Raw genomic sequence first — 72,089 nt, 5'->3', positions numbered from 1 at the left:
TTGTGTTGAACTTATGTGTTCAACAGACCGAAAAGCTCTAAGTTACATTTAAATGAGGCGACAATGGAAGGTATTATTTCCTCCTTAAGAAAAATTCAATGTAAGGATTTAACAGACAGACTTAGTCAAAGCAGAAGATAGCAAATGCTATTAATACTTGTTTGTTAGATATTACCGGTACTAAATAATCACAGAAAGGACTTTGCCATTATTTCAGTATAATGTAATCCAATGAAAAAGCCAAATCAGTCACCATTGATCTGTATTGAGCTCTGTCGCACACGTGGAAAATTCGCTAGCGATTGCTTATCTAGTCTTTTCTAAAATTATATCTAAGAAGTTGAAAATTGATCAAATATCTCCATTGGCAAATACTTCCAATCTCTAATTTCCCTTTCTATCATTGCGTATGTTCCAAAAATTGTAATATTGAATTCAAAATTTATCTTCAGATTAAGAACTCCTCTTGAGTTTATTCTTATACTTATGTCATTCTAAGCCATCTTTCTACTGCCATCTCGGAAATATCGCTTAGTCGACCAGTTCGTCACTTTACTCCCAAGTCTTCCCAGCCCAAAATTTGCAACATTATCTTAACACTACTTGTTTGTAGGAAATAACCCAAAACAAATCCTGCTGCTCTCCTCTCGACCATTTCCAGTTCTCGAATCAAGTTTTCCTGGTGAGGGTTCCACATACTAGAACCATCCTCTACTTGGGGTTCCACTAGCGATTTTTACGCCCTTTCCTTTACATCCTTACTAAAACCGCTGATTACTCTCATATTACCCCAAAGAAGTACTTTCCGTGATTCCCATGAGTTACTCTCACATCATCAGCACAATAATTAAAGCTGAGAGGACATATCCTCTTGGTGAAGCTTAAAACCTGACTTTTCTTCAATTTTGCCATCTTCCTGTAGTCTACATAGTCTACAGTGAATCTCAGACGTTATCAAGGTTTCTTTGCAGTCGCTCACAATCCTTTAATTTACATACTACTTTGTATATTACAACATCATCCGCAGAAAGCATTATCTGTGATTCATATTCTGTACTCAGATGATTTATATAGTGTATACACGAAAAAACAGAGGTCCAATAACACTGCCTTGCGGAACCCACTCATAATAGTTACTGCATCTGATAATGCTTCACCTACTCTAAATCTACGAATCCTATTATCTAGAAATGTTGCCACCCCTTCAGTCACTCTTTTGTCTAGTCCAAAACCCATGTCTGTTACGTTAACAGCCCAAAGGTAGGTTGTATCCTCAAATAGCACCACCAAAGGTTTTGTGGTTTAAGGCTACTACACAAACCTATAGCGCTGCAAAAATGGGGCCTGTAAAATGTGATGAAGAGTGTAGCAGTTTTCGATTGCCGTACTCATACTCAGTGCTATTTCAATACCATCTTTCACTCGGATCCACTGGTTGCACGTTGGATATCATTACTGAGCACCACCCATAGGCTACCTCAGCTGCTTCCATACTGATAGACTCAGACTTCAGTGGAAGCTACATTTTGCTCTGGCAACAAGCAAGATTAAAATTGAAATAATTGATAAGGAGATTCCACCTATTCAATACCAAGGAATAAGAAATATAGTGAATTACATTCTCATTTAACAGTAATTAGAAATGGTACCGGTTTCGACCCTAGTCCAGGTCATCATCAGCCGAATAAGAAATGGAAAACAATGCATAGGATCAGTAGAAGAGGCAATATGAAAAGGAAATGACCGGGGGTAGACACTGTAAAACTTAGAAGAAGTCATTCAAAAGAAAAACTGCGCAACTCTCTTAACGGCACCAAGGCACACGCAGCGCTAGGCAAAGTCCCACAATGATTACGAATAGCGGAGAACTGTTCTAAGCCAGTTGTTTAAACACTGTCAGGCATAAAGTCACATCACAATCGAACACATACGAAGGTCCATATTCGTGTAGGAGTTGAAGACGAGCAGATTCATTGAAGCAACTTGCCAGCTCCCGGTGATCAGCGCGACACATTCAATATCAGGCACGTTGGTTTCAAAAGCCAAAGTAAAATGGAGAATAGCTTGACGATCCAGTTATTTATTTATTTTATTTTTCACAATTGTTTTTTCACGTCAACTGTTCTAAGAATTCTATAGGAGCACAATTACTTACTCAATTATATTGAATTGTATTATATTTATCTATATACTTACTTTCCCGCAACCAAGGAAAATAACTGGATCGTCAAGCTATCCAATAAAAGTTAAAATCCCCGACCCGGCGGGGAATCGAACCCGGGATCCCTGGGCCAAACGCCAGCACATTAACCATTTAGCATTGGATCCGGACACTTATAATCGTATAGGCCTATGAACAGATAGGAGAGGCAAATATTCTCTCTTTCGTGCTGTTCGCTTTACTTAATTCCTTATTTAGTCTTCCTTTTCTTCCCATGGGTACTTTATATCCTTTGAAGATTATTTGATATTGGGATTGTAGGAGCTCAGGGAGCCCTCCTGGTGGCGATGATCATTAAGGCATGAAGTCCATAAGATCTGACACTGTGGTTATCCGGTTCGAGTTATGTTGGTCGAAAAGAGTTTCACCATCAGAATGTTGTCTAGCAGGGTAGGAAGGGTGGCGATATACAATTTCCAAATACTAGATTACGTGCAAAAAGCCTCAACAGGAGTAGGCTATGTGCCCGCACCGGGTTTCGCCCTCTCCCTTCTCTCTGAGGAGGTTGATGTGAGGAACTGCGTACGATGATCTATGTCATACTAGGCACGACGCCGTAGAGAAACGGGGAAAGTGCTTTCAGGGGTCTGCAAGACCAGGATCAACTGGTATGCACTGTGGGTGTGATGTATGTACAATCCATTAGTGAGAAGGCTACGACCATAGGTTGAAGTGGACAGCAGGGTCAACAGTCTTCCTTCCACACTCTCCCTTTCCTCATCTACTACCAAATTTGAAAGTATCGCCTGTCCGCTTCACACCATTGGCAGACTGTTGCATGTGGTGTTAAACATTTTGTTTTCAGTGTCATAGTTTTCCATGTCCTTGAGAGGAAATACTGTAAAGATTGATCAAAATCCCAGTAGTATATGTCGTTGTAGTAGTAGCTCTATCATGCAAAAACACTTTTCTGAGAAGGTAGCCTCAATAGTTGTTAATTCTTGGCCCTTAGTTGGCATCATTCTTTTCATTAATATATATTTCAGCAAAGAACAGTTCTCTCTTGTTTGCAGTATTGTTAGCTGGTCTGAAATTACAGAGATTGTGCTATTCTTCAGCAGCTGAAGTTAACAATTCATAGACCGGGCGAGTTGGCCGTGCGCGTAGAGGCTCGCGGCTGTGAGCTTGCATCCGGGAGATAGTAGGTTCGAATCCCACTATCGGCAGCCCTGAAAATGGTTTTCCGTGGTTTCCCATTTTCACACCAGGCAAATGCTGGGGCTGTACCTTAATGAAGGCCACGGCCGCTTCCTTCCAACTCCTAAGCCTTTCCTATCCCATCGTCGCCATAAGACCTATCTGTGTCGGTGCGACGTAAAGCCCCTAGCAAAAAAAGAAAAAAACAATTCATAGAGAATTTTAAAAGGACATTTTTTTTTGCTATTTGTTTTACGTCGCACCGACACAGACAGATCTTTTGGCGACGATGGGAGAGGAAAGGCCTAGGAATTGGAAAGAAGCGGCCGTGGCCTTAATTAAGGTACAGCCACAGCATTTGCCTGGTGTGAAAATGGGAAACCACGGAAAACCATCTTCAGGGCTGCCGACAGTGGGGTTCAAACCCACTATCTCCCGACTACTGGATACTGGCCGCACTTAAGCGACTGCAGCTATCGAGCTCAGTAAGAGGAATTTTTACCTGGTTTGTTATCCATAGTAAGATAGACAGGTATAGATAGATATAGATCGACGGATATTGTAGATTGACATCTCTCACTTTAGAAGTGAAGTTTACTTATTGTTCTCCGCCAAAAAACTAAAATAATTGCATTATTTTCGCATTACTATAGCTATTCCATTATCTTTGGTCACAAGTGGAGCGTGGAATTCTATATAGACTGGAACTGGGTTAGATTGTAATCTATCTTCGTCTAATCTACTCAATGACTATGTAGCAGGACTTGCATAAATTTGAACGTGTTTTAACAGACAATGGAAATTTCATCGCAGAACCACCGTACAGGTTCGAATATACTTGTTTCTTGCTCGAATTAGTTTTTAAGCTAATCTACTTCAACAGGAAAGGTATGGCTCAAAACATAAAATGCATGTCTGTTGTCTTTAATAAATAATCCAAATTAACCGACGTACATCACCTCCAGTCACAAGTTATGATACCTTACAAAGTTATAATCTATTACTTCACGTCCATGGAAGGTAGTAGTAATGGAATGAAGAACCTGTTAAATATGATCGTTCGTACTAGAGTATACAATGTATTTTTATTAAATGAATGTTCTGGGGTTTATTTCAGGCAATTATTTAATAATGCATGTCAGTGAGTTCTGACTTAAATGGATTATTTACCCGTGTCAAAATTTATCTTTGAAATGGGTAATGATTATAAGTTACGATTCTCCTAATGAATACAGGTTTTTTTTGAAGCTGGAATGATGTATTACATTGCAGTTATACCTGGATCTTCTGATTCATTTTGGTTCATTGATTCGACATACTGAAGCGTAGCATTAATGCAATTATTCACTTATTGACAGTTATGAAGAAATGAATAGTTAATATGCGTTTATAAGTAACCGAAGAACAATTTTATACCTTTAACTCAAAGCTTTAGTTACTAAATTAATGAATTAGTTTGTCTTTGGAAAATATTTAAGTTAACTACGGATGTTTTACTCGAAACACAGTAATGTGTGATGATAATCATGAGGAATTTTTACAATAACAAGGAAGAAGAATTGTAGCATGAAATAATGTATAAGAATTTGTCTTACTGATTGACTTCCACACTCGAGAACATCCTAGTTATTAGAATCAATATTCTAAATTACATTTTATATATTTCTGGCAGTTACTTACGTGTGAATATTCATTAGATTTCGCTGAAAATTAATTTATTCTTTATCGTAGTTTCATTTTACACATACATACATACGTACATAAATACATTCTTGAAAATCGAGCGTTCACTGACAATGTACATCATACCCTCTCATACAAATATCCCCCCATCCAATGTGATATTTTGTTATCTCCTTTAGTATGCATCTACTTCTAATGTAGTTCATACAGATTCTTCTCCTGTTTCGCTCTTCATTTTGTTCTAAGCCCTCCTAGAAGACACTTCTCAAAAAAACCGTCCATTACTGACCTTGCTCGTAATGTTTCTGTCATTCTTGTGACATGAGTGATCCACTGAATCCGGCTGTTCCTAATTAATTTGAATTACATTCCGCATTCATATTCTTTTTAAGATATCAATATCTTAATTTTTCCGACCATGTAGAGAAACTGCTGCATTATCGCTACTTTAAAACATAAACCAAGAAAATATTGCAATCATTTACTTTATTTCCCTTTAAATAAAATCACATTACGTTAAAATGCAATCTGAGCAATGAAGTAAATAACCCATTGATATTACATAAGCTATAACATTAAATTAAACGCTGTCTATGAACTGCTTCTAAATATTAAGCTTTAAGCCACACAAAAGTTCAATGCCATTTTCTGCAACAATGTTAAGTAATATCAGTGTATAATAGTTTTTAATTTGATTATTAATCGACCGTAACGAAATTTCGTCCTATATAACAATTAATAGACAGATACAAAGTGGCTGGTATTTTAATTCTAGCCTTCGCAACCGCTCTTACTTTCTTCACTTCAAAAGCCAAATTAGTTCACGAAATTCTCGCTTGCTGTGTTAATTAATTGTAGTGTAATACCTAATATCAGAAGTCACCCTTTTACTTCTGCATAAATTTGAATATATGAAGCTACTAATCAAAATTTGATGTGCTACTAATCTATAAACTGGTATTGGTATAGATGAATTATTTTAAAGCTTAAGACAATTGAATCGTTTTACGTTGTCTTTCGTGGACAATTTCAAAGATTAACACTACTTGAAGTTAATCGAGGTTTACGGTCATGTACTGGCAGTTCGAGCTACTATATCAAAGCTTTTTGAAGATTTTAGGAAGACATTCGGCTTACCCCCCCCCCCATCTTAGAGAGGAGACTATAATGGCGGTGTTGAGGAAATCCCGCCAAATATTAAACGACATCTCAGCACAAACAAATTTTTGTTAGTGAGTATTCTGGGTCCTGTGTAGCTACATTTGTTAGAAGGCAGTTTTGTAAAACGGAAATACGCCAGGAGAACTGAAAGGAGAGATATAAAGGCTGATATAAGCAGTAGCCATTAAGAACTACAAATGAAGATCTAAGATACACGTTTAAACATTTTACCGTGTTTCTGATTAAGTGATGGGCTGTCTATCTGCTACTTAATTAATGAGACGGTTGCGTGAATTATGAAACGTTCTTTATTAACTGATATTTCCTACAGGGTTCAGCAAGAATACATGTCATCATACATAGGTTTCTATACTACGAGGATGAAAATAATTGTTAACTTTATGGTATAGTACACAAACGCATTATGCACTTTTTAACGGTACCTTTTATCCAAGAAAATGTACATACAATTGAACCAAACAATTTGATTATCTCTAGGAAATTTTAGAGGCATTTTTAGTTTTATTTATTTCTTCTCTATACCATTGCAGGTAGCCACAAGACAAATAATACCAGAGATAAGGAATAATAACTACTGTATATGTTACAAAGGTAACTTAATGAACATAAGTAGTGATAAACGTAAAAGGAAGACCAGTTAATATTGGGATATGGTTCTCTAGATAAATATCCAGTTTACATACATTTCCTTCAATCATAGATCAAACAGATCATTTCGCAAGATCTGTATGGGTCCCCTTCGAAACGAGAAGAGTCATATCATCGCCTAACTGCTTGCGGATGGAAATATCTATAAAAAAAAAAAATAGAAATGCTCTTCGGATTGCTCCAAGGTTACCAATCATTAGTCCTGCACCAGTAACTTTCTTGAAGTATTCCACCTTAGGTTTGTAGATATTCGTAGGTATGTCTCTTATATGGAGAAATATGTACTTTAAATATCTGTACATACACAGAAAAACAATTAATTCTGTTCTTATAGGTTTGTGTATTAATTTACGGACCCAAAAATATGTACATATTTCTCCAGCATTTTCAAGAAAGAAGATCCTTTACATACGGATTTATCTCAAGCTTGAATATTGACCTGTTGAGTGTTTTGGATCAACATTGAAGAACATTTTATCTCATCATTATTATCATCATCATCATCATCATCATCATCATCATCATCGTAAGTATTTTTATTTCCTTTGTACCGATTTTTACCCCTTTTTTAGCTGAAGATGTTCGGCATTAGGAAGGAAAAATGTACTTGTTTAAATAATGTGACTAGATTTTAAGTTGGAATATGTTTTATAATTACATAGAATAGCAGTAAAAAAGAAATGAAGGTGGGATTCTTCCTTCAACCTAACCTTAGTGGAGTTGATACCAATATGGGACAAATGTGAGTTTTATAAGTTGTATTTCCAGAGCTGCAAATAACATTGGAAAGTTCCTGAGTCACATCCGCGTGAACAACTCACCCAGAAGTATGACGTCAGTATGTTAGCTACGGACCAAAAAATTCTATTGTAAGGTGTGGATTGACGGAACGATTACGTTTGAGATTAAGCACAGTAAAGCACAGTCATCTTTCTCTCCGTACTGGAGGAGTCGCAGCCCAAGTTTGATAAGTCACGACGAGTTGAAGGAGTAAGATGAACGCATATATAATTGTCCATTGTTCGCTAGAAATTTTAGTTCATTTCCTGCTATATTTCGCAAATATTTTCCTTACAGGGCCATTTTTTTGTATATTGGGATAATCTTCTACAATATGTAAATGTTTATTGATTGTGTTTCTATTTTATATTTATTGTTTGTCGGTTAATTGCTCAAACAAGGTTTATGGTTATGTCAGAACATAGATAGTTCGTTTTTAAATTAGTGTCGAGAAGTTAGTGAATAACCTAGGTGCAGTTTCCATCCGCTTTATCGTTTCCAGAGGGTTAAGTAAGACCGGCGCGGCGGGGGATGTACTAGTGCACAGCCTCCTGTACAGACACAGGGAGATGAGAGAAAATTATCATGGTCTATTTATATTTAAGGAGTCCATTTTGGTGAACTCTGGTACTCATTACGGCATTAGAGTTATATGATTTTATCTCTTCTTCTTATTCTTTGTTTCGAATAGGCCTACTTTGGGCCACGCTTGCTCAACTGTAGGGCTTTGATCTTTGCCCAGTATTGTCGCATTTTCTGCCGGTGTTATTCCTTTCTTTCATCTGTCCAGGGGGTATCTTTCTTCCGGGGATTTTCCTGAAATCAGTGGACTTTATTCTGGGTAAGTCGTACAAACCATCTACTTTGAAGATCTGATATTCCTAGTTCTTTAATGTCCTTCTCAGTTTCTGTCATCCAAGTGGTACGAATCTTCTTTTCCTGCCAGAATTTAAACAGGTGATTCGTCAGTCCTTTTTTAGGTAGTCTTACATTATGGCCATATAAATCTGCTCTCCTTTTCCTAGCACAATCCGAGAGCCTCTCTATATGTTCGTAGAGCTCGGAATTGTGCCGTCTACGGAATTCTCCATCTTCCTTTACCGGACCTAACATCTTTCTAAGAATTCTCTCTCTGACTTCCAGTTTCTCCATCAGACCTCTTCGGTTCAACCAGAGACACTCCATGGCATTCAAAGCTTCCGGTCGTATGACTGACGTGTATAGCTTCAGTTTCAGGTTGCGTGACAGGCATTTCTTGTTGTAAGTGTTCTTTCTCAGTAATTCATTTCAAATCCAAGGAAAAATAAAATCAGTAAACTTACAATTCATGCCCAACACTGAGGCAAGAATTATCATTATGTTATTCTGCAGCCTATACTATTGCTTTACAGGATCTACGATTCAAGCTGTTGATCGCGGGAGTCGTTTATCACATGAAACGTCATCAAGCTTTGCAGCCATCAGAAATAAAATTTTGCATGATTTTAATAGGTATGTCCATACCGGAGAGGCAACATCAGGTTCCTAAAGTGGTTTTGTATCGAAGTACTTACCTTCTGAGATAACTGATGAAGGTGAAGTGAATAGATGGTGTCCTTACTTCTTGTAGAAGACACCCTAGTGAGAAGGTGAATAATGTTCATTGCCATACAATTAATTGCACACTACGCACAGCATTTGATTCCACAGCAGATGCTCAATGTATACTTTTAGTACCAACGCTTCATGAAGAAAGAGCCTCTGTCCAATTTGTTATAAAAATTATATTTTAACTCGCTTGTTTTGTACTTTAAAATGCATACATTCGTAGTGAAAAGACTTGTCTGACTTCAATTTTTTGACACTAACAGGAAACTGTCAAAGTTATTCGAAGAGAAACGTCCTCGGACGAGGATTCAGACCTATTCTCCTGAAAACAATCGCCGTGGAAGATATAGGTAAGATAAACTCACCCAAGGAGTTCATGATGCATAGTCGAAGGATTTAAAAGTGCTACGATGTTAAGCAAGTCAACGTAGAAAATAAAAGCAAACAAAATGTTCATTCATTTCTCTTTCATTTTAAGTCTTCCCAAAATTTCATTCCAGGATACACTTTCTTGGAATCAGCTTGTACTCATGATACCGACAGTGTAAAACCAGTAATATTTCTATGCTTCGAAGGTCGATTGAAGAAGGAATAAAAGTTTGTTTTTTCCGTATCCACACCTCATAAATAGGTTTACGAGATAATATTCCAGTAAAATTACCGAGAATTATTGACACCAAAGAAAGCTTTGATGTATGTTGATCTCCAACAGCCGGGCTGAGTGGCTCAGACGGTTAAGGCGCTAGCTTTCTGACTCCAACTTAGCAGATTCAATCCTGGCTCTGTCCGGTGGCCTTTGAAGGTGCTCAAATACGCCAGCCTCGTGTCGGTAGATTTACTGGCACGTAATAGAACTCCTGCGGGACAAAATTCCGGCATCTTGACGTCTCCGAAAACTGTAAAAGTAATTAGTGGGACGTAAAACAAATAACATTATTTGTTATTGATCTCGAACACAAGCACTTTTACAGAGCAATTATTTTGTGACCTGTTGCAATTCGCTCCAATTATTTTTTTTTCTTTTGCTGTTTGCTTTAGGTTACACCGACACAGAGAGGTCTTATGGTGACGATGGAATAGCGAAGGCCTAGAAGTGGGAAGGAACTGGCCGTGGCCTTAATTCATGTACACCCCCAGTCCAATGAAAGTGAAGACAGTAGTTGTGGAAAGTAGCAAAAATACGATGCTGATATTTTCTTTTGTTCTCAAAATTGTTCAGAACTTACAATGATTATGCTACGGCGGTTTGATGCATGTATTTTGCTAACAGAGGTAATTTTGTACATTTCATGTAATAAATAGTTTCATGTTGTAGGCTGTACGTTCTGTTCCTGTGATTAATATACTATGTAGAGATGTAGAAAATTAGTTGTAACATGGAAATAAAGCGTTTCCGGACCCATGTTCATATATTTTTTTCTTCTACGTGTGACGAATATGTCAGAAAACTTTGACATGCCTTATTTTTACACCCATTATATCTCTCAAGAGCTTTCTTTCTTCCTTCTCCAGTCCTATACAAACTGTCTTTCCCGATGTCGGCGTTTCCGATGCGTGCAATGGAGTATTCCCGATGATCGATCCATAGTGCACGTTTTGGCGCTTCTCGGCAAATTCTTCTTCCCAAAGTTATCTTGAGCACGTGTCGTGGTTTTCTGCACTGACGTTTCTGCGATTTTATCATCATTACTTACTAATTTTTTAGCGTTTTATGAGGGCGTCCAGAGATGGCGCCACAAAATACGCAATTATTGAATTGTTTGTATGGGACAAAACGAGCTGCTATGGTCACGGCTGATAATTCCCTGATCACTTTCCAAGAGCGTGGAGGGGAAGTAAGTAAGTAAGTAATATGTTTTATTTATCCTGGCAAAGTTAGGGTTTTCTTCTGAAATATATATCGTATATTCTCGCTGTATGAAATGTATGGCTTTTAGTGCCGGGATATCCCAGGACGGGTTCGGCTCGCCAGGTGAAGGTCTTTCTATTTGACACCCGTAGGCGACCTGCGCGTCGTGATGACGATGAAATGTTGATGAAGACAACACATACACCCAGCCCCGTGCCGTTGGAATTAACCAATTAAGGTTAAAATCCCCGACCCGGCCGAGTATCGAACCCGGGACCCTCTGAACCGAAGGCCAGTACGTCGACCGCAAAGTTGTAGTGGTACGCTAATTCGTCACCAGGTGGCTCGCTGTATGCTGGCACAGCGCTCCAAGCGGGAGTTGACTACAACATTAAACTCCAATCACGGCCGACTTGATGCCTCTCTCTAGCTAGCGGAGCGCAGAGAGGGATCCATTCGGTCGTGCTCCAATTAAGATGTTATATCACACCGTGTGTGCGTGAGAAGTAACCTAGAGGACATAGATGAATCAGGGACGAATGGGGTAGAAGAAAATATATTTTATTTTATTTTATTAGTTTCTATTTAATCTATTCTATTTATTTCATTACAGTTCCAACTGTAAAGCATTCTTAAATTCAAACCCTCATCATTGTAGAACTCTTCCTCGTGAACAGTCGAGATTTTCTTCTGAAGACACGTAGCAAAGTTCTCTGCAAAACATAGAGAGTTTCACCATGTTTTCTTCACACGGCATATGCCCAAAAGCCCATAATTTTCATATCTACAAGTACGCGCCCTGAAAGCATTCATGTTAACATTAAACTTACTTTCATTTTATCGATATAGCTTTTTTGAAATATCATCTATTCCGGCTTCTAAAGTAAATACTTTAGAACTTAATCGTCACAATCACCTGAGATCTAGCTGTGCGCCTTGTTCTTTAACTCCTCAGTAGACGGGGATGAGGTCAGAGTAGTGATTTGTGGTTCCTTCCCCTGCACACCCATGCAATGGTACGTTTCCTTCAACCAGTAAAGTGTTGAATACGGACATAAATTTGCAGCACTTTTAGCTGTACAAGCTCCCAGCACACGAGTGAAGGGAAACCTTGTCGGGCGCTCCCATGTTCACTAATGGCGGATGTTTGCCAAAGGGACGAATCAGAGTCATAATTCATTAGTTAACGTACGTGGCCTTCACTCTTTCAAACACGGACGTATCTGGCAATGACATAAATATTTTCCTTTTCCTTACCATTATCTTATTTTCTACGTTTACGCTCTATCCTGCAAATTATTTTTCCACACACAACTACAATAATTTGTTATTTTATATCAAATGTACAATACTCAAGAACAAATACGAGAATTACAGAAACAAGCGGCCAAAATAGGACTGCAAATATCATTTGAGAAAACAAAGTTCGTGACAAACATCATTAATGCCCCTCAAAATATCACAATTAACAACAACATAATATCAACATAATAATAATGCTTTAAATACCTGGGAGAATGGATAACAAACAACACAAAATTAAGGTGGCTATTGGTATAAGGCCAACGGCCGTAGCGGTGTTGAAACACCGGATCCCGTGAGATCTCCGAAGTTAAGCAACATTGAGCGTGGTCAGGACTTGGATGGGTTGCCACGCGCTGTTGGTGGGAGGTAAGGGAATGGAGGAGCGAAAAGGAACTGGCCACCCTACCGCAGGTAAACTCCGGCTCAGGATCACCTCTGCGGAGGTTCGGACCTGCCTTCGGGGAGAATAACCCTTACCTTGCCTATTGATATAAGAGTAAACAAAAGGGAAAGGTTGGTTCATGTGACAAAACATATATACAGTAAGATATCTCTATCCTGGAACTTGAAATTAATACATTTTCAAATAGTGGCCCGGCCAGAAATTTTATATGCAGAGAATTGGGGGTCTTGAAAAATTAGAGAAAGTTGAAAGAAGAATTTTGAGAAAATTACTGGGATCTATAAGGAACAAAAATGCCGAATTTAGACTACAATCAAACAGAGAACTACATTTAAAAGTTGAAAAACTGACAATTGAAAAGACGAAAAGAAGACTCCTGTTCCTTGGACACATTTGTAGAATGAATAACAACAGACTAACTAAACAAACTTTCAAATTATTGAAAAGTTACAAATCCAAGCCAACGTGGTTCATTGAGATTGAAAAGGATATAAAAAACGCTGGAATTAAAATAGATACGATACAAAACAGAACATGTTTCAGTGAAGTAACACGAAAAGCAGGATTTGAGGAGAGGAAGAAATTACCAACTGGAGGAAAATGGACTCGACAGGAAAAAGAACAACATTCTCAGAAAATAAAGGAAGTTTGGAAACGAAGAAAGTTAAATGCATAAAATGTAACCAAATTTGATTTTTTGTACCCTCAAAAGGTTTATTCGAATGATAAGGATAATAATAATAGTTTTCGGTTGTTCCAGTGCAGTAGTACCCACTACCCTGCGACTCAGAGACCACAGAGTATGCCTATACGACCCCATGAAATAGTGTGGGAAATACACAGTCCGTGACCACTCGTACCCACGGATCTAGATTGAGATTTCCCAGGAGAAAGATACTGGGACCTAAAAGAGGAGGTGAAAGACGTTCTGGTTGGAGAATGAGAAAACCCAAACCATGGCAAACCTACCAGTGGTCCTACAGACTCCCTAACGGAAAAAACAAGGAGAAGAATGTGTTTCGCACATCCTCAGTTCTTGCCGTGATCTCCTTGCCAATGCCTGATTTTACTGGACGACAAATTTCATAGGGAGAAGTCATCGATACTTTCAAGTCAATAATAAACATAAGTCATAGCTGTGTGGATTTATGTGCCATGATATAGGTATGATGTACACGATTACTCTAGTCATTGGGACTGTCATTAATCAGCCTAGCGACCCTGATAACTGTGAAGTGATCACTAATCTCGAACATTTTTTACCTTTGCCTTCTCACCCTTTCTCACCTCCCACGCCGTTGGAGGAAGGTGGACTTAACACGCGAGAGGTCGCGCGAAGGCAAATTGTTCACGCTAAATATTTTAATGAGCTGCTATTTTCCTTTTGCGGTGAATGCCTTGATAAAAATATAAATATGTTCCCCGTTTAACTTCCTTTCAACTAGTACTAGGATAATTACGCAGTAAAAATATTTTCTCAATTTAAAAAAGTTAGTGAAATTTTTGCAAAATCTGGTAAAATTACATTATGTTTTTAAAGCGCGTGGGAGGTCGCGCGTGAGCAAATTGCCTCAACGTTTGCATTTTTCCATTTCAATTTTTGATTTGGTCCCAATTTAAAATAAAACTACGGTACCACACTTCACTGAAAGCCATCATAAAGATCATGAACTTTACTTAAGAAACTTTCTTGGAGATGCAGTCATGTAAGAATGCACTACGCGAGGGGTCGCACGAAGGCAATTTGCCGCGGCAGGTGCGAGAGTGAAAGTAAACTTAAACTACTCCGGAACATGGCAGGCAATACACTGATGATAATCAACGTCTGGCGGGAGAGAGGGAGTGGAGGGATGAAACGAGCGCCCTAAGCCCTACAGTGGCAGGCAACGAAATTATTAATAAATATGTAGAAAGTGCGGCAAATTGCAGCGTGCGCGACCTCTCGCGTGTTAAAGAGCATCTAGAGTGTCACAATACATCTCAGCGACAAGAAAAGCTATGGATTCGGTAGTAATATTAATCGTTTTCTATTATTTTTACATCCCATCCTACGGGTGCTGTGCATGTCTTAACAGCACAGTATTTTTTCCATGTGGTAAATCATATGTGCTTCAAGTGTTGTTGAGAGGTATGCTGGAACATTCACACATACATCCACAATCTAGGTCATTTTCGGAATTTTCTTTTTCAGCCCTTCGCACCCAACTTGGCGATGGAGGCTGAACTTGAACTTAAAGGGCATCCGAAGTGTTTTCGGTTAGTTTTACATGTCAACCCCTCCACTGGGCGAGTCTTACCTCCTACAGTATATTTTTTTACATAGTGAGTCACATGTGTATCAAGTCGGTTGAAATGTTTCCATGCGTTCTAGAGCAATGTTGTAAAACACACACATACGTATATATAATTATTATTATTATTATTATTATTATTATTATTATTATTATTTATTTTTCTTTTCTCAATCCCTTTTCCCTCCAGGGTTGGTTTTTCCTCGGACTCAGCAAGGGATCGCAGCTTTACCGTGTCAAGGGCAGTGTCCTGGAGCGTGGGACTTTGGGTCGGTGGGTACAACTGGGAAGGAGGACCAGTACCTCGTCCAGCCTGCCTCGGCTGCTATGGTGAACAGTGGCTTTGTGGAGGATGAGAAGATCGGAACGGATGGACCACGAAGAGGAAAGGAAGCAGCCGTGGCCTTAAGTTAGAAACCATTCCGGTATTTGCCTGGAGGAGAAGTGGGAGATCACGTAAAACTACTTTCAGGATGGCTGAGGAGCGAATCTAAACCCGCTGTTCTCAGTTGACGCCCCGAGGCTGACTGGACCCATTTCCAGTCCTCGTGCCAATTTTCAATCGTTTCAGAGCCGGTAATCGAACCTTATTTTCTCTCCTTGGTCCACACGCTTTTGATCCTTTTATATGGTTCGCTATCTTGGTAAAACTATCATTTGTGGAATTTTAATCTAAAACATTTGTTATGGTTCAAATATCTTCTTTTATGAATCATTGATATGGTTCCGAGCGTAGGCTAAACATTCTTTCGAGGACTCGCCCAACCTTCGCTCTTTTAAAATTTGAGCACTATTCGTAAAGATTTCACATAATTAGTTCACCTTAACATTTAACAAGAACTTCAGGGGAGATGCAGGGCTATTATTATGCACTTATTATCTTTGTATTTACGAGTCAAAGTTCATAAACGTGAGTTGAATGTTGATCTATTTCTCTTTCCTATCTAGACTTGGTAGTGCACCAATTATGAATAGCCTTAATGGAGTTCAGTCCACACCTCGTTATGAAGCAGAGGTATCAATGTAAAAAAATGTTTTATAGTTTCAAACATTCAAGGACAAGCTTGCTAGTTAACCTTATTATAATTTTACGGGTCATCAGATATTTATTGACCCAAATACTGAATGTACTCGAGATGACATCTGTTGAGTAAGTATCCAATCATTCATACATAGCGGTAGCATATCTTTCTGTTTGTACTCTTTGGTTAAGTTCACACTGACTCAGGCAGACCTTATGGTGACTATGGGACGAGTACAGGACTGGAATGGAAATGACGTTGGTCTTTATTTCGTAAGTTACAATTTTGACGTTTCCCTGGTGTAAAAAAGAAAAAAATCTTCACAGCTGCTGTCAGTTGGCTTCAAACCCACTACCTCTCGAATTTAAGATTAAAGCCATTTGACACAAAGCCAAATCGCTCCGTGTACTGATAATTTTATGGACATGTTGCATAAATAGAAATTTCACATAATATTTTTAATGACATAGCATTACCGGCATGGCCAATTTATTCCATTCAGTGTGTAAGATGTATGGTGCAGGAAACATGTCATTCCGTTATGAAAATAACATTGTTACACCTGTTTCAAAGAAAGAACATGTAAAGAAATGTGAAAACTACCACACCATTAGTTTAATATCTCAAACTTAGGAACAAAAGTCTTAACACGTATTATTATTACACATGAATGGAGAGAAATGTTGAAGTTGAATTGGGAGAATATCAGTTTGGCTTCAGAATAAATGTGGGAATGCGCGAAGAATACTTGACTTTACATCTTATCTTAGAGGATCGAGTTAAGAATAATAAGCCCACGAACATGGCATTCGTATAAAAAGCATTCCATTAGACTGACTGGACCAAAGTATTTGAGATTCGGAAAGTGGTCCTAATCATACACTGACTGACAGAGCAAATGCAACACCAAGAAGGAGTGGTTCGAAAGGGATGAAAGTTGGGGGAAAAACAGAGACGGCACGGACGAATAATTGATGTTTATTTCAAACCGATATGCAGGTTACACAATGCGCACGGCATCGACTCAGTAGGATGTAGGACCACCGCGAGCGGCGATGCACGCAGAAACACGTCGAGGTACAGAGTCAATAAGAGTGCGGATGGTGTCCTGAGGGATGGTTCTCCATTCTCTGTCAACCATTTGCCACAGTTGGTCGTCCGTACGAGGCTGGGGCAGAGTTTGCAAACGGTGTCCAATGAGATCCCACACGTGTTCGATTGGTGAGAGTTCCGGAGAGTACGCTGGCCACGGAAGCATCTGTACACCTCGTAGAGCCTGTTGGGAGATGCGAGCAGTGTGTGGGCGGGCATTATCCTGCTGAAACAGAGCATTGGGCAGCCCCTGAAGGTACGGGAGTGCCACCGGCCGCAGCACATGCTGCACGTAGCGGTGGGCATTTAACGTACCTTGAATACGCACTAGAGGTGACGTGGAATCATACGCAATAGCGCCCCAAACCATGATGCCGCGTTGTCTAGCGGTAGGGCGCTCCGCAGTTACTGCCGGATTTGACCTTTCTCCACGCCAACGCCACACTCGTCTGCGGTGACTATCACTGACAGAACAGAAGCGTGACTCATCGGAGAACACGACGTTCCGCCATTCCCTCATCCAAGTCGCTCTAGCCCGGCACCATGCCAGGCGTGCACGTCTATGCTGTGGAGTCAATGGTAGTCTTCTGAGCGGACGCCGGGAGTGCAGGCCTCCTTCGACCAATCGACGGGAAATTGTTCTGGTCGATATTGGAACAGCCAGGGTGTCTTGCACATGCTGAAGAATGGCGGTTGACGTGGCGTGCGGGGCTGCCACCGCTTGGCGGCGGATGCGCCGATCCTCGCGTGCTGACGTCACTCGGGCTGCGCCTGGACCCCTCGCACGTGCCACATGTTCCTGCGCCAACCATCTTCTCCACAGGCGCTGCACCGTGGACACATCCCTCGGCTGCGATTTGACGAAGCGACCAACCTGTCCTTATCAGCCCGATCACCATACCCCTCGTAAAGTCGTCTGTCTGCTGGAAATGCCTCCGTTGACGGCGGCCTGGCATTCTTAGCTATACACGTGTCCTGTGGCACACGACAACACGTTCTACAATGACTGTCGGCTGAGAAATCACGGTACGAAGTGGGCCATTCGCCAACGCCGTGTCGCATTTATCGTTCGCTACGTGCGCAGCACAGCGGCGCATTTCACATCATGAGCATACCTCAGTGACGTCAGTCTACCCTGCAATTGGCATAAAGTTCTGACCACTCCTTCTTGGTGTTGCATTTGCTCTGTCAGTCAGTGTATATCAAGGAAGAAGGAATAGTTGGAATCTGTAGGAATATCAGTCTGCCGTGATAAGAATCAAGGTCTATGCAATGAAGCAGCAATCCATATAGGGGCCAGTCAGGGCTGCAGATTGTCCCTTCTTCTTTTCAAAGTTTACATAGAACGAGCTGTAAAGGATATTCATGAGGAATTTCGAAAACGAACCACAATCAACGAGAGGAAATCAAAATTCTCAGATTTTCGAAGTTGTCTTTGTCGAACATTCGAAGAAATTGCTGAATCGTTTGAGTATAGTCTTGAAGAATTGCATAAGATGAAATGAAATAAATCCGTAACAACAGTAATGGAATGAGGTAGAACGAAGTCAGACGATACGGGAAATATTACATTAGGAAATGAAGTCTTAAAGGGGATGGAACGAAAATATCGCACTAAACATTACTGGACTAGGATTATACGGGAAGCTGTGGAAATACGTAAAAATTCTAACATTTTCAACATGGCACTGGCTATAAATTAAGTAATACGTAATACGTGGTTGCCAGCCATTAGGGATTTACGTATCGGCTGCGATTTGACGAAGCGACCAACCTGCCCTGCCCAAATTCGTACGTTCGTCACCACCAGTTGGTTCATTCCAAGCTATGTGTTATGTTTTAATGTCATACTTTCATGACCTGTGTACACTGGTTATGTCCCCCACATCCCACGCTCTCACACCGTCTCATATCATCATCATCTTTAGGTTTTCTCCACATAGCTTTCCATTCTTCAGCTCTGTTTAATTCTATCTTGGTGTCCTTCATAGCTCTTATTTTATTTTATTAGTTTCTATTTTCTTCTAGCACATTCGACCCTGATTCGTCTGATGTCCTCTGTGATACTTCTCACGCACACATAGTCATTATGTGTTTACAATTATTAACGAGCCTTCTGCCAACTTGCTGATATTTAAGAGGTATTTACAAGATAATAGTCGAACAAGAAGTTGCAAAAAGGACCGTGACCTAAATAATAAAAGGAAAAGAAACTCATGAGTTTTAATACTTTCAAATAAACCGTCTGTCTTCTCTTGGGCATTAAAAATACAGGGTGGTCGGTAACAACGTCAACCGAGTATATGAACGTTAGAGAGTGGTCATACTGATATGTGGTTAAGTGTACGAGAGGGCCGTGAACTCTAACTTTGTCACATACAAAGGCAGAAAGTAAATAAATAAATAAATAAATAAATAAATAAATAAATAAATAAATAAATAAATAAATAAATAAATAAATAAATAAATAAATAAATAAATAAATAAGAAATGTAAACAAATTAAGTTGATACCTCGCGCTGTTGTCTCTTTAACAGCTGCTGAAGTTAGCCAATCAGATCGCTTCGCGGGCAAATCAAAATGGGGTTGACGAGGCGGTGTTGCTAAATCTGTACATGGCTTGGTCGCACTTTTGAGAGCCATTCCGAGAAAGGATCATCAAATACTAACACACCGTGGGTTGCAGCCAATGCCACCATAGCGTGGTTGCTAAGGGATATGCTTGTTCATGTGTTCCATTTCAGGCTTGTGTCAATGTCATACACCTGTCAAAGTCATATGTTACGTACACATGTTATGTGACCCTCTTAGACTGATTCTGATGGTTCAATCAGCTTCCGCTTCGAACGCTAGCGCTGTGCCACGTCCGGGGAGCCATCTGGTGACGAATGAACGTACCATTTCCACTTCTATTATAACGCCTACATTTCAAAATCTCATTGTTTAAGAAGCCTTTGTCGAGGACAGTCGAGATTTTCTTCTGATGAAGCAGAGCACAGTTCTCTGCGAAACGTAAAGAATTTCACCTTATTCTATTGATACGGCATACAGTAACCCCAAAAGTCTATACAGTACCATATCTATAAGTACGGGCCGTGAAAGCATCAATGGCAACAACAACAATAATAATTGTACCGGGAGGTACACCTCTACGCCGCACATTTAAACCTTGCGCCAATTAGAACTCCTGTACAGGAGAAACACTGAACCTGGAACTAGACCTCCTTAAAATTTTACTCAGAAGATGTCACTACCTTAATTTTGTGATTGTGAAGTTTCCAGGACTGGGTGAATTTCAACTTGTTTTGTTTTCCATTGATCAAGAAGTGTGAACATTCTCTCATAGATGTCACTGCTAAAAAACTATGATCATGCACCCTGGTGCGAAGTGAAGGAACGTTTTTTGAAGAAATTTTGTATTCATAAGTTTTTTCTTTACTTTCTTTCATTCATTTGTGGGTTGGAAATATTTATCTTTTCTTTCCGCCAGTTTTGAATCCAGCCAATCGCTAATGTTTGTAATTAATTTCCGACCAATCCTGGATTTCTTCTTCTATTTCGAGTGTAAATTTTGTATGGTCCAATAAAATTGAGAGGGTGTGGCTTGATTATTCGTGAAAGGTCTCGAACTTTCCCCGAGGGTTTATAAACTGCGGATTTTCACATCTCTTGGCCATTTGATCAACAACTAACTATGTGTGTGTGTCACGGGTTGCGTGAGGCGCCTCTTCCTTCACGCAGCTGTTCTTCAGCAAGGTAATGGCCGTTTAACATCTTTATTTCTTGCTAGCTCTGCAGTTTAACCCGAGGGAAAGGTTCGAAACCTTAAGTATGTAACAAACCTTCTAAAATGTAAATCTCATTTCGGCTCATGTGCAATTTTATAAATCGTTAACTGTAATCGGGGATAGAGAGTGATTTACCCTCTTAATCTCCCCTTCATATTGGTTTGAGGTACCGCATTTGTTTCTGCTATGTATTAAAGTTATCTCCATGAGCGCTACCTCAGTAGATTGGGATTATCCCCTGTTTCGTTGGCCTAGTGCCCTATATGTCTGTTTTTTTTTTTTTTTTTTTTTTTTGGTGGAGGTCAATTCCTGTTGTACTCGGGTCGTTTATTGAACCTGTTCTGTTTTACTAAGGCTCCGTAGGTTGGGTACTAGATACCCCTGTGTAATAAGATCGCTATTTATAAATAGTGCCTTGTAAGGGCAGTGATTATTTGACTTTCACATTGTGTTGCCTTGAGTAGGCTGGGATCACTGAGAGCACGTCAGCTCTTTTCGAGTATTGTATGAATGCCTCTGGAAGGCTTGATATTGAAAATTTGGAGCAAGCGCTCCATGTATTAGGGGATTCCTGCCCTTTGTGCAAAATTGTTATCTTTTATAAAGTTTAGCTAGGAGCTCAAAATTGTAAACTATGGGCTTATAGCCCAAGTGTGTTAACATTCTGAAGTCTTGGATCTTTCTAAGTCTTGTTTCTAAATTGCTATGTCATTGTTATTTCACTAAGTTGTTTAAATTTTGTTGTTTCAAGAAAATATAACCTTTGTTAAAATTTTAAATTAACTTTGACCTTGTAGTTAGACCCATTCATCCCGGCACCTTCTTTCACCTCTGCTGATCCACGGGTAACCCCGTAACAACAACAATAATAATAATAATAATAATAATAATAATAATAATAATAATAATAATAATAATAATAATAATAATAATGTGAAGTTAATACCCATGCCTTCTTTTAATATTTATTCCGCTGTGTACCAGTTTGAATCGCTATAATTGCATTCTATCACCTTAATCCATGTGCAGCAAATTTCAGTCCTCCACACCAATAAACACGTGTTATTTTTATAAAGCACCTTTTGTGATAAAGACATGCCTCACATACTCGGCCTTCAGAGCGCCGCGCAGATATTTTTGCTTCGGTCTTTGTATTAAATTAAGCCTCGTTACCCTGGGTAAACCCGCAGATAAGGGTATATCCTTTGAACGCAGGTAACAGAGCAAAGTGTTTGATGTCATCAATAATCAATACTCGGAGGTACGGTGGTGGAAGATCTCTCAAGTCAGGCGTGCCACACAGTCAGTTACATCAATATTAGTATTGTCGTTATTTTTTTATCCATTGTTGGCTACCCGGTACGGGTCGTGTATCTGTAAATTTGCCTTGTGGATACAATAGACTTGAACCCACATCGACAACAGTTACCCTGGTTTGTTGGTCAGAACGTGTTGGTCTGTATGACGGTGGTGGTGATTATTGGTTTAAAAGGCAGCGAACTTCGCAGCTTATCCATCAGGAGAATGTTGGGGTTGTACCTTAAATGGAGCCATGGCAACTACCATCCAAGTTCTCATATCCTGAAATGCAAAATGAAGACATAATAACACTGTAATCGAAGCTGAAGCACTATATGAATCTGAAATACTGAGCACTGGGGAAGATCATTGATTAAAAATTAAGGAAATCTAGAAAGAAAAGAAATTATTTGGACCAGTCTGTATACAGGAAATTTGGATGATAAGGAAATCTCATGACTTATACCTACACTCAGAGGTAATCTCAGAAACATTTACGAAAAGGCGTTTAGAAATTTTCTCAGAATGTCTAATCAGAGATTGGCCAAAATAATTCTGAACCTTGCCTTTTCAATGAAAGTAAAAATAAACAAATAATATTGACTGCTAAGGGTTGGAGAAGATGTTGAGGAAGTAGCCATTACATTCGGCTTTGAATTGTACAGATCTAAGTTCAAAAAATTAGTTGTCAATCGCCGCTTTACAGACCAACCAAACACCGCCGCCAACAAATCCTGGCCAGAAGATCTCAATTAAGGCACAGAGAGAAGACGAAGAGATTTGGGGAGAAGAAAAAGGCAACGACATCATCTAAAGAAGTTCAATCACACTCCTTAATTTGGCATAAACGAATAATAACAATAATAATAATAATAATAATAATAATAATAATAATAATAATAATAATAATAATAATAGATGGAATATGGAGGAAAAATTCATCCCAGGAGATATATTATCATTCTGAAAAAAATTCTCAAACTTTTCGGAAAAGACGATTGAAATTTTATGGACACATTATCAGAATGAACACTAACAGGCTAACTAAAAGAATTCTCAACCTGGCCCTTTCATTAAAAACCAAGAACAGCTGGCTTCATGAAATTGAAACAGATCTCCAGGAAATCAACATCTCAGAAGACATTGTACAGGACAGATGTAAATTCAGAACCTAAATCGACAATCACCACTTTGAAGACAAACCCAACACCAGAGCTACTATAACCTGGACAGAAGAACGAAGGAAGAAGCTCAGCGAGAGGATGAAGAGATTTTGAGAAGAAAATAAGGCCAACACATCAGCTAAGCAAGTTCAACCGTGCTTCTGAGTAGGGCATAACGATTAAAATAATAATAATAATAATAATAATAATAATAATAATAATAATAATAATAATAATAATATCATCCTCCCAACTGCGTCAAAGACTTAAGATATAGAAAAATTTGTCACCGCTTTCAGCCATTTTAATTATCCCACAGTTGGTACTTCCTGTCCTGCAAATTCCCCTTTCAAATCCGTAAGTACATAGCTCCATTATTATTTCTAGGGCATCCTTCTCGGAAAATAAAGCCTTTACTAATCACTGTTGAGAGAGAGAGAAAACGTTTAGTTACAATAATAGCGATAATAATACAGTAGGTAAAATTGAGGTCATGCTCTGAGAAAGTCCTACAAATCTATTTCAACCGGTCTTGCAATTTCAGATGCTTGCCGGATGGTACGTTTCTCTTCCATTGACCTGAGCTAGCCCATTAAAAGTGAGTTAGTTTTAACATTACGAAACAACAAAATTCTTCACTTTACCGAACAGTCTATTATACTTTATTTCAAGTTGATTATAAAGCATTGTGCTTCTTTGGAATATTAGAAGATTAAAGTCTATGGGTACGTGATCTATGGACAGTGGAGCTCCCTTACCTCGATGTCTCGGGATCGATTCCCATATGACGTCATGGAAATTTACCTCAATCTGAGGAATGGTTCGAGATCCAGTCTGCCAATGTGTGGAAAATTTTAGAGCTATTTGACGGCGAAATTATGTAAAGAGATTTGGAATTATGGATAAGGTCCCGGTAGAAGAGATTAGAGTAAGGGAGTATTGAAGTTTACCCAGGATAAAAGAGGTATTTACAAAGAGATAAAAAAAGCTGAAAGCTTTAAAATGGAACTGGAATGAATAAGATTTCTCGGCATATATTAAATGCTATGGATTCGGTAATAACTGAATTTCAAGAGATATACTATGGGTTGGGATAGAGTACCATACCTAAAACACTTATTATTACCGTTTGAATGAAGGAGCTATCCAAAATGAATGGAGAGGTGTTACGGTGTTCTTCTTTGCTATTCATTTCTTTAATGCGTCCATTAAAAGGCAGTATCCTTTTCAATATGGGTAATTTTGGGCCGAACTGGGCAGGTCAGGGGATAGAGCGCTGGCCTTTCGAACTCAAGGTGACGGGTTCGATCCTGGAGCAGTAATGTTGTATTTTGAGATGCTAAAATACCGCAGGCTTGTGTCGATAGATATACTGGCACGTTGAAGAATAGCTGTGGGAAAAATTTCCGGCACCTCGGTGTCTCCAAATACCCCAATTATTATTATTATTATTATTATTATTATTATTATTATTATTATTATTATTATTATTATTATTATTATTATTATTATACGTTTTTGGGCTGGAATCTACAGTATCTGAAATTAACGTCATCAATTTTTCGACACCATCGTAACCATAGCAACCAATGTACACCAGGTCACTCCTCAGTCGAGAATTAACATTTTTGAACTGGCCAGAAAACGAACCCAAAGCCTCTATACCACAGGGCTGCCTAAATTTTTCTTTGGATTTATCGGGACACTATGAAATTCTATCCATGCCATCTGCTTTGTCTGAATTTAAGAATAATACTTTTTCAAGGGAAACTCTTAATCCTGCTGTGGCCGCAATAGTTCCTAGTTCTTCCACTTGTACCTTGGCTGTGTGGGGATTCTTATTCTTCTTTTATATGGGCCTACTTTGAACCACGCTTGTTTAACTGTTGGGCTTTCATCTTTGCGCAGTATTGTCACATCTTCTGCTGGTGTAACTCTTTTCTCACTGCTGTCCATGGAGTACCTCTCCTTCGGGGATTCTCCTGAAATCCACGGGCTTCCTTCAGGGTGCGTCTCACAGACTGTCTGTTTTAGACATCTGTTATTCCCAGTTGTTTAATATCCTTCTCAGTTCCTGTCAACCAAGTGGTACGAACCTTCTTGTTTTGCCAGAAGGTGAACAAACGGTTGGTCTGTCGGTTTGGAGGCAATCTTGTAACATGGCCATAGAAAGCTACCCTTCTTTCACTTACACAGTCAGAGAGCCTCTCAATATGATCGTAGAGCTCAGAGTTATGTCGCCTTCGGAATTCCCCATCTTCCTTTACCGGACCTAGGATCTTCCGCAGGATTCTCCTCTCTCTGACTTCCAGTTTCTCTACCAGAACTCTTCAGTTCAAGAAGAGACACTCCATGGGATAAGGGGCTTCTGGACGTATGACACTTCTGGATTTGTTCTGTTTGTCAAATATCTTGCGTGATTTTTTGATTCCTTTTATGGTGTTTGGATCTGCTGATTTGAGGACTTCCACTATGATTCCATCTTCACCTGATGCTTTATTGTTCTAAAGTCTTTTGGTCTGTCTTGTGAATTCTTCTCTCGTCTGGTGGTAATGAACTTGGTTTATTAGTTCCAGGTTCTTGTGGAGAAAATATTTGTGTTGGTTCTGGACAGTTCAATAATTCTTTAAAATATCCGGCGAGTCTCCATACAGTTTTTTTGGTTGTTTAGCGCCAACTATCCATTTTCTTTCTTGAACCAGATAATTTTTTGATGATATCCTGTAAGCTTAGTTATGAATTTCTTATAGAAACTTCGTATGTGGTTTCCTTCGAGGTATTTCTACATTTCATGTAGTTGATCATTTTCAAATTTCCTTTTGGTCTGTCTGATCAACTGCCAGGGATATTTTGTAGTTATTCTCCGTCTTTTTGCTGTTCCAGTTGTTGTAAGCCTTCTGTCCAGATTGGATTGCTTGTTCACATTCCTCATTCCAACAAGGGTGTCTCTTCCTTTAGTTGGGGCCGATGGCCTTAGATGTTAGGCCCCTTTAAACAACAAGCATCATCATCATCATTATCCTTTTCTACAGAGGAATTCGTGTTTGTGCTGCTGTAATCAGTTTGCTTTCGAGTTGATGCCAATTTTATGCCTCCTTTCTCTCTAATTCTTCTGTGAGTGCTGGTTGTATCCCAGTTGGATCAATTTTTGGGATTAGTGGCTTCTTTTATTTTTGAATCTGTGACGTTTCAACTGTAGTTTTTCTTGGAAGATTTTATGTTTGCACCCTTTCTTAGCTAAAAATTCATAATTTCTCTGTGGTTTGGATAAGAGATTGCTACATGGTCAATTTGGAATTCGTCGATGAGTGTGTTATGTGATCTCCATGTCATTTCTTTTCATGGTTTCTTTATGAAGTACCGGCCTTAATTAAGGCCACGGCCGCTTTCTTCCCACTCTTAGACCTTTCCTATCCCGTCGTCGCCAGAAGACCTATCTGTGTCGGTGAGACGTAAAATAAATAGTAAAAAACAACATCTTTTTGAAGTGTGTTGACCTGACTTTGAGGTTGAATATCCTGCAGAGTACGATTAACCTTTGTCTGTTTTGGTTGGTCCATTTATGTGCTGGGAATTTTCCTATTGCTTTTCTGTGTTTACTTTCTTTTCCTAATTGTGCATTGAAGTCGCCTAGTAAGATTTTGAGGTTGTTTTGAGGTATTTTAGATACTATTTCTTCTAATGTTACCCAGGATTTGTCTACCTTTCTGCGGTCTGTTTTATTGTCGTCATTGATTGACATGTATGCATTAATAACTGTGTATGTTAAGTGTGTATGTTTTATTTATACATTTTACGGATATTATCATTAGTATTTCATTTACGGGTTTCACATTTGTTATTTAGTTGGGTATGTTTTAGTTGATTGCAATAGCGACTCCTAAAAGTGGTGCATTTTGAGGATTCATTTATCTGTTTTATTTTGAAAAGGCTTTACTTCCCAAAATCCACTGTGTTTTCGTCAGTCAGTCTTGTTTCTTGTAGTTACAGTATCTGTATTTCTTGTGTTTTTAAGTTTTGCAATAGTTCATACAAATTTTCTGCTCGTAGGAGAGTATGTTTAGTATGCCGAAAAAGGTGTTGTTGTTAGGGCGAAGTTGGGCAAAGATCTCCGACTTCCTGTGTTTGCGTGTCAGTCCAGACTCCCCAGAACCCGACGGTCTGGTTATACTGTCCTTCACAGCAGTGGATTGGGTACCACATGGGGTAAAATTTTGATTTCTAACATGCCTCATGGTACTGGATTATCACAAGTCTGGACCAAGGTCCAGTTCTTAGGACTGGAGTAGTGAGTTCCATAACATGAATTTCCAGCCGCACATCTAGTGATGAGACACTGACCACTTTGCCGCTTGCTGCAAGTCAGACGATAAGTGGATTTGAGTTGCCTCTTTCGTCCTCTCTGCCATTGGGATATGTCCTCTTCTGTCTTCGAGACCGTTGACCATTATCCTTTTACCTCAGTTGATTCGCAGGTGTTAATTTGGTTAAGCCTTAATCACACCTGCCCTGAATATCTACAGGAACTTACCCTATCAGCCATTGGGAAGCGCCGTGTCGGGGTTATTATTATTATTATTATTATTATTATTATTATTATTATTATTATTATTATTATTATTATTATTATTATTATTCAGCTGTGTACAGGTGTCAGTTCGAATGATCTGCACCAGGCCTCTCATCACCCTGTACGCCAAATTATTATTGAGTTCTTGTAAATATGCAAAACGGTGAAAAATAGGAATGAAATATCAAACTGTGATATTACTGTGAGGGAAAGAGCTTTTAGTGGTCGTTGCAAATACTATGAATGTCTAGTTTCGAGAGAAGATGCGCAAGCGTGATAGATCACTCATCCACTAACTTGTATTTCTTGATCGAATATTAAATATGTTAATGGGTTAAATTTCTTGGAATATTTCTCGTACACAAAGCAATGGCTATGAATTATTATTTGTTATTCCTAAGCGAAGACAATGCTCTCGGACTTAGTAAAAATCTATGCATGCCTCGCAGCGGAATCTGATATTAAAATGCTAGAAGATTCAATAGAATTATTCTGTATTTGTTGTTGAGTTCATATTACGATACTCGAGGAAAACAAGTCTGATCAAGCCTTTTATTTGGTCAGTGATTTGTTTAACTGGTTTCTCGTTCTCGACAGCTCTGACATTTAACAGAACAAACGAAGCGTCGCAGTTATACGAACTGTAAACAAGAACCGTGCTAGTTTTACCCGCAGAATGTTTTCCAGTTATGATAGCAGAGAACAGGAAGTAGACGATTGTGAAAAGTACACTCTCGTGATTTTAAATTAAACATGCAGTACGCAGTTTGGCCTATTCTGACGATCTGGTGTTAATGGCTGCTATGTGAAATCTAATGTCTTAGAGATTTCAACAGGTGGAGTGCGAATGATATGAAAATCAAAATTTCCAAGACTAAAAGGAACCGGGAAGTGAGATAGGCTCAAAAATGTCAATTTTCGTTTCTGAGCTTAAAGAATCTCCTATTTTTCCTGAAGAATTTCGTGTATTATTTATTGGCTGAAGTTATATTTGAGACGATAAGGTAAGGTAAGGGTTATTCCGCCCGAAGGCAGGTCCGAACCTCCGCAGAGGTGTTCCTGAACCGGAGTTTACGTGCGGTAGGGTAGTCAGTTCCTTTCCGCTCCTTCATTCCCTTACCCCCACCAACAGCGCGTGGCAACCCATCCAACTCCTGCCCACGCCCAATGTTGCTTAACTTCGGAGATCTCACGGGATCCGGTGTTTCAACACGGCTACGGCCGTTTGAGACGATAAAATTAGGTTTAAAAATAACTCTGAACGCTGAATATCAATAGATGCCAAGTACCAGTCAAACATTCCTTTTTGGATTCTTTGTAAGTCATTTTTTTGAAATTTTGTGTACCTTTTTTTCAGAAACTGTCTCATCAATGTATTTGAAACTTGGTAGTGCCTTAGACACTGCATAGATCTGCTTGTCGAAGTAAATTAAATCAGATATCTTGATTAGCTAATAGAGGCCAGCTTGAAGAGCACTGAAAATTTCAAAGAAAATTTCAGTTTTCAACTAGGGTATTAAAAACAAAATTCTCGTCTCCTGTAAACACTAAGACAATAATCTTACTTTAGGAGCTCAGAAAGGATTTAGATATTATGCATGAAAATTTTCTTAGGTCTGGTTTGAGTATTTTCTCAGAAAAGGTACATCAGTTGAGGGAATGTCCGACTCGTTGGCTGAATGGTCAGCGTACTGATCTTCGGTTCAGAATGTCCCGGGTTCGATTCTCGGTCGGGTCGGAGATTTTAACCTTGATAGGTTACTTCCAATGACTCGGGGGCTGGGTGTGTGTGACGTATTCAACATTAGAAATCATCCTAGGTAGGGCCCTCATCTTCACAGACATGCAAGTCGCCTAATAGGCCGTCTACTAGAAAAAGACCTGCACCAAGGCCTCTCCGGAGGCCATTAATTTTAGTTGAGGGAATTTTTAACACTTTTTTGAAAATACTGTTTTTATACTGTTCTTTCTGAAACAAAATTTTTAACATAGAAGCTTCCTATTATACACACATAATGATGAAAGGATTATGAATATTCAAGGAAATATCCTTCTTAGTTTCTGAGATATGTAAATAAAATTCGGAAGTAAAATTTTTCTATCCTTTCACGCTTACCGGTTCCCTAAAATGATGTCAGTAGAGAGGAAACCAAAGAGAGGTGAATGTCTTTTGTCTACCCAGTAGCCCTGTTTCTTTATGTGTGGTCGGGGATGAAGTTTACATATAAGTGTATATCACTTTTTTACGGCTGTATGCCCTTCCTGACGCCATCCTCATTTGAAGAGCTAATGAAAGTGAAATTAATGTTGGTGCATGAAATTGAGTATTGAGGTGGAAGAAATCACCTACAGCCTATGAAAATTATTCACAGGACAGTCGACGTTGGGGTTCGAACCCACGCCCCTCCCGAATAGCAGAACTTGGCCATGACGTGAAAGTTGATTGTCGGGTAAGAAGTACAGAATTGGAGCGGGTGGATCGTTTCAAATTGGTATTCTCCATTGAAGGCTGCTAAGTAAATAAAATCGTTTCACGGTGCAGCAAAATTCATTCCGTTTGCCGGAGTTGCGATCAATGGGGTTTTGTAAGAAAAAACAAGTTGCTCTTAGTCGAAAGAGTCCTTACATCGGTCTTTTTTAGGCCGACATTGCTGCAAGTGAGTGGAAGCTGAGTTGATTCAGTATATCTTGAGTTGAAAGTAGAAGACGTGAAAGTAGCGAGAATTATTTCAGGTATCGACTGCTGGGAATATTAGCAAGGGGTAGTCGCCATGAGGATATAACGGCTGTTAGTAATGAGCTCGATGGATGAAACTCTCCCTATAAACACCTTTTAGTGCTGGGATCACGACAGACAAAGAGAGAGGGATAAATTACGTAGGCGAATATTAGAATTGGCCATGGAGGGTAAGATTAGCAGAGGGAGACCATGGCGGGGAAGGTCAGACTCAGATTTTAATGATTTAAAGGTACGAGGCGTGGAACAAACGAGGCTACAGAGCTTGGTGCAAACAGAGGATCGAGGAGGTTATTAGATAATTAACAGAGGATTGCAGAGTGAACGCTGAAAGGTATAACACTCCTTAATAAATATGTGAGGTAGTGTACAGTATATTTTCCTGATTTTTGACTCACTTGCCTCTGTTAATTGTTTACGATATGTCTGAAAATGTATTTTTTTTAAGTATAAGGGACTACAATATCATTCACGTAAACAGTGAGTTTTATTTACTTTCTTATCATACTCCACGTCGGTCTGTGTAAAGCAGTTGTGCACTTACAGAAGTTTATATCGAATGATATCGAAAACTAGAGTAATTTTAGTTTGGTAAACGAAAGACGAATTTTGACTCTGGAATCCACATAGACAAAAAGATCATCAATTTATTTCATTCTTTCTTAAATAGTTTACCGTCCAGGGTTGATTTCCCCTCGGACTCAGTGAGAGATCCCAACTCTACCGCCTTAAGGCCAGTGTCCAGGAACGTGAGAATTTGGGTCGGGGATACAACTTGGAAGGAGAGCCAGTGCCTCGCCCAGGCGGCTTCCCCTTTCAATGCAATGCTGAACAGGGGCCTTGGTGTGTGTGGAATGTAAAGTTTGGAAGGGATAGGCAAGGAAGAAGGAAGGAAGCGGCCGTGGCCTTAAGTTAAGTACCATCCTGGCATTTGCCTAGAAAGCGGGAAACCACGCAAAACTACTTCGAGTATGGCTGAGGTGGGAATCGATCCCCTCTTTACTGATTTGACCTCCCGAGGCCAGTCCTCACACTACTTTTCAAATTTCGTGGCAGAGACGGGAATCGATTCGAAGCCTCCACGGGTGGCAGCTAATCACACTAACCACTACACCACAGACGTGGACTCTTCAGTTTCAATGTAGTAAAAATCTAAAGCTGTTGATATTTTATATTTGTGTTTCAATTCACTGTTGAAATGCCTCAGGAGATCGATGCAATATTCTGAAATGTTACTTGCAACACACTTTTAACCAATTAAGTCATGTTTAATACATATTATAGTTTGCCAGAAAGATGTTAAGAACATAATAAAAATGGCCAACCGGTAACCGAGTGGGATCCGAGCTACCAACCTTGTGATTCGACGTCCGATGCTCCACGGTTTGAGCTATGGTGGTTCAGGCCATATCTGCCCTGCTGGAATTTATCTGAGCTGTAGGTCTTGTACCACTGTTAGCACAACTGTTAAGTGCGTGCTTGTCGCCCGCTGTGGGCCAATTCAGATGAACATGAACCCGCGACCTTTTGGTTTCACGTCAGATGATCAACAGTTCGAGATGTCGTAATGGCCTAGGTTGTATCTGTCCTGATTGGAAGTATCTCAGCTAATAAGTTTACTGTATATTTCTTGAAAAATGCGGTAATGAAAATTAAATGTTAATTTCAATTCAAGGTCACACATGATTATCCCGGAAAGCCTGTGGAGACGATATCGATGGCACATTGAACATTCTTCAAGTAGTAAGTTCAGTGTTACGAAATAAGTTACAGTATTTCTGCTTCTTTGTTGTTCACGCATTATGAATAAAGATGCTGGCAACTATTCAGCGCCCCACCAAAATTAAATAACCTTCACAATAGAATTCTAATGTATGCTTTGTTCAGTGAACAAGTGCATCTAACAATAAACAAATACATGAACTCTTGTGTGTTACCCAGACCTAGATACCATCTGCTTCATTATGTATGCATGATGGGTGATGTAACATACCTGCTATGTTAAACAAGAATGGGCAATGATGTTGTTATTAGGACTAGCAGTGGACTGCAGTGTCATCTATAGATAATTAGGAAATCCTTAAATATTTGGGTGTTACATATAATAAAGAAAAATATTAGATGATAAGAATGTTATAACTAAACTAAATGATAATTTATTGAGACTTGTGTACTCATTTTTTAAAACACAGCAAAATATTTTTATTATATATAAATACCTTTGAATGAATTTGATTTATCCTTTAAAGTTTGCACCCTTTTCAGACGATGTCGATAAATTCATCAGAAGTACAGTAAAGGAAATAATTGGTTTACCAACGGATTGTTCAGACTCTATATCTCAAAACAAATAAGAAGGGCATGGCTTGGGTATTATGAGATATCGTGGGAAGCTTTCCTTCAACACATTAACATCTTTAACAGGCTGGAATCCGCTGTTGATTCACTTCTGGTACAAGCAAGAAATTTTCAACAAGAAATAAAGGATAGTCTGAGAAGCCTTGGCTTCGCTCCTGATGAACAACCTAAGGCACAGGTTATTCTGAAGAAACTGAGGAGTTTGAAACACCGAACAAAGGGGAAAGGTGTCTCGCATTATTCAGAATGGACACAGTGGAGCACCTAGATTACAATGAAGGAAGGACTTTCAACTTCCCAATGGACTAATGCCATTAAAATGAACTGCAGTGTGATAGCAGTCCGAAGCGTTCCCGGTAGAAGCCAAGAAAACCGTTGCCGTAAATGCGGCGAGATAGAAACCCTTCTTCACGTTTCTGGTTTCTGCCGGGAAGGGGAACTGTTGAGTAATAACAGGCACCATTGATTTTACAGGAGAACTTCTCATCAAATCTGGCAGATATGAAGTTTTTGAAGAAGAAGCGCAGTGTATCTCTACCAATGGAACCAGTAAATGTGCAGACATCGTAGCGATTGACAGGAAGAGGAACATCGGCGTTGTTATTGATCCAAAAAGACCAAGGAAGTTGATTCTGAAAAGAAGAGACACTATGAACCCTATTTTAAGTAGGTTAAGGGGAGTCGGAAACCAAAATATTTTCAAAATGACTTTTTCCAAATGTTTCCTCATTCAATTATTTGGACTCTGCTGATTAAAATGTTGTATAATTTATTTTAATACGACAGATAGAAGCATTTTAAAGAAATATTTAAAAAATCAATACACAAGTGTCAAATTGTGTAACTTACACATGTTTTTTTTTAAATATAAATGTCTGGAACCCTTTAATTTGGAAGGCTGTGGTTTTCAGTGTTCTATTCCTGAATGTTATCCTCAGAGGTTTCCGGCACCGTCATAACAAACTTTTCATTAGTTTAGATTAAGTAGAGTTGGATTTTAGGCACTGCTGTGGGTAAATGTGAGAGTGAACATTTTGTTTTACTTTGAAATCGTATTCTGAAAAATGCTATTTTTCACATTTTTGACCCATTATCTCAGAAACTACACTAAATAGGCAGTTCATTGTTTGCAGAGAGTCACCTTGTGACACGATACAGCTACTGAACCAGAGAAAAGCACTTCACATATACAGTTTCTGATTTACATACATTTTTAATGACATGTTATGTTAAAAATTTGTACCTTATTAAACAAATTCATAACTTCACAATCGTTTGCTCCAACCATTCCATCCTGGTTCAGTACTTATGGAAGGGGTGTAAATACATGTAGTAAAAATATCAAAGCTCTAAACATAATACTTCCTGAGATAAGGGGGCATCTTTTCTGTCAAATTAACATTATCAAGATAGGGCATTCCGACTCCCCTTAAAGAGTTGCTTGTAGGTGATTAGGTTCCTATTCAGTGCGCGGGGATATGTCACAAATTGTTCAGTTAATTTTTTCTTTGTTCTGGTATTCCTGTTTCGTTTTAAGGTAGATTTACGTTCCTTGCCAACGGGTATATTGAATGAAAGAATTATAACATTTTGGTGTTTGGGTAGAATGCGTATGTATTTAACATAGATTATGTTTAAGGTCTCAATTGACAGATAAGCGAGAAGGCTACCTGTTTCAAAAAAACACCTGAAAGTCTGTAACGTAGTTTTCATGAAGTAGTGCTTCAAAGTAACGCAAAATTAATGTAAAATATGTGACGTCACTCGCATACTCTGTTACAAGATGGCGCTGTGCTGACTTGCAAATTAGCTGTTCTTGTGAACACATCGCTGTCAGTTGTATAGAATAACAAAATTAATAATAAAGATTTGATTAGGATTCGGCAAAAACATTCAAAAGGATGAGCTTAAACGTGAAAAGTAAATGATAACGGAATAAGAAAATGAAACAAAAGAGCATAATACGCGTTACTATGAGAAATTGAAACAGCGAAAATAATTTAAAATAAGTAAATAATTTCAAGTCGATTTTTTTTTGTTAGTTGCTTTACATCGCACCGACACAGATAGGTCTTATGGCGACGATGGGACAGTAAAGGGCTAGGACTGGGAAGGAAGCGGCCGTGGCCTTAATTAGGGTACAGCCCCAGTATTTGCTTGGTGTGAAAATGGGAAACCACGGAAAACCATTTTCAGGGCTGCCGACAGTGGGGTTCGAACCCACGATCTCCCGAATAGTGCATACTGGCCGCACTTAAGCGACTGCAGCTATCGAGCTCGGTCAGGTCAATTGTAATATTTAGATCCAAAGAAATGAAAAGGCATTTGAATTTCTCAAACATCACTTTAATTGAAATGTTGTGCCAAGAAACTAACATGTATTCGTAGTATTACTCCAAGACTGATTCTGTCCGAGTTTAACGTTTGTTCCTCCTTTGGAGAACGTCATAGAAATAAACATAATATTTGTAATATAGAAATGATTCATAATAATTAATTTCTTCTAAAAGTAAGTAAAGAGATGCCAAACTTTTTGGTTCAAAGCTCTTTTAAGAGGACGTATTTATATACTGTATTGAGAGTTTTAGTTACTGTTTGCACTTTCATATTATTGAAGGTACACACTCGAGACATTCCAACTTATAACTCGCCATGAGTAAACACGGGCTGAGGTGGAAATACCAACAAGATCCAAAGTTTGCAAATAACGTTTACCAATACCGTAGTCAAAACTTGTGTTATCATTTCTGTATAATCTAATTAAACGATCAGGACATAATTGAAAAATGCAATTAAAATTGACCATCGTATTCACTGTCCAGGAACAGTAAATTTGCACATTCCTTAGATTTATAAATGTAAGGTCTGCAATATGTGTCACCGACAATAAAGTCCGCTCAACTACCTCTTTAGTTTTAAATTTTTCGAATATATCTTCTTCTCCTCAACCGTTAGGTTGGTGGGTGACATGCATGTCTTCCAGGCGTCTTCTTTCTTTAGCCAATAATTTCAAGTGGTAATAGGTGAATTTGACTTCAATGCATCTATAAATTGAGTTCTTGGTCTTCCTTTACTCCTCCTTCCTTCCAGCTTCCCTTCAAAAAGGGTGGTGCACCAATCAGAATGACGAATCAAATGACCAATAATGCTATTCTTTATTTTGTTCAAGGATTCAGCCAGGATGCGTTTCTCACTTACTCTTTTGAGAAAATTCTCGTTTGTAACTTTATCAGTTCAAGGTATCTTCAGTATTCGTCTCCAACACCACGTCTCAAATTTCCTGAGTTTGAAAACATCTGCTTTTCGCAGGGTCCATGTTTCAGAGCCATAGCTTGCAATACTCCATATAAACTTTTAACAAAGTGCTTCCGAAACTGTAACATTCTTGGATGTTAGTAGAGACTTCTTTTTTGAGAAGGCTTCTTTCGCCTGTGCAATTTGAGTATTTACTTCCCTTCTACATTTTCCATTAGATGTGATCGGGCTCCCTAGATATTTAAATCCCTTTACTTGGACTAAGCCAACGGCTGTAGCCGTGTTCAAACACCGGATCCCGTGAGATCTCCGAAGTTAAGCAACATTGGGCGTGGTCAGGAGTTGGATGGGTTGCCACGCGCTGTTGGTGGGGGGTAAGGGACTGGAGGAGCGGAAAGGAACTGACCACCCTACCGCACGTAAACTCCAGCTCAGGAACACCTCTGCTGAGGTTCGGACCTGCCTTCGGGCAGAATAACCCTTACCTTACCTACTTGGACTCATTTCACTCCATCCATTAGCACATTTACAGTTTGGTCACGCTCCCTAGTGCATAGCATTACCTTGGTTTTCTTTTTGTTTATTCTCATACCGCACCTGTCTTGTAGTAATTCGTTTATGTGATACAGCGCATTTTCCATTCCTCTCTCATTCTTAGCTATCAGGGCTATATTATCTGCAAAACGTATGGTACTGAACAGTTTGCCACTAACATTTATACCATGACTGTTCATAGCTAAAATTTCTTTTTATGGATTCTTTGATGTACTGTAGATGTTAAATAAATGTGGCGATAGTCCACATGCCTGTCTTACTCCCTTCCCGAATCTTCGAATATATCTGCCATTGAATTTGACGATGAGGCTTGTTCCGACTGAATAATAAATGGAAACAGAGCGAAATAGTCTACCTCTGTGGTGTAGTAGTTAGTGTGATTACCTGCAATCCCGCGGGGCCCGGGTTCGATTCCCGGCTCTGACTCGAAATTTGAAAAGTGGTACGAGAACTGGGACGGAGTGCACTGAAACTCGGGAGTCAGCTACGTTCAGAGGGGCTTCGAATCCCACCTCAGCCATCCTCGAAGTGGTTTTCCGTGGTTTCCCACTTCTTTTCCAGGCTAATGCCAGGATGTAAACTTACTTAAGACCACGGCTGTATTCTTCCCTCTTACTTACCCATCCTTTCTAATTTTCCAAAGTCTCACGCGCCAGGACACTGCCCTTGAGGCGGTAGAGGTGGGATTTCTTGCTGAGTCCGAGGGAGAAACCAGCCTGGACGGTAAACAGATAATGAAAGAAACAGCAAGAAATAAGTAATTGACGTCACCTTAATAAAATGTTACCAATATATTCTTCTTCGTCTTCTTCTCATTCACCATGTCCTCGCAGGACGTTGGCGATCAGTAGCGCTATCTGCTGTTTTTTTATATAGTTGCCATGGATAGAGTAAACTTAGTCACACCAAATCACTGCCGAGCGACTATGTTCTACTTCCTCCCGGACCACTTTTACCTTCAATTTCCCCATGGAGTATTGCTTGTAGAAGGTACTTACTGTTCCGCATCTTATGACCAATGAATTCTAGCTTCCTTCTCTTGACTGTAGTGAGAATTTCTGCTTCTTCGTTCATACGATACAAAACTTCTATATTTATCATTTTAGCTGTTCACGGTATACACACCATCCTTGGGTACGCCCAAATTTCAAACGCTTGCAATCTCTTGCACTTGGTCTCAGTCAGTGTACACGCCGTACACTAGGATGCTGAAAACGTAGCTCCGGAATAGTCGTGTACGTAGTGCAATGGAAAGGTCACCGTTTGTTAAAAGTTTTCAAAGTTTATAAAAAGACGTTCTGGCCTGCTATGTTCTGCAAAGAATCTCAGAAGCAAGATCCCAATCATAATTAGTGTGACATCCCAAGTATTTAAATGTTACCATCCTCGCGATCCTGTCCTTTGCGGCTTTGAGACTACCCCAAATACCATCTTATTTCCTACTTAATTTACTGTCCCTTGGGTAAATAACCTCACGAAGGCATTTTTTGGCGCTTCTTGGTGATTAGTTTAATATACAGCGGCAAAAACTAAACTGACTGTTGTTTCAAATTTGAAACATCGGATGGTATTCATAAAAACAGGTTGATATTCATCGTTACGTATTTCATTTCGAATTCAAATACAATATAAATCAAACATCCTTTACAAAATATGGGTAAAATATATTTAAGAATCTAAATTCAGTCACTCCGAATATATACATTATAAAAAGAAAATATTTTAAATAAATGTTCTTGCAGGTGGTATTGTCACACGTATTGTGTCTGCGCTAAAATAACCATTTATCACACAAATTACAAGCGAGTGGGTATTTTACATGAAAATTTCCTCAAACACATTTGAGCACAATTTCATCTTTAAATTTAATCAATCGAAACGGTTGTTTCAGTATATGTAAAGTACTTGAATAAACGGCTAGCTTGCGGATTTGGTACAAGCTGATAAAATGGTGTGAATATATGAAAATAATAAACTATGAAGTTCGAACTGCCTACTCCATAGTTTTCACCCTCTTCTTGTACTCCAAAAGCTTCCTCCAGTCTCTTTACTGTTCCCGTCTTAGCCTCTCTTGACATTTTGATCGAGAGTTTTACAAAGTTTCTTAGCTTCATATGATCGAAGGCCAACATTGCACGTTCTGCACTTTCTGAAAGCCAGGCCTCAAGCCCAGATCAAAAGTCTGACATTTGGTAATATTTCCCTAGTTAAATTATGCCCCCAATATGAAGTGTGTTAATGTCCGCAAGCACTGTTGTAGGAAGATCGTTCCATTTTACACTGACGATATACTCATTAGGATTTTGGGTGAAGATTTACATCAACAAGAGCCTAGGACGTCTCTTTTTAGTATCAATATATTTTGTTATATTTTTTTGCTAGGGGCTTTACGTCGCACCGACACAGATAGGTTGTATGGCGACGATGGGATAGGAAAGGCCTAGGAGTTGGAAGGAAGCGGCCATGGCCTTAATTAAGGTACAGCCCCCAGCATTTGCCTGGTGTGAAAATGGGAAACCGCGGAAAACCATTTTCAGGGCTGCCAGCCTAGGACGTCTCTTTTTAGTATCAATGTATTTTGTTATATTTTTTTGCTAGGGGCTTTACGTCGCACCGACACAGATAGGTTGTATGGCGACGATGGGATAGGAAAGGCCTAGGAGTTGGAAGGAAGCGGCCGTGGCCTTAATTAAGGTACAGCCCCCAGCATTTGCCTGGTGTGAAAATGGGAAACCGCGGAAAACCATTTTCAGGGCTGCCGATAGTGGGATTCGGACCTACTATCTCCCGGATGCAAGCTCACAGCCGAGCGTTTCTACGCGCACGGCCAACTTGCCCGGTTGTTATTTATTTAAAATCCGTTTAATTCTATTAATTGTGTTTTAACTCCTTCAATTGAAGATCTGCCCGAAATAAGAATGTAATCAACAAATATTTGAAGAGTGAGATTTCAGTTGAAATAGCGTGTATCATCACGCCTTCGTACTGTGGTGTCTTACATTTGAACTTCAAGCTGGTTTTTCAGCAAGCAGAACTTTGTCCTCTATGGTGTATGGATAAATCATCAGTCACGATGATGCACAGTGCTTGTGTTGGTTTATCACCAGATGTAGTAAATCATTTAAATAAAGGACATAGACGATAACACACCTATGTATATTTTGAAATGTTTGTCAGTTCTCTTGTTGTTATTATTACACTAATAATATTTGCTATCATTAGTGTTCCAAGTGCATGTACCGGTACAGGATTTCTCTTCGGTTATATGCAAACGTAAGTCAAACTTGCAGATTATTTCACGTTGTAATCACTTCCAGTTCATAAATTATTTTCAAAACCTTGTCATAACAATAAAATATTGTTTGTAATATATGAACTAATTTATGCACATGGATATTCAAATTGGTTCAAGTAGTGAATACCATGAAATGAACTCAAAAAATAATTTTCCTCTCTCCTGAAGAAATACTGATTTGTTGCTTACATCCTAACTCCGGGGGCGTCTTTAATAATTACACTTTCTTATATTGTAAAAACAGTCGTGATGAGCGGAATAGAAGACCTAGAGCACTAATTTCACCACTGTACAAGACGCTAATACATGAAATAAGCAAACAAGTTTCTTATACCTACTAAGGTGTTTGCTGCCCACCTATATATACAGAAATGAAATGGCGTATGGATTTTAGTGCCGGGAGTGTCCGAGGACATTTTCAGCTCGCCCGTAGGCGACCTGCGCGTCATGATGAGGATGAAATGATGATAAAGACGGCACATACACCCAGCCCCCGTGTCAGCGAAATTAACCAATGATGGTTAAAATTCCAGACCCTGCCGGGAATCGAACCTGGGACCTCTGTGACCAAAGGCCAGCACGCCAACCATTTAGCCATGGAGCCGGACATATATACTGAATATATCAGTGTCACGTTTTCAGTATGGCGTCTTTCTCAGACCTGGCTTTTGCGACTAGGATGTGTATTTATTTAGGAGAACGAATGTTGAAGTAACTAATAATAATATGCTGAAGGTAGCTAAGTTATACTTAATGTAAGAACAACACTTTAAAAGGGGCAGTTTATTCGAATATATGGACTGAATGTTGCATATATGGGACTATAATGGTACTGAAGGAAAATAATCACCTGTAATGACGGAGTGAGTAAGATTGCAGTAATAGATTTCACTCCTTTATAGTCGCAATTCTTCCGCGCACGAGTTCGGAACAGGTAGCCGTGGTTTCCACAACACTTACTACAGTATCTTTATGGCACGGCACAGAATATCCTATTGTTTTCTGATTAGTTCCATCTTGACGATTTTGCTTCCATCTAACGTGTGCCAGCAAGAAAATACAGGCAAAGAAAAGACGAAACTAAAGCCTATTTAATGTTCTTGCCGGATCGCATGCACGGGAATTGATTCTGTAGTCACTCAGGTGCAACTAACTACAGCCAAAGTTCAGGAATTCAGACATCTTAAGAAGCATGAAGAATGAAGGCAAGCAAAATTTGAGATTTTAGTTTAATATTATTAGCTACCCCCATGTATGTTCCAATCATGTGCATTCAGGAGAACTTTATAATTCGTTGTATAATGTGTGTTTGCTCTCCCGTCCCTTATTAAATATTCTGAACTTCAATAAATTGAAAAGTTGGGGATTTTACGAGATTTATAGTACTTCGAGGTCAGCTGGCATATTGTAAACTGAAAACCAGATAACGTTTGGGCGTTTATCCGTAATTCTCGGAAGTCATTTCATCATTTTGGATATCTGCAGTCACTAAAACCTTTTTGATGTTATTGCTCTGTGTCTTAAACTGGGCGAAATAGAATAAGTATTCCGCCAATAGGAGCATATCGTCGCTGCCGGGACAAAGCCTCCTATGTGAAATATTTTAGCTTAGAACTTGGCCGGTAAGGTTGTGTCATCTAAGTTGCAATATTGTGTGAATATTGTCAAGGGGCATTCTCGCTCTTCATAATGTATGTGCTGCGGGTCAGTATATCTCCAAAAATATTATCACATAGGAGGTTTTGTCCCGGCAAAGACGATATGTAATTGACAGTTCCACTCTCGCTCAAGTAGAAGACCTTTGGTTTCTGCGTTCATAATATATCTGGACCGTTTCTTGTGATTCCAGCGCTTTCGTCACGAAATTTTGTTTATTATCTCTATCTGCCACCCCTAACACCACCCTATCTAAGCACTGGGCGAAATTTAGTGACATTTTTTCAGAAATATTCTCAGAGAGAATTATGTTTTCATTGAAAATTTGGGCCCGAAACTTAAAGTATTTACCAAATTATTTACAAAATATCTTGTAGTAACTTGAGGTGAGATGATGCCCGTTTCTTTCTCGTTTAATCAGTCCAGAAGTGCAGGACCAAATGTGCTCAAATTTGAAATGGATACATCTCAGATATTTAGTACACACTTGCCTATTCATATTTTGTAATAATGAACTGATTCAAAATTCCGGCAATTAGTATGCAAATATTTACTAAACATGCCCATATTTTATTCATTTAAAACTAAAAATAATAGGCAAATGATTAGAATCATCACAAACTAGCGGTCCTAAAATTCAGTTTCCCGCATAAGAGGTCGATGTATTTTCTTTACAACTCTAATGGTTCTGCAATAAATTACGCTTTTACATCTTAAAGTACGCATTACGGAAATAGCGGCAATCGCCGTGCGAAGAATAATGGCCAAGCTATTATATTCTGAACCAATTTTCAAATATCTCCCAAAATACTATTTCTAAAAAGTAACAGCAACGGACTGACTTACTAGGCTATGTGTGTGTGAGAGAGACGTTTCGCCCAGGTCGTGCCATTTTGGCTTGTCAGTTGGACTACAGTAGTACGCCTTTCCAAGACGCTACCTAGCCGTGGCAATTTTTTTACTACTACTACCAGACGTGGTTAGTTCCCGTTTCTTCACTATTAATGGGGGATTGGAAACAGGCAGCCAGCTAAACTTGTAGTTCTTTGGCCAGGGAAGGAAGAATATGTTACTGAGATTTATTATTTGTTTAGGTAAGTTAGAACATGTGAGTACATATTAATAACTCACAAATTAATTATTTGTCTAATGGAATGGAAGGGAACAAACGAGTGACAAGTGTGGCCGTGTGTGGGAGATGGGAGCAAAAATGGAACATGCAGTAGGACAGAGACAGTGATGGATTGGCCTGGAAGGAGGCAACTGAAAGGGGAGACAAGAATAAACACAAATAGACAAGGACACAATCCGTGTAACTGGTTCATTTGCTCCTCCTTTCTATAACAAAATAATAATAATAATATTGATTTAATTCGAATTGAGCCCTATGCACTGCGTGTTAACAACCGATATAATGTTCTGTGTCTGTGACTTATTCGTCTACCGTCTTTGACATCCTTCTAGAACCTCTTAAGCTCACGGATCACCGCTTTATTCCGCTCCTCTGGCAAAGGCTCTCTCCGTCCTCTGGGTTCTGTCTCCACCGCAAAACCCTGATAGCTTTTCACCATCCTCTGAAACTAACCCTCATTGATTTTATGCTCTGTGATGCGCACCTCTCTCAGATATTTCTCACACTCTTGGAACTATCTCAACTTAGATGCCTTTGATTTAAGGAAATTCCAGATTTTTGCTTGTGAGACGTCATTATTCATGCGCCTAAAACAGCAATCTTCTTTTTTAATTGTTGTTATCCGTTACATCTTGCTGTATTTTTTTTTAAATCTGCCCGTCAACCCATCTGTTACCCAAGATCTTCAGTAGTAGTCTGCATTCTCTTTTAAGTAGTTGATTGACTTGTCCTTTTCGATTCATCCACAGGGTCTTCGAAGCATGTAAACCTTCTGGTCTAACAATAGTGTTGTAATGTCTTAATTTGACTTCGAAACTCAGCATCTTCTTATTATGGATGCTTTTGGTCAATTGGAACACTCGATCTAATTTCCGAATGCGGATAATGGCCACTCCTTGTTCTAGACGATTCTCTTGGGTTACTTCACCCAAGTACTTAAACTTCTTGACTCTTCCAATCTTGACTTAAAAACCAATGAAGATATTTAAAAATCCACTTATTCTATACTTTTTGTCCACTTATATGTGGTTACAATACATACTAACACTTAACGCTTTCGGGACGTGTTTCGCCCTTTTCGGGGCATCTTCAGCCGTAATGCTATCTTAAAAATATTACGTATAATATTAAAGCTTACTTAAGCCTAATTTTCTAGCTTCTTCTTAATATTATATGCAACCTTATTACCTAAAGCTTACTTAAGGCTAATTTTCTAACTTCTTTTTTAATATTATATGTAATATTTTAAATATTGTATTACGGATTAAGATGCCGTAAAAAGGGCGAAACATGCCCCGAAATTGTTAAGTGTTATTATGTATTTGTAATCACATATAAGTGGACAAAAAGTATTGAATAAGTGGATTATTAATAACCTTCATTGGTTTTTAAGTCATAACAACTTTCAATACGGATTAATCATAAGGTTTATATAATGTAATCTTCTAATCTTTCCATAGTCTGGACCATCCCTGATGTTCGTCAGGTATTTTGTCTTCTCGAATGATACTTGTAGTCCTACATTCTCTGCTGTTTTTTTTAAGAATATTTATCTTCCTGATTGCTGAACTTATGTTGTTGGCAAATATGGCTAAGTCATCCGCGAAAGCAAGACAGTCAACATACACTCCTTTGTGTCTGGGGCCTAATCGAATCCGATCTTCGTTTCTTTCTTTCTTTCAGCGAATTACTACATTCTTGGTTTACCTTTTCCAAGATACAATTGAAAATAATAACAACATGGACATATTCAAAGAGTTGACGAATTTAAATATCTTGGAGAATAGATCAATTCAAATTGACTGGATAACACAACCTGAAAAGAGAGATTGAAGGCAAAAGTAAAGCAGAACACAACAGTAATTAAATAAGAGGTATTATATGAATTTGAATGTTCAACGTTGGACAAAAGAGATGAACAAGAGGAACTGGAAAAGAAATGTACGCAAATGGCACTGTCACCTTGGCTGACATTACTGAAAGTCTACAGCGTCTGGTAGGAGATAAACTTGGACCATGGTCATTACCAGAACTTGTAACACACATATTCCTATGAACATTTATGGGGACAATTTGGACAATTTCGGAATTTTTAGTACCTTTGCAGCTGGATTACTGAGGACTTTGACCACGTTTTTGAGATCCGTTTACGAATAGAGATGGCTCGTGCTAGAAAATGAGGAATCTTCTGTGTGACAGAAGCCTCAGCTTGGAGACACGTCATAAATTCGTCAGATGCTATGTGTATTCAGTGCTTCTGTACGGCGCTGAATCATGGACTCTGAAGAGTTCCGGAGGATGTTATGGATCTCGTGGGCTGACCACGTCTCCAATGTTGCAGCACTCAGTCGCATGAGGAGGGAAGGAATGTTGATGTGTACAATCAAGGTAAGAAAGTCAGCCTACCTTGGGCATATTATGGTGAAAGAAAAGTACAACCTACTTACTGTGATCATGCAGGGTAAAATTGATAGACGTAGCGGTCGCGGTCGAAGGAAATACTCTTGGCTGAGGAACTCACGGCATTAGATAGGACTAGATTCTAGTAGACCGATGAGGGCAGCCGAACATCGTACAGACTTCGCTGTGATTGTGGCCAACCTTCAGTAATGAATAAGGCACTACAAGAAGAAAAGAATAACGATATTTGGATGCAGAAAAAATTGAAGAATTCTACCGCTATACTGTATAGAGAAAGTTACAGACTCTATTAAAAGATGAAGACTGCAATTTTGTAGTCACCTTCACAGAATGAGCAATTACAGGCTAACTAAGAAGACTTTTTATTACATCTACGAATTAAAACACGCCAGCGATTCGCGGAGGAGATATGATATCTCAAACACTGAAGGTCACAGATGACATCATAAATAACAGGGTGGACTTCCGGCGACAGATCACCTCTGCGGATCTTTCACTTTTGCACTTTCGACATCAACCTCGGAGAGTGTTATCGGAGAAACAAAGGCAAACTATGAGCCGACGTATAAAGAAGTTCTGGGGAGGAAAGGAAAATGCTGTACCATACTCCTAAATTCCAAGCGGCCTATAATTAGCCAAATTCTTTACTATAATGATAATAATAATAATAATGGAAGGATAATGTCGATACTTAGAAAAAACAACCTCTAGTAATGCAGTTGGGTAAAATCCCGCAGCTAAATACTTTCAAATACTTAGGGGAAATAATCCAACCATAAATACTAAATCGTGAAGAAAAAAGGAGAGAATTTCTAAATTACCAAAAGCTTATATAATCACATGGAACAGATACAGCAACAAAATCTATATCTCGGAACGCTAAATTAATACACTATAAAACTGTAACAGTTAATGTAACAGACATCCTAGAGAGTGTAGCAAGACTAAAATGCAATGGGTAGGAGAAGACTACAACAGGTGGACCTCTAGGATTGTTCACTGGAGACCATGGGAACACAAGAGAGGCATGGAAGACCCCAGAAGAGATGGCTCGATGACATAAAGCTGTTGGCTGGAAAACGCTGGTTCCAAGTGGCTCAAGACCGAAGACGATGGAAGCATATGGAAAAGGCCTATATCCAGCAGTGGATTGAAATAGGCTAGAAAAGAAGAAGACATCTGTAATTTCTTTTAAGCCTGGAGAATTATACACATCAGAAACCTTGATCATTGGAGGATGATCACTAACTAAAAATTTAGAAGAACAAGAAAGGAAAATACTTTGGAATAGGAATATCTTTGGTCCAGTAGGTGGAGTGCGGACGAAAGTCAGGTCTCCTAAATTTTACAATTCTGAGAAAATATCAGACACTGTTATAAAAAATACGACTGAAACTCTATGGCCATATTCAAAGAATTGATAATGAAGAACTTGCTAAAAATATATGTAACTATGCCTCCTCATTATAAGTCAAGAATAATTAAATAATCGAATTTGAAAAAGACCTTCAAGAATCAGCATAACAGCTTAAGAGCACAATAGTTTTAGAACGTTTATGAAAGAACATCATTTTTCTGAAAAACGGAAGATGAGAACCACCAGTGCGTGAACGGAAGAACGGAAGGAAAATTACAGCAAGAGGATGAACAGATTCTGGGAAGAGAAGAAACCAAATTAATTTGTCAAATAATGTATTTAATAATGCTATTTGCTGTACGTCCAACTAACTACTTTTACAGTTTTCGGAGACGCCGAGGTGCCGGAATTTTGTCCCACAAGAGTTCTTTTACGTGCCAGTAAATGTACTGACACTAGGCTGACGTATTTGAGCACCTTCAAATACCACCGGACTGAGCCAGGATCGAACCTGCCAAGTCGGGGTCAGAAGACCCGTGCCTCAACTCTCTGAGCCCCTCAGCCTGGCCAAATAACTTCAATCACCCTCCTTAGTTGGGCACAACGTTGTGAAAAGGAACAATTATTGTCGGTCGTTCTAGCGCAGCAGTGCCCACTATCCTGCAACTCAGACCTCGCGCCATACCATAAGATGGGAATAGCCCCTGACCACTCGCACCAACAGATCTAGACTGACACTGCGATTGCTCAGGAGCTTCTCAATTTTAATGGGGGCGTTTCGCGAATGTTCAGTTCGTGCCTTGATCTCTTTTTCAATGCCTGATATTCTTGGTGGGCATATTTCTTACACCGTGTACACCTGTAACTCTACGGGAACCACCTCGTTTAAAAGCTTCTTATTAGCACAGAGCTTCTGGTGCCGTAATAACCAACAATGGGTTACAACCAAGTTCCTCCCACAGAATTACAAAGCGAGAAACAGATGATGATGATCTGCGGTTTTATACAATGAGCTGGGATTGCGTGCAGGGCACACGCCCTATCTCGTATTAAATAATTCATTACTGTAACTCCCAGTGCTGACTGCGCTAAAGGTTAAGACCTACGTATTGCAGCCAACATTAAACACGAATAACTCGTATATTGCGCTTACATAATGCACCTCATTAATCTCCTAAATATTTGTCTCCCTTGTTATTATGGCGGCTGACTAGCTGAAGCAGGAAGCGCATGCTTGGCTCCCTGAAGGACGTGGTTACAATTCTCTATTAAGAAATCTGGAAAAAGTGGTGTCAATCTCTCCTTTGGAAAAAAATCAAATGGTCATAAATATGGCTTTCAATAAACGAAACTAAAATTTATATTTTTTTTCTGCATCTAAACCAAACCAAACACCATGGTGAAATAGCCCCGAAGGGCCATGGCCTACCAAGGGACCGCTGCTCAGCCCGAAGGCCTGCGGATTATCATGTGTCCTGTGATCAGCACGAAGAATCTTCTCGACCGTTATTCTTTGCGTCGGCCCCGTTGTATAGGGGTAGCGTACCTGCCTTTTATCTGGAGGCCCCGGGTTCGATTCCCTGCCTGGTCAGGGATTTTTACCTGGACCTGAGGACTGATTAGAGTTCCACTCATCCTACGTGATTAGAATTGAGGAGCTACTGACGGTCTAGAAGGCCAAGAATAACAGCCGAGAGGGTTCGTTGTGCTGACCACATGACACCTCGTAATCTGCAGGCTTGTGGGCTGAGCAGCGGTCGCGTAGTAGGCCAAGGCCCTTTACGGGCTGTAGTGCCATGGAGTTAAAGTTAAAAGTTAAAGTTATTCCTCGCTCTCTACACCGGGTTATTTGCATCTAACGAATAGTTTTAAAGAGAGAATTATGGACAATTCGTAGTCGGCAAGTGTAGCATTCAGTGCACCGAAAGGTGAAAACTAACTCAGGGCCTCTGAAACTACTCCGAAAGGAATACTCACTTCACTACAGTATGAATGATGTGATAAGGCCCCTTTGATAAAAAAGGCCTGCAGTATGTCTCTCAGTCATGTCATCTAACAATACTTCACATCACAGCCTACAAGATCAACCATCTGTAGCTTAATGCCCCTCTTTGGTAAGATATCTACCAGTTATGGCCATCCATCAATACTCAACATCACAGCCTGCATGGTTGCTAGGTAACATCACGTCATACTGAACCCATAATTCTACGATGAGAATTTTTTTTATTTTTCTCTATATTTATTTCAAATAACAAGCTACTTTTATTTTTGAGAGCAACCATGTTGCACTTCCAGAGCCTCGCTGTCGCGTGGGAACGAACTCACTCGCGGTAAGCTCGTGAAATACCGTGACACCTCGGTGGACTTCGAGTACCCAATAATTCTTCAAATTCACGGAATTCTGCGTAACGAGAGATTTTGGCAACACAGTAAATACAGAAATAAATAGTCTAAATTATTCTTAAACCCTACGTGAAGACAGAACCCCCAGGGTAAATATAAATGCAGTTAAGCCGAGGTACAAATCAGCGTCAGATCCGAGGACTAGCCCCACGTGCCAAGGTCAATGGATGAAGAAAACCCGCGAAACGCCCTGGCAGAAATAATTTGTTTCACCTGTTGCGAGTGTGGTAAAATTATGAGAATAACATCTAAATAAATCACAAGTCTGTCCGGAATTCTGGAACAAGTTTAATGAAAATCGGTCTATTGGACGCGAAATTAGCAGATTACGTAATCAAGCTTCGTGGTGTGAGTAGCGTCACTCCTAAGACTATAAATGAAATCCCCCTCTGCATTTTTCTCCGTGTCGGTCTGGTTTCTGAAGCAGCGGAAGCTTACGCCCGTCGTCAGCGGAAAATTATATAAGATTGATCTACAAATAACTTAGTACATGTTCGTAGCTGAGGTCCACATCTTCTGTTAGAAAGGGAAGGTGACTGAAATTTTTCTGAACTTTTGGCGACAACTGAGAAGGCATAGGCGTCTGTTAAAGTACATAGCAAATTTTTATTCTATCACCTCGTGTGTGTTGGAAAGTGTTAAGGGAGTTGGGAAGCTAGTCAGAGTAGTTCTGATTTCGTTATCTGTTGAACACCTGTTGTATTAGGGTGACTGAAAGCCGACTCTGGGGAGAAGGGAGACAGTCGCAGTTGACTGCAGAACGAAGGAGGTTTGCTGTACAAATTATAACGAAGAAAGTGCGTGATTTGTGTTGTCATTTAATAACGTGTGAAAAGGCAGTATTTGTAAGATAGATATGTTTGAGAAGATGATGTTCCCTGTACCAATGTGCGGCTAAGCACGAGGTCAGCTGGCAAAAATGTAGCCAGAATACTGGAGATGACGTCAATGCAGGTCTGTCTATATTTTGTATTATGTTGTAGTTAGACTTTTTTGTTTGTCCCAACCAATTTTTTAAGACGTGTGTCGGGTTGATATTCGTAATTATCAAGCGAGAAGCGTTATAATTTTGGTTAGCGTGTGAAAATTTTAGCTTTGTAAAATTTCACGTCAAGAAACTGTAAAATGCGACGTTTAAATCTGGTGTTAATGTTCTATGAGATATTGTCCAAAGTGAGGAAAATTAGGAAAGCGATAATGGTAAAATAGTCGTGGCGAAAGTCTTAAGTTCAAATATCGTTTGAATTCAGAAGTTTTTGTCGAAATTAATAATAATAATATTAATAATAAAATAATCATAATGTCTACCTTGGGATAAAATTTTTCCTATGTTAAAAGTGCATTTAACAAGTATGTTTTACAAGGATCGCAGGCATTTAGAAAATTCCAGTGAAATTCGATAGAATTATGTTTTATTCATGGGAAGTAAAATTTTGTGACATCGTGTATGTCGATGATGCGGAAAAATCGCGGTGTGTTCTTGTATTCTCGAGGTCCGAAAGTTGTAGTAACAGGAAAATAAAGAGGTTTATTTTATAATGGTTATTATTTTTCATAAGAGGATCGAAATGTGAAAAGGGTCTTGGAAATATAAGAAAAAAGGATTGAGAGCGAAGAATTTATATATGTGGAGATGAGAGTGATAGGAATACTGAAGGTGAAAGGGAGCCTGGATTTTAAGTAATATCGCTGGGATAAGGCGAGGAGAATGAGATTTGAGACAAGCTATATTTGCCGAGGAAGGATTTGTGAGATAGGCTGTATTGTGGCAGGCTGTAGTGTATTCCGCTAACAATCCGAAAATTGAGACGACTACTGTGTGAGTGCACGGTAGATTTCTAGTAAGATCCCAAGTGAAAAACGATTCTAGTAAAGATTAAAAATTTTGGTAGTAAAAGTCAAGTGACTAGTTACGTAAAGTCAGTATGAATATTAAGATAATGTGATCTCAAGGATAAAAGAGCATTTAGAATACACGGTTGGTGTTGTTTGACCGTGTAAATTTATTGAATTTCTTTTCACTGGGTAGTCATAGATATAAATATTTGAATTTGACGGTAGGCGATTTGAGGGTTTCCAATGTGGTAGTGATGATTATTATTGTTTTTGGACAACATCCACTAAATGATAGACGTGTGTTGGGAACTATTATATTCTTCCCTAAAACTTCATTGCGCATGCTGAGATCGTGTTTGAGTTGGAGTATTGTTCGTCACGTAATATTTATTTTTCGAGTTCACGTTTTGTAACGAGATAGAGACTTACTGCATTTTCCGAATTGCATTCGTTTAATAGTAAGAGACGTTGTTCCGTTGTGTGTTATTAGTCTGACCAGGTTTACAATTGAAATGTCAGAGTTTGTTTGAAATTGCTGGTTCGCCTGATATGCCAGGGGAAGCGTAGTACGACCCATTTTCCGCCCGACAATAGATTTAGGACGTCACATGTTATCCTTGGAGTATACTGATGATGAGACGTCCTAGTTCACGCTTGACGATAGAATTAGGAAGGTATTGTGTACATAGAGATTACTGTTAGGGTGTACAGATTTTTAGTGAGCCCGACGATAGGTCTGGGATGTCAGCTGTACATACTCAAGTCTCAGATTAGATGTTCTTTTTGTTTTTGCGAAGTGACCTGGGAGAAGGTAGCATCTACAGTAAAATATGAAATATGAAGAGGGTTAGATCGGTAATAATGAGGCCAACTTGTGCGCAGCTCCAACAGCTGGGAGGTGCTCCCTAAGAGATGGGACCGTTATCGGCGAATGAGGGTTGCCCTACATTGGATATCGACCTGATGGTGATTAAATATTTTACTGTAATTCTCCATGCGTGTTGAGTTTAAATGACTTCGACATTTTATTTTATTTTACGGACTTAATTGTTTTGTCGTCTGACGTCCGTTTCGTTTTGATAGTGTGCATATTGACACTCAATGTATTAGTGTGAGACTTGAGCTGCGAATGTGGTTTCGATTCGTCAGCCGGTAATATTATTTTTATTTTCAATCTTTGCCGTTGTTTCATTTATATACGTAGTTGAGTTCGATTAAGTGCTAACTTTGTAGGTAGTGTGTTGGGACAAACAATAAGTAGATGGATCTGTAATGATAGTCATTGTTTAAAAAGGAAAGAATTCCTTAAGTTTGTGGTATTTTTCAATGTGGACTGGTAATTTTATTAAGCGTAACATAACCATTTCTAACCTGAAAATCGGTTCGATAATAATACTTTTCAAGTGATTTACCACTTTTTAATTAACTTCAGTGTTTGGCATTTCTTCTAAATGCGTGATGAATAAGTGTTTCCTGCATTTCGCAGTTTTGTTCCTTCAGAACGACGTAACGTAAGATCCTCGCGTATCATGTTGTTGTTGGTTCCTTCCGAACAGTTGTTTGGGTGATGCACATTTAGCATCGGGATTTTTTTATCACTTAAGGGTGTCATGATATGACAAATACATGGTGGAATTTTATTTCAATTGTGAATGATGCTGTTAACGCGTAGTGAACACCATGCTTTCTCATAATATTTCGCAACCTATCCAAAGCAACTGATAGTCAATTTGGTTCGATTAAGGGTCCATTCGGCGGGTGTTCCGTATCCGTAAGGGTATTCGACTGATGGATAACCTTAATTGAGAGGAAATCAGGCGTTCTACTTGTTGAAAGTCAGATTTTCCACGGATCGTGTGGATTAATTCTCAGTTCTCGTTTGGAGTAATAGGTGCCCGGTTTTCAGGTCTTTCCTTTTTCAGTTTTTCAGTTTCGCTGTCCACTAATTTATTACTTTCTCCGAAGCAACTCTTCGATATTGTGAGAAATAAACCAACGCTATGCAATGTGACTGCGTTTGAAACATTCAATAATAAATGATTTATAATTTTTTTATTTCAATGATTTATATTAAAATAATAATGTTGTCGTGCCATCTCGAATTTAATAAAAGTCAGTAAGCACATATTTGCTCCTCATTTCAAGTAGTTAGGCTCTCTTCTGAACCCCATCGTTTGGTTAAGATCGTGACCGAATTTCTTACCGCAACGACCCATGATTTTGAGTTCTATATTTCTCTACTGTAGCAGCTGTGGCCGACCAACGATGGGATGGTAAGTTCAAGGGTTCAATGCATTTTTATCGCTAACTAGCAAATGTACTCGCTCTTCGTTACGGTATTATACCTTGTATACGGAGTTCTACGTAAGTTACTGCACAGGCAGTGAGTACGATTATATTAAACTGCACATCTCATAGCGCTATCCGAGAAACAAAACAGGGAAGACCCCATACGTCATTTCCGATGTAATGTGCGCATTGGGGAAATATAGATAATAATGGGAGACCAAATTTCCTACTGCCATTCACAATCGAGTTCAAAACTTTCTACAATAACTGCAGGCTCACTTACCAGCCCCCATTCGAAATATAGCTGGATAGTTTTCATTATAATGGCAGGCCCCATTCTCTAACGATACTCCCACTATAGTTGGAGAGATTTGATTGTAACCGAGACGTACTGCGTTATCCAAACTATAAAGAATCGAGATAAGACAATAAGGAATGGGACCAAAGTTGAAGATCTCTCCAAACTGAGCCGCGATTGTGTAATTTTCTTTGTGCAATGACTTACGGTTCACAAAGCAGTTACCACGAAAGAAAGGTCTGAACCATCGTGGAAATCGCCTCCTTATTTCAATATTTTCTGGGGCCTAAATGTAATACATTTAAATAGCCTTGAATATTCCCTCAAGGAAAGAGTGTGCAGTGACCAAGCGAAATCATGTACATAACAAAGTAACGTAACGTATAATGGAAGATTCGCATGTACTCGACGGATTTCACAGGAAATCGGCATTATAACAGAAAAAGGAAGAAAATGTTGTGGTTTCCCTATAAATCCCATTCTATTCAGTGATTTTTAAGTCATATGCATGTATAAACCTTCTACTGGATCAGTATACTCTATACATGAAGTTTGGTTGAGATCTATCCAGCCATTTCGCCGTGATGGTGGAACAGACGAACAAACAGACACGAAAGCTAGAAACCACTGATACGGTCTTGAGTTGACTTAAATCGGATAAATATCTAAAAAAATTGGCGAAACAAACGAAGTTACAGACAGCGGACGCCCTAGAACTTTATTTATATAGATAAGCACAGACACTTTCATAAGTGCAGAACTTCATTTCGAGATTTACTGCTTTTAAACGGCAGATCATATCAACAAACGGATTCCACCATAAGACGCCACATTTAGTCATCTACATGGTTGGTCCTATGACATTTTCTCGTGTCTCCTATATTTATGGGTTAGACTGAGTCGGAAACATTAAATAGGGTGAACATTGGGTACAGTTTTCACACATTACTGTAATTTTGGGATTCTTATGCAGCAGCCTGAATCATAAAATTTAGGTAACATATGACGGCTGGTTGAGTCAATGTGCGTACCGCATTTGATGATGCTATATTTCGTACAAGCGTGCCAAACGAAAAGATGTACGTGTAGAAAGTACAAAATTAACTAAAAATTTAGAAATGCAGCTCTATCTAACGTATAAGGGATTGAGATACGACATTATGCCATAGAACCGAATTTGTAGATCTCTCGAAATTGAAATGCGAGTGTAAATTCTGTTTTGTGATAGGACTTACCGTTTAGCCACCAATTATCCCGAAACGAATGTCTGCAGCGTCATTGAAACTGCCTCCATATTTCGAAATGTTGCGGGGCCAAAAAGATATGAATTTGAACAGCTCGCATTTTTTTCCGCAAAGGAAATAGTGGCCAGGTTTCTGGATTATCACTCGCATACAAACGAAGTATTTAAGGTGGATGTATTGTAAAATGAAACGTCACTCTTTACGTTGTGATGATATGAATTAGGATATAAGAAGGCGGAAACACAGGAAAAAATAAGGCGCAGGAATTCTTAGGTAAAGAGATAACAGGAGGACTTATGGTGTTATTACTTAAGTCTAAAGAAACAAGACTGGGGCAATAAATTAAAGCGGAAAAGAGATGTAGAAGAGAAATGCAGTAAAATTTGTAGCAATTGCCAGAAAACACCTCACTATCGGAAATCATGGGCTACATTCCACAGTACCGTTCAAATGTTAACAGCCCTTTTAGAGCTATTCGACGACGATTGTAACCTCCGACGGAATTCCGCAAATATCCCGCAGAATGGCAGCATAACGTCTCTCTCGCCTTCTACGCAAGGAACAATCACGAGTTTACAGCAATATTGAAGAAAGTGGCATTAACCTATGTTATTTCCCTGCTGGCAAGCAGCCAGAGACGTAACCATAGTAACCGGTAGGTTCGTTGTCGGTCTGTCGGCCACTCAATGCAGAGCATGAAACCCGCATAATTTAGAAATTTCTCCGTCATTTGAAGAATAAGCGAAATTATGCTCAAACAAAAGTTGTTCATAATGAAGGGACGTTTCACATGTAGTCCACGGATTTTAGAGAAAATGAGTACTATAAGAGAAAATGGAAGAAAACTGTTGTGGTTTCCCCATAAACCCACATTTTATTCAGTGGTTTTTAAATCTTGTGCACATCTAAAACTTCTCCTGTATTAGTATACTCCATATATGAAGTTTGGTCGAGATATATCTAGCCGTTTCGCCGTGATGTTGGAACAGACGGGAAAACAGAAAAAAACAGACACGAAAGCTAAAAACCGCTGATACGGTCTTGAGTTGACCTAAATCGTATAAATATTGAAAAATTGGCAAAATAAACGAAATTACAGATAAACGGACCCCTAGAAATTTATTTATATAGATATCGTGACGTAAATTTTCATCTGACCCATCCGTATGACATATTTATGTCAAAATGGATCCCATGTGCATCGTCACCATAATGACTATCTGAGTAGGTGCGACGAAAAGCAAATTGTTGAAAAAGGAAGAAAGTCCTACCCTTCTAAAAATAAGGTTATTGACAATGAAAAGGAAAGGGGTAAGAAAGGTGTGAGAGGCCTTGCGGTTTCGGTTGAGAACAACAAATGGCGAAGGAAGATCGTACATAAAAGTTGAAGGTGATGAGTCTGACATAGTAAGTGAATACAACAACATACATAACGCCCCTGAAGTAAGTTGGTGAGTTTCAAGTAAGATGGGCTCTGATTTATAGGCCTACTTGGGAAGATGCAATCAGATTATGAAAAAAAATACTCTACCGAGTAGGCAGCGTTGTGTGACTTGAGTAGCTGTAAGCTCTGATGCGGAAGATGGTGGGTTCAAACTCAACCGCCAGAAATCCTGAATGTAGTTTTCTGTGGTTTCCATTTTTTTAATGAGGAATATACCATGGCTACGGCCACGGCTTCCACATTAACCGTCCTAACCGTCTGGTATTCTAGTATCGTTCAAAATCTATCAGTGTTAGTGTGAAAATCCTCCTCCTTCTTCTCGTCCTCCTCCTCAATCCTTACCACTTCACAGGGCATGGCTGTTTGGATTTTACTGTTCCAAGCCTGGCGGTCCTTCTCAGTTAGGGTAGTCTCGCGAATATTTTTTCGCCACCAGAGGCTGCAGCTGGTCCTCTCATCTGATTGAGTACCTTCCTCGGTGTCACTTATCATTAGTTTTTCCCTCCACCACAAGCTTCTCGAGGGTACCAAATTTTCTGGAGATATGACCAAAGTATAGGATGTAAGCGTGGCTAATCTGTTCAAGAAGTAGAGTCTGGATGACCAGTTCTTCCAGCACGGAAAATAAACCACTAAGAAAATATCATACGGTTTTGGATTAAAAATTGCTTACACATGTTTTGGAACTAAGTGTGAAAAAAATCACTCATGTCCATATTCTCGTTCCTATATAGAAAAGGAAATAGTCGAAAAGACATATTATGTTCACAGTGATCTTTACGAAATAATGAAAGAAGTTAAGGTAGTAAACAGCTCAAAGTTGTTCTTATGAGGGGTACAAATTTCTCCGATATTTGAAACTGTGACAGATTATCATCACAAAAACATTGAATATTTCCAAAACTGCCGGCGTCTTCTATCTCTAATCGGAATTAGTACGTGACCATATAAAATAGCCATGAAACGAGATGCAGATTTGCCGAAAGGTAATGGTTCTGAAAAAAAGTGAAGCACAGAAAAGACATACTCTCAGCAATGCCAGGAGTTAGCCACTCTGAACGTTACACGACCAAAAAATGTGTGACCAAGCAAGAATGTAAGGATTGTTATTTGAAAATCTGTAAATAGTAAATGTAACAAGGTGTATGTGGAAAGTTTACAGGACGACCTTCATAAAATTTGACCCTTGTGTATTTCTCAGCCTGTTGTTAAAGATCGGTAAAAAATTTCATAGGTTCGTTTAATGAGATTCTTGTAGTCTAAAATATTAAAAAATCGAATTATATGCTTTATTACTTCTTATATGATTTATGTTTTAACTTTATTGGAATTGGTATCTGTATTTTAATTTTATGTTTAATTTTAAATTTAATGTTTAATTTGATATTTTAATATTATAAAATGTAGTTAGTATATTCATAAACTTGGATTGTATTATAAGTAGACGCTACATAAAGGGGCTTGTCAGCCTCAGTGGCATGTATATCATCATTATCAATAAATTCAATTCAATTCTCTCAATTCAATTCAATTCTCAAAAGTAAAATGACTTAATTTGTTTATCATATACTTAATCTTCATTCTGGCACTTAACGCCTTTTTACTGATAAATGCCCAGATTCTTTATTTTGTTGTTCCTGACCTAACTAGACTTACCCTGACGCATGGTGTCATCCTAGACTAGACGATCTTATTCAAAATTGTATTTCCCCCCTCTTATGGCTACTTCATAATCTGTACAACTTTCTGAACCACTCACAAGGGAACATCGGCAACGGGTTAGTCGCCAATCGCGATGAAACTTGGTAAATACATTGACGTACACGTAAAAATGATGTCGGCATCAATTTTGCGTGCCAACATTCATTAGAGCGTTAACTACGGGGCCTAAAAGTTGCGACATTTCAAATTCCGCGCGATCAGCGATGAATACCTGCTGGCCAATGCTAAGTTGGCACACTGCGTACTTGGAGACATGCCTCCGCTCCTCTTCCATCCCCGCTCCAATTTGTTCGCCACCTCAGCCGGCAAGCGCGTAGAGAAGGGAAACGTGCGATGGCGAGCCAATTGGAGCGTGGAGGGGAGGAGGTGCAGAGGCGTGTCTCCAGGTACGCAGTGTGCCAACTTAGCATTGGCCAGCAGGTATTCATCGCTGATCGCGCGGAATTTGAAATGTCACAACTTTTAGGCCCCGTAGTTAACGCCCTAATGAATGTTGGCACCTAAAATTGATGCCGACATCGTTTTTATGGGTACCTCCATGTGTTTTCCAAGTTTCATCGTGATCGGCGGCTTACCCACTGCCGATGTTCCCTTGTCAGTATATTAGAAAGGTTGTAAATTTAATACGAAAGAAATTTCGTTACATTATCGATCAAATTGCCAATACATTTCGAGGCAGGCCGTATCATTAACCCGCAGGAAAGTTCGAATGCAATCTTTTTTTAGTGCTGAAAGCATTTCTTAGCAGACAAAGTAGAGGTCACCACACTTCGGAAAACGTAAAGTTAAGCAATTTCCTCAAGTGTGCCGAGAGATGAAAGTCTAAAGGGCCCGGGGAGTTTTCAAATTGTGAGTCTTGAAGATTTATCAACATAAAAACAATTTCGAAAATCACTTCAGCCCTAAATTAAATTCCGAAAAAAACTAAAATCTCTTGTTTCTTTACTTGTTTTCATTTTTATTTCAATCCTAGCCAAATTAACTTATTTACATAATTCTTCCGCAATGTGTTCCTTGATTCAATACCTTCAGACATTTTTTTTAATTTCCACAAAACCGAATGTAGTAATAAGGGCTTAATTGAAACTCTGTATTGATTCTCATTAGCGCTCGTAGTGGCAGAAAAAGGCAAACTTCTAATGTAGTCGACCGGGTAAGGATGATTAAGAAAAGGATTGTAATTCTTACGAATAAATAAAGAATATATTCTCATACATTATTATATTTTATTTATCTGAAATCCATAGCTTGTGGAACTAGGATGATTTCAACAGTGAGTTAGAACTGTGGTTTCTTTTTATGTCAGTGCGACGGTTACACTATGTGTCTTCAAGCAGCCAGACCTCCCGCTGAGGGACTGTCAAAGTGAGAGAGGAGTCCGGGAATCTTACCATATGATGGCAGCCGTAAGATCAACTCTTTAATACAGCCAGTCACTTTGTGAGTGAGATACCATCACGTGGAGTAGGTAATAGCCAACCTGATACTGCGAGTAGTTTAGGGAGGTAGTGTTTAGCTGCTCACAACTCATCAAGTTAGTAGCAGCGCTTGCGAATTAGAACTTAGGGAGACGGAGGGTGTGTGTGTGTGTGTGTGTGTGTGGAAATGTATACTCATAGACAACAAAAAGTACCCTGTTTTGCGGGATATAGCGATTGTTGCGGGAGGGAGTGGGGGGTTCATAAACATTAAAACTAAAAAAATAAACTACAGTATGGTAAGTATTATATGCTTTTTGTGTGAATGTCAACAGAGAGGTAAAGAATGACAGTTTATCAACTTAAGTTCGGTAATAATAGTTTTTCACAAAATAAAAAATATTACACATGTATTACAATTAAATAGAAGTATGGCATGATTATACAATTAAAAACCATTAAGAAAACTAAGAAAGTAAAAGAAATTAACAGACACTAAAGAGACTGCCAGACTAACGAACGCGGGCGGCAAGTGTTCAGTCTGCATGCCTCTGTGAATTTACTAATCGCCGCCACATTCCTCTATTTTAACTAGTTCCGTGGCCTCGTTTATTTCTATATCTCTTATCTTTAAGGCGTTGGAAACTGTGTCTAATCATCGTCGTCCTGGTCTCCCTCTAACCCTCTTGTCCTTCATAACAGAGTACATTACTCTCCTAGGCAAGACACTCTCCTCCGTTTGCCTCACATGATCCAAACACAGAAGCCGGTTTATGCGTAAAGCTTCAACCATTCCTAACAGTCTGTATTTCCTCATTTCAAGTACCCTCCTGCCGCTAACATTCTCGCCACTTTCATTTCTGTCACTTTAAGATATCGTGAGAGCATCAAGCTTTCACGCTCATAAAGAAAAATTGGTCTGAAAACAGATCGATGTAAGGACAGTTTCGTCCGAGAGATGATTTCATTCTTACAGAGTACTGTGGTTTGCAACTGCGAGCTCACTGCCTTAGCTTTACTGCACCTCGAATCATTCCCACTTACTATACAACCATCCCGGGAGAACACACATCCTAAATAATTGAAATTATCTACCTGTTCCAGTTTTGTATTCCTAATCTGACATTCACTTCTCTTGTATTTCTTACCTACCGACATTAATTTAGTCTTAGAAAGGCTAATTAACATGGCATACTCATTGCACCTATTTTCAAGTTCCAGGATATTAGACTGCAGGCTTTCGGCACAATTTGCCATTACGACCAGGTCGTCAGCATAGGCCAGACTGCTTACTACCGAATCCTACCCTGCCACTTAATACATTTCAGCAGATGATCCAAGTAAACTATGAACAATAAAGGAGAACCCCAGTAAGTACCATGAACCAAGAACTCATTCTACTGTCAATTCTCATTGCAGCCAACTTGTCAACATCAATGGATTTCATTGATTTCAATAATCTACCCTCAATCCCATAGTCCCCCAGTATGACGAACACCACTTCCCTGGGTACCCTGCCATATGTGTTTTCTAGGTCTACGAAGCATAACTGTCTATTCCTCTCTTACCATTTTTCATTTACCTGCCACTTGATCCTGACAACCCTTCCGTGGTCTGAAACCACACTGTTTTAATCTAAATTCCTCTCAACTACTGATCGCACCCTTCTTTCCAAGATGCCAGTGAATACTTTGCTTGGTATACTAATCAATGAGATACCTAGATAGTTGTTGCAATACTTCCTGTTCCATTGCTTATAGATAGGTGCAATTACTGCTTTTGTCCAATTTGGAGGTAACTTACCAACCCTCCATGCTAATCTTTTCTCTCTATGAAGGCATTTTATCCCAGCTTTCTCACTATACTTCACCATCTCGTACAATAATAAAGAAAGTCCAACACCAAGTAGATCCACAAGTAGGAGAATGACAAGGGGAATCCAGAAAAGGGCACTCTTGTATTGAACAGATACTCAACTTGATGTCAATAATACAACAGGGAAAATTGGCTGGCAGGAAATATGTCACCATCTTTATCGACTTTATGAAGCTGGTGTTGGTGGTGGTGTTATTACTGTTTTAACAGAAAGTACAACTAGGCAACCGTCCTCTATATAACACTAATCAGTGAGAAAATAATGGAAGACATCCGATAATTTCAAAAAATGAAGATATCGGCCAAGGAAAGTAAAGGGCCATGACGGGCGTGATAATTAAAGCCACCCCCACCTTAGTCCTCGAATGATGTAATAGCGTCGGGGTCAGAAAAGAACAAGAGTTGACCAAGAGAGGTCAGATAGGATAGACGAAAGTGAGGAACCTGGCACAAATAAGTGGAAGCAATGTCAGGACTCAAATAAAGGGCGCGTGGATGCCGACCCACGCTCGCAAGTTCAGATCTCCTGGAGCCCCTTTTAATCGCTTCTTAGGACAGGCGGAAGATACCGTGGGTATTATTCCACCACCCCCACCCACAGGTGGTCTTTAAGAAGGCGTAATACTCAGTGGACAGACCTGCTGAAAGTCCACCAGAAACTAAGACTGGATCGGAGGACCTCATACAATTGACTTCAAATAACACCCTGTAACGAGTGAAGTTTAGAGGAATACTCTCAGAAATGTCTGAAAATAGGGTTGGGGGAAGACAGCGAAACGGTCCCTCCTCTCTCCTCCTTAACCGTGCACTGGAAAAGGTAATTTGGTATTGATTCAATGTTGATTTGCTAGCATTCACCGACGCCACTTCCGTATAATTCAATAGAAAGTTCAGTGAAACAACTTAACGTTCACAGACAACAATGCCACTTGAGAAAACACAATATATCGCCAACATCAGTGAATCTCCTAGTACACAGCATCTGGAACAAGGAACAGTCAAGAAAACTAACAAGTTTAAGTACCTGGGAGAATGGTTGGAACCCAGTCTCTCCGAAGGAGTAGCGTTATCACTCGAGTTAATAAGCTAGGACTGAGATACCAACTGACCAATTACACCTAAAATAAAAACCAACCAAAACCAAACCCCATGGCACTAACGCCCTTGAAGGGCCTTGGCCTACCAAGCAACCGCTGCTCAGCCCGAAGGCCTGCAGATTACGAGGTGTCGTTTGGTCAGCACGACGAATCCTCTCGGCCGTTATTCTTGGCTTTCTATACCGGGGCCGCCATCTCACCGACAGATAGCTCCTCGTTTTTAATCACCTCGATCCAGCCCTCAGGTCCATGTAAAAATCCCTGACCTGGCCGGGAATCGAACCCGGGGCCTTCATGTAAGAGGCAGGCACGCTACCCCTCTACCACGGGACCGGCACAATAAAAACAGTAAACACTAAAATGAAGCACTACCAGGCAGTCATCCGCCCTGAAGCCTTGTATGCTTCAGAATGTCAATATTCATAAGGGAAGGATTCATGGACAAGTTCGAAATCCAGGAGAGAAAAACGCTGATGAAGATATCGTGACCATTTAACGAAGGGAACGAACACAAAAGGCGACACAACCAAGAGCTCTACACATACTCTGAAAATATCACGGATGTGGCGAGGAAGAGATGCCTAACATTTTATGGACACTTCTACAGGATGCATGCTGCCAGGCTTACCAACCAGCTTCTTGCTTACTGGCGAACGAGGAAAACCAAGCCACTATGGCTGATGGAAGTAAGCAAAGATCTGCAGGAACTGAGAAGAACAGCAAAAACCCAGGTTAAATTTTGTGCTTTAGCAAGGTTGCCTGTTCTTATTTGTTTCGAAGATTCTTCGTTTAATTTTTTTATTACTTCCCCGAGGTAATAGTGGACTACTGCAAACAAAAGTACAAGCTCGTATCCATCTCAGTTATCGGCTTGATGCTACGTGCCCGAAAAGATATACCTAAATTTTTGTCAATTTTTGCAATACATTTATGCAGAGTAGAGATTTGATCTAGAACATCGCCATTAATTCCTTCAATAATTCCATCATGATCTTCAAGAACCATACTTAGGCCCTCAAACAAATGTTTGACGTGTCTCATTGTAGTTATATACACATTTACAGCAGGGGCGGCCGTACCTTATGTGCTGAAGTGCTGCAGCACACTGCCTGTTGAAAAACAATAGTTTAAAAATAGTATCTACAATCAAATGCAGTTCATTGAAAAAGACGTCAGCCAAAGATTAGGAAATTATTCAACTCCCCTCACAACCAGTTAACTACTGGTGCGCTCCACGCCGGGTGCTGTGTGACCACAGCTCAGCGAGAATTTCTAAGCTTTTAGCCGGAAACCAGGAACTCTGCCTTTTGCGCATGCGTACCCAACGTTTCCGATACAAAGAGAATGTGTTCCGATGGGCTGTGGAAACAACAGCCAAGACATCACTTCACAGCGATTCTTCGTTCGACCACAGAAAGGCAGCACTAGCACTAGTCACACTTGCATTACGACCGATATGAGAAAGCGGCAGGTGGCACCGTCTTGACTCAGCGGTAATATTTAAGAGGGGATCGCTCAAAGCAAACGGAAAAACAAAATACTGTAGAGCTGTTCTCGCCAAGTCTTTTAATACCAAACAGGATAGAATACTACCAACTTGCCTATTCCATAGCCACATTTGTAAATCGATGAACTAGAAAAATTGTACTTTTTATGTTGTTAAAATAAGGACGTGATATTGTGATTTTCTTTCATTAAAAATGTATAGTTTATAAATTTCACTATAAAAACATAACATGTAATTTTGCATTACGCCGTTGCTGGTTTATTCCAATGATGTTGGCAACATTGGGAAGTTCTGTTTTTGCGCGCTCACACCAAGTGCTTGAGTTCGTGAATATTTTGCCATTGCAGGTGTTATTGTGTGTTTAATTATATAGTTTGATAGCTTTTTATGAGGAATGTGTATATGTGTTGGGGTTGTTTGCGTGTTTGTTCAGTATGGAAAACTCAGTGGAGAGCCCCTTGAAAACCACATACCGGTATGTTTCTAAATATTTCTATTTTTTGGAGTGGGGATGGGTTACAGCACACAACTGATTTTCTGCATCAGCCGACACTGATTTACAGTATATTTTCTTATGTGACTTCATACTAGTTCATACAGGACTAACCCGGTCAACTGTATCTGTTGTTATTTACGTACTCTTGACAACATGCAGTTGTTACGGAAATATTTTACAATAAATAACAAGAAAAGCAATTGAACCTATATCCATAAAGTTTGTTCTGGGTATACACAAGGTTTCTCTGTACCGATATGGGAGAAATATGCAATAAGATGCACTCTTTCTCTTTTGAGTGAATACGCAAAGATAAATCTAACCGAAATCAACACCTTATTTTAAGAGTTTCCAAAGGGCATTTAGTGATCAGGAAACAAGAAAGAAAGTCGTCGTGAAACAACACTAATTTGCGACGTGTGTAAAAAAATCTCTTGCTAGATTTGCAAACATCACGGCGTCTGCTTTTATTTTATTTTTTGATGGTAACGTTTCTGCTTAATAGCACACGACTGCATCACTGCGCGTCTAACGCAAATGTAGCGGAACAAAAACGCGTCTGTTTACTCCACGCTGGAGTTTTAATTTCCGGTGGTTATCGGTTTTATTGCTGACCAAAATGGGAAGCGCTACAAATGGATTAATATTTTCAATTAACTACTCTAATCCGTGATGCTCGTTAAGGAACTTGTCAGTTAATTATACGGAAAGCTATGCTAATTATACAAGGACTGACGACATATTATTGAAGATATTGCCAGTGTACTGTAAAGCCATAACGAACTGGGCTGCCACCTGGAGAATAAAGAGTGCTTGAGTAGACGAATTGTTCAAAATGTACAAACGAGAGGACGATACATCCATAGATGCAAGATGTATGACATTTATTTTTTAGCTTGAACAAAGTTGGCCACAGTCCATTGCCTACGTGATATACAAGGCCTGGAAATGCTGGCCAGCTGATGGGGTCACGGCGAGTTTCAAAATACGCCACTGGGTGTCATCTTTATGGGTTGACTTACACAATGTTCCTAAATGGGAAAGAACACAAGTATCTTGATATTCACCTTATAAACTCATAAAAATGCTATGTGAAAGGGAAAAATTTACAAAAAAAAAAATGTTTAAATCGCATAATACTTATTCCGTTCCTGTCGGTCTAAAGTATAATATTTTGAAGAATTGTTTAAATTTTCAGGGTGTTCCGGTCTCTCAATTAGTGCAGCCAAGGTAATTTTAATGTATTCCTGTGTGGAAGTTTTAATAATGTTATTTGTTTTACGTCCCACTAACTACTTTTTAAGGTCTTCGGAGACGCCGAGGTGCCGGAATTTAGTCCCGCAGGAGTTCTTTACGTGCCAGTAAATCTACTGACACGAGGCTGTCGTATTTGAGCACCTTCAAATACCACCGGACTGAGCCAGGATCGAACCTGCCAAGTTGGGGTTAGAAGGCCAGCGCCTTAACCGTCTGAGCCACTCAGCCCGGCTTGGGTGTGGAAGTTTTAAGCGACCATCTAATTAAAATGTAACCATTAGTTTCTTTTCTATGCCACAAAGCAGTTTTTTCAAAGTAGTATCACCAAATTTGACGTTTTCCTTTCCGTATGGGTCTAGCTGATCCACTGTATTCTGTATTTTGTTGTTTTCACCTTTTTATCAGATTTTAATTATCTCAGTTCTGTCGAAGCTTATAAATTACTTTTTATATCTATCAATGGTCTTCCTCAACAAGATAGATTCCTTTCTGTTTCTATTGTATTTAGCTCTACGGAATGGTTTTGGATTTGGGCTAGATAGCACAATTGCTACTTTTGTCATAAGACGCTGAGGTGTTTTTCCGCAGGTGTAGCTGCCATTGATCGAATTCTTTCTGGTTTAGATTAATGAAATCTGGGGTAGGATCACTTCTGCGTTTGACACATATTTGTTTATGAGACGGGTAACCACTAACATATGGATGGTATTTTATTTGGAAAAAGCTTCTTTGTGAGACTAACCAGATTCAAGGAAATGCTTATTGTACACTTTCGACTGTCTTGTTGGTAATCGTAAAACAGTTATTTTGCCTTACCTCGAAACGACAATTTTCCACTTCTCTAGTAAGATTGCATCAGTAACAAACAGATGGGACGTCATATTTTTTTCCTTCTTTGCACTATTTGAAGTATATTTTGAAACAAAGCATTGCACAATTTTTAATAATTCTCTCACATTCCAGTATTGTGCACGAAATGTACATTACATGACTTGGTCCTACAATAATGCCACCGCCATAAAGAAATAAAGGTAGTTTTGGTGTTTTCGAATAGAAGGAGACGAAGAAACAACCTATAAAATTTTATTGCTATTAAGCGATTTCATTCTGTGCCCTGATGGAGTAAGGCTGGACTACTAGAGGATTACTTTATTTCTTAAAATTGTAGGAAAGTTCACAATATGAAGGTAAAGTTGGAATTCAAAAAGAGAATGGGGAAAATATTCGTTTATAGAATGGAGAGTTAGGGACTGGAATAACTTACCAAGGGAGATGTTAATTAAATTCCCAATTTCTTTGCAAAAATGTAAGAAAATGCTTGGAAAACAAACAGATAGGGAATATGCTACCTGGGCGATTGCCCTAAATGCAGATCAGTGGTGACTGATTTTCTGATCAAATATGCACTTTTTCAGGCAAAGGAGATTTGAAGCCTTGCTATAAGGAGTGGAGTCGGTAATAGGGTGGCGCCCTTGGCCTATAAAATGATATGTCCCAAAATTAGCCCCAGGCAGGAGAATGGAAAACCACGGAAAACCATTCTCAGGTTAGCCGACGGTGGGAACCAGACATTACGCCTCCCGACTGTAGAGCTACAACGCTAGCAAACCTAGTCGCTGTTGAACTGAAAGCCACTACGCTCAGTCAAAACGAAACATATGAATAAAATACAAACAAATAGAGGCCGATGACCTAGATGTTATTCTCTCTTAAACAACAAGCATCATCATCATTATAATCAAAGTACAAAGTAACCAAGTGGATCGAAACTAACTTTTAAATGAAATAAGATGAAATAAATTTAAAGGAAAAACGATAACAAGATGCATCCATAAAGATTATATAATTCTTACAGCTATAGGACGCAAAAAGATACCACGAAAACCATCAGTAAACTGCAAACAAATCACACATGTAATGCGGGTCTTACACCATGTGTCTCGCTATTCTTGTGGAAAATCACCCGTTCTTGCGGGCTTTGTATATTACGTAGGCACCGCACAGTCACATATATGCAGTATTAACAGATTTGCTGTGTCGGGAGGGAAACTGGAGCTAGTGCATGCGCTTCACCAACATATTGCCCTCACCGTGATTCATGTTTTATTCTCATGAAGATTTACGACATAAAATAAAGTGTACAAGTATTCAAATTACTAATTTTACAGAAAAAAATATTTAGTGCTAAACTGCACAATGGCTAGCTAAAATCCGAGCCATGGAAAATGAAATCAGACGATTGATACGAGAAATTTCAGAGGTGGAGTTACAATTGGTTTCGGTATTTTTACGCCAATGCAGCGTTTGTACGATGGACATCAGTTTCAATAAAATGCGGAACTACTTTTAATTCCTGTACATATTCAAACATTCTCTGCAAATTCCAAGTGAATCCGATAATAAATCTGTCGGAGGATTTTATGCATGACAAAGAGCTGAAAAGTTTTAAGTTTTAAAACTGCCCTGGACTGTAAATAAAATTATTCCTTTGATGTCTTTTTCCTCTTTGCACAGCGTAGGGTTACTAGAAGGTAAATATATTTCAGGGGTATTATTGAAATAATGTCCGGCTCCATGACTAAATATTTGGAGTGCTGGCCCTTGGTCACAAAGGTGCCGGGTTCGATTCCCGGCAGGATCGGGAATTTTAACCGTCATCATCATCATCATCATCTTCACCAACATCAATGCCCCACTCCAGTCACGCGGGTGTGGTTAACAAGCCTCCTCCACTCCTTTCTATCCTTCCACTTTTCCTGCTCCATTACTTCCTCGTGAGTTAATATTGACGCGTCATATTAAGTGCGCCAACTTGGCAATACCAAGGACTTGGAGTGCCAATCATTTTTATCACACTTTTGCTTAACCTGTGAAAGAACCCACGAATTTGAGATGAAAAATCGCACACTCTACCTCTGATCCACCAAGGCAGCTGGGTAAATTCACAGAAGGACGGGAATCGAACCAGAGTGAATCGGTTGATTATACTATGGCTGCAGAACCACTCCGTAACTTTCTACTGGATATCAGGAATTCATTATTTTCTTTCCATTTATTACACATTTCGAGGTCAATTTATAACCTTGTTCTTCCCCTGATATCTCTGAAACAATTCATGTTCTATAACAATTGAATCTGCAGCGTGATTGAGGTAGTCCTCGATTGAAAGACCTCGAGATGTAAGAGTGGGGTACATCGTGTCATGGCGAAATGAATGCGATTCTCTATTATGCTCACGGTTAAGAGAAACAATAATAGGGTAACGGACGTGCCTGTAGATCAGAAATCATGACTGTCTAAGGTGTACTCTGATTTGTTGCTGACAAACCAGGTTCGCGAGTTAATGGTCTCGAGATAGATTGTCCATGAGCGTTACTCTCCTCAAGTACTGATGTTAGTTAAGGAGTCCATGGCCATTATTACTCGACCTTCCTTTATGCCCTTCAGGTAACTAGATTGAAACAGCATAAGTGCAGGAGATGCACTTAAAAAGAAATCAAGTCCCACGATTTCCTTTCTAACATGATCCTGTCACAGTGGTCGAGTTGGAGGTACTGGGTTCTCCAGTAGATTTCATTAACAGGAGAGTGGCTCAGACGATTGAGACGCTGGCCTTCTGACCCCAACTTGGCCGGTTCGATTCTGACTCAGTCCAGTGGTATTTGAACTTGCACAAATTCATCAGCCTAGAGGCCGTAGATTTGCTGCCACGCAAAAGAACTCCTGCCGGACACAATTCCGGCACCTCGGCTTCTCCGAAAATCGTCAGAAGTATAGTTATTGGGGCATAAAGATATTATTATTATTATTATTATTATTATTATTATTATTATTATTATTATTATTAATATTATTATTATTATTATTATTATTATTATTATTATTATTATTATTATTATATTTTTGTAGTCTTAGTAAACATGTTCACGAGGATAATTTCAGACATACAGCGTGATTATAGTGTTTTGCAGACTATTTCATCTAACAAAGAATATAAGATTTCACAGATCATGTTTAGACCTTTTTTCCGGTTCTTCTCCTTCTTCTTGGTCTTTTATCCAATTTATTGGGGTGTGAATTGGCCTAGACTCAGTGTTGGATGGCTTTCCTAATGCCAACACAATATAAGGGGATATATTTTTTTAATGCTTGTTTCTGTGATGGTTGGTAGTGTCTTCTATGTAGATAAACAGAAAGGAACACAAACACTCGATCACCGAGATAGTGGAATTAACCAGACGCTGTTAACATCTTTGGCCCCCAGCATAAGTCGAAACCAGGGACCTCTGAACCGAAGGCCACAGTGCTAACCATTTATATGAGGAGTCAGACACATGCAATATTTACAATAGTTAAAGAAATAAAAAAAAAAAAACATCTTCAACTACTAAAGGTTAGCGTGATTACCTGACACCCACGTAGACACGAGTTCGATTCCCGGTATGCCGAAAAATTTGAAAACTTGGCTGGAAGGGGGTCCACTCTGCTTCGGTTTTCCGTGATTTCCCATTTTTCCTCCAGACAAATTCCGGGATGGTACGTAACTTAAGACCCGGCCGCTTCCTGCCCTCTTCCTTGTCTATTCCTTCCGATCTTCCCAACCCCCACAAGACCCCTGCTCAGTATAGCAGGTTAGGCCACCTGTATGAGGTACGGGTCCTCTTCTCCAGCTGTATCCCAGACCCAAAGTCTCACGCTCCACGACGCTGTTCGTGAGACGCTTTAGGTGAGATCCTTCGCTGAATCCAAGGGAAGAACAAACCCTGGACGGTAAGCGGATTAGGAAAGGTAGAGAGGAATGAAGGAAGAAAGGAAGAAAGCAACAACTAAATAATACAGTAATAATACTATTAATAATAACAAATACTGTATGACTTCAGTCACCACAGAATTGAAATGATCCGGACTATGTGGGTCAGACACTTGAGATGTTGGCCTTCTCACCCACCTTGGCAGGCTCGATCCTGGCTTAGTCCGGATGTTTTTGAAAGTGCTAAAATCCGTCAGCCTCGTGTCGGTAGATTTACTGGCCCTTTAATAGACTTCTGTGGGTCTAAATTCCGGTACCCCTTTTTCTCCGAAAGCGTAAATAGTTAGTGGAACGTAAAGACAATAACATTATTATTATTATTATTATTATTATTATTATTATTATTATTATTATTATTATTATTGTTATTAGAACTGAAATTTGGCACTTTCGAGACAGTCAATTTTCCCTATGAAGTAGCCTATTTATGTTTGTACTAAACAGAATGTACTTCACTGGGCGCTCGTAAGGTTTGGGGAAGGGGGTTCACATGTATCATTTAAAAAATACGCAGCACAATATAGTAGCATTTTTACCATGGATAGTTTAGAGACAGAATACAAATAACTAGACTGTAAGGATATATACCTATCTGTGTCGGTGCGACCTAAAGCAAAATTTAAAAAAAGGGGATTTGCCTAAGCCTAAAATGAGGAAGTGGAAGGTGTTTCTGCCTTCTGGATTGCGTATATGTCAACTTAATTTTTAATGGGAATCTTGAGAAGTTAATCTTATGGAGAAAACTAGAGCTGTATTCTGCCATTATAAGGCATACGTTTCAGGTTGCTATTGTTACAAACAGATTGACAATAACATCGGTTTTCATTAGTAAACACAAATCTTCACCAGAAGTGAGCAACCTTATAACAACTACTGTACAATTTTCTTAGAAAAAATTTCACTATTCATCCTCACTGTTTTAAGTGCTAAATCAGAAAGAAACATTGTTTTTGTGTCGCTGGTTCCATGTGTATTTAGGTAGGGGACAACATGTGCGGGAAAGGAGCATAGTGTGAGGACCGAGACTGGTAATGACAGAAAAGATTAGTATTGTGACAAAGATATGATTTTTATGAGTCAATACGTTCTGTAGCGACTTCTGCATTTCCCCTATACCTCTTAGTAGTTGTACCTCACTGAGAAATAATTTACAAGATTTTACTGGTTTATTACGTGCAATGAACCCACTGATGTAATTATTCCACCCGGGTGGGCTGGCAATAGCTCCCTTACATTTCAAGGCAAGAAAGCCGAATAAACTTCGGTATCCTTTCTGATTTTATTATTAGAAAAATAATTATCAGGGAAATACATAGCTCCTTAGTGCGTGGGGGTTGGGTAAGGCATTGATCCAAGGAAAAAGCCGCGCGTGATGTGGTGGGTCGAGGAAGGATCAATTCTTCGACAAGAAGGATCTCATCGGCTACAGCAGATGAATTTTGACAACGTTTCGAACACACATCGAGTCTCTTCCTTTCCACATCCCGCTTGGTACCAGGTGGTGTCTGCATCTTTTATATGTTCCGCAAGTCCAATCGATCGTAAGTGTAATCATTTCATTTCACCGATGTGCCACAATGTCTCCTTGTAATGAATGTGGTCTT

This window comes from Anabrus simplex, chromosome 3 (assembly GCF_040414725.1).
Source record: "Anabrus simplex isolate iqAnaSimp1 chromosome 3, ASM4041472v1, whole genome shotgun sequence".
Taxonomy (NCBI): Eukaryota; Metazoa; Arthropoda; class Insecta; order Orthoptera; family Tettigoniidae; genus Anabrus; species Anabrus simplex.
This window is presented reverse-complemented; position numbering follows the sequence as displayed.